Here is a 72,089-nt window from a genome sequence, read left to right on the forward strand (position 1 = left end):
ACCTTACATAATTATTTCATACTCCAATTAGTCATTTAAGGATCATAACCAAGGTTTCAAAGTAAGGCGAGGGGAAATGGTTCGTTCACGAAACGCCGTTACTTAAAACGGTCGTTTCTCCTAAACCGTACATCGAATTCAAGCGAACCACATATCAAAACAAAGCTTATAACACAATCTAGCTAAAAATGGCAAAGTCACAGATTCAACAATTAGCTTTATGTCCCGAATACTAAGATAAGCAGTTGTATAAAAATGGGCATTACGACGGCTATGTTTACGCGATTACCAAGTTTTAACCACTTCAAATCAATCACAAACCAACTCACAATCAACATTAAAACCAAACTCCATCCAAAAGTCACTACATCAGTCTGAACATCTCAAGATTTTCCAATTTATACTACCCCAAACATGAACTAATAGCTATACTTAAGTTCATTAACCAATAATCCAAGATTTACAACTCAAACTCATTACAAATCCAACCAAACTCTAAATATACAAGAATCATGCTTTCCATGAACTATACCAATCATAACAAGCTCTAAATATTCAATAGTTAGGCTAGGGTAAGATATTATGCCTTCCTTGGTGAGTAGAAGTAACTAAGGAGCTTGAAACAACCTTTGAAAATCCTTACAAAAGCTATATCTAAACAAAAACACAAGATCAAAAATTTCAAGTTCTTGAAAACACTATTCACTCTCTTCTTTAATGATTTATTGAAAGAGATTGTGAAGGAAATGGAATCTTAGATACCTAGGATAGCCATATCTAAGTATAAGGGACCTTGGATAATTACCTCACAATTTAACAAGGCTTAGATCTTGGTTTTTGATTTTCTTCTCCTTGAAAAGATGAAGAAACCGAGAGCTTCTCTTCTTGAAATGAAAAGTCAACTTAAATTTTGTGTTATGATTTTCCTTGGCTTGGTTGATATACTTTTGTTGTTAATTACTTTTTACCATGGTGAAAAATGTATGGCTCATAATCAACCAACCAATCCTTCCCACCTGTCATGCTTATGTCACCATGCTTAAGTCATCTTGTTAACACTTGTCATCTCCTTGTTGGTGTGATGACATCATCATCCACTAAACTCTTTGATTAACCCTTAATTACTTGGCTAATGACCGCTTATCTGTTATACAGTTCGCTTAACTTTCGTTCTCGTTTATCGTTTGAGGGATCATACTCGGGATCTTATTACTTGGGTTCCCTTAAACCTTTATCAATATTTTATATTCCTTTTATGATCTTCTCTTATAATCCTTGAATTTAAATCCTTTTAATCACGTTACCTTATACTCAATTCCTTCGGTATCTGGTGGATTTTCGGGAAAAATCAAAGTGTTCGAATTTGGATTCTGACGATCTTTACATACACTTATATACCATATAGAGTACTAATAAGATCTCAGGATATCAATAAAAGAACTGCTACATAGTGTGGCATGAAAAGTTTTCTTATTCAGCATAATCAGCAAAATCACTATTCATAAGGGTTACAAAAAGTCCAAAATTTTTGGGTTATTACAAGCATTGCCATTTTCATGCTATTATGAAGATATTCAAAGATGCAGGAATAGAGTAATGAAGTAAGCCCTCGGTTTGTTAGCTTTGACAAACACCTGAATGAAAAATATTAAGACAGACATACTTTAAATCCAGCTAAGAAACACTACAAATTACAAAACTCTAAATTATAACTTATACTGTTATATAGTATCAGAACTTTGCCAACAAGAACTTTGAAATTTTTTAACCCTCCTTCAATCTATCTGGTTTTCAACAGAAAAAGTGCAATCAATCTTTTTTTATTTCATGGAGAAAATATCATAAACTATGGTAATGAAGGAACTGGTGCAATAGGCTAATCAAAATGGATTTAAAGTATATTAGGATATATTTAGTTATCTATTCATAGTAAATACTGCTGCACAGTTATGAAACTGGTCAAATTAAAGATCAGATACCAAGTATTTTAAGACAAGTTCTAAAACGATTTTCTCTTACAAGATCCTTAATCTCCAAAAGCAGCAGATCTGTGAACAAAAATAGACTAAAGAGAAAGAAAAATTGAAAATTGGAGACTCGTTCAAATTTAACAAACCAAATTTGAAATTAAAACTTAATTGAACGATATCCAAAGTTTCGAAGATCCTCAAATCTACGATTTTTGTCTAATATTACCAATTCAAAGCGTAAGTTGGTGCTTAATTAGGTATAATTTGAATGTAAAATATGTACTAGTGTAAATTAGGGTTTATGATAGCGAGTTCGAGAGATAGAGGTAAGAGAGAGAAGACAGAGTCGCCTTAGGGTGTGGGGGAAGAGAGAGATAATGGAAGTGAAGTCGCAGTTGAGGTTTGGGGGAGAAAGGGAAGGAGATAAAGATGGGGATAGAGACAGAGAGAGAGAGAGAGAGAGAGAGAGAGAGAGAGAGAGAGAGAGATAGAGAGATAGTCGATGTATGAGTAAGGGGGAAGGGGGAAATAAATTTTAACTTTTTTGTAAGGGGGAAATTTGGGTACTCAACGGAGGAACTGAAACATTTATTTAGTCATTTTTTTAGAAATGGCTATAGACAACGGTTAGCATAAATAACCGATGTTAAAGTGAAAAACATTATTCTTTTAAATCTGAACATAGACAACGACTACTATATAAAACCGATGTCAGATTTATCTTCAATATCGCTTTTTTTAAACTGATGTTAAACAGGCTTTTAACATCGGGTGTATTACATGCCGATGTCTAAGGACCGATGTCGTATCTACTATTTCTAGTAGTGTACTGTGAAATCTTGGTGATATATAAACCAACAGTAGCAATTAGAACAACAAGAAGACTAAGCAAGTATTTTCTCAGGGAAACATTTGTAAGCTGTATCCTTAGCATTTCTCTGTAAGTTTAGTTGTTCCTATTTGTAAGCAGCTGTGAGCTATTCAAGCTTTACAGGGTTCTCTTAATATATATATATATATATATATATATGGTGGATACAGTTAAATCCACTAGAAAGTTTTAAAGACTTGTGTTTTTATTACTCTGTATTTTTGATTCAACTAATTCTTATTCCACACTTAGCAAATCAAACACCTATATATATTATTAAGATAGAACATTTTATATTTCTGAAAAAGTTTCAAGAATTCCATTCAACCCCCCTTCTGTAATACTTGTTGCATTGTTAGGGACTAACAATTGGTATCAGAGTAAGCTCTTGAAGAACAAAGAGTTTAAAGATCACAACAAATAGTAAGATGAACAAGAAGGATGTTGGAGTCAAGATTCCTTTTCTGGACAAAGATAATTACCATCACTAGAAGGTAAAGATGCATCTTCATTTACTTTCTCAAGATGAGGCCTATGTAGATTGCATAGAGAGAGGCCCTCATGTACCAATAAGAGCTGCAAGTGGAAATGAGCCATCAGTTCCCAAGCCAAGGCATGAATGGTCAGATCATGATATTGAACAAGTCAGGAAAGACAAGAAGGCCATGAATATTCTGTTCAATGGAGTTGATGGTGACATGTTTGACAACATCATCAATTGCAAAACTACCAAGGAAGTTTGGGATACAATACAGATTATCTGTGATGGTACTATACAAGTTAGAGAAAATAAGATGTAGCTGCTAATTCAGCAATATGAGCACTTTCATAGTGAAGATAGTGAGTCTCTCACTGACATTTTTAGTAGATTTCAAAAACTACTAAATGCTCTGAAGTTGCATGGAAGAGTCTATCAGACAAAAGACTCCAATCTTAAGTTCCTTAGATCTCTTCCAAAGGAATGGAAACCAATGACAGTCTCATTGAGAAAATCTCAAGATTACAAGGAGTTTACTTTGGAGAGACTGTATGGCATCCTGAAAACTTATGAGCTTGAAATAGAGCAAGATGAGAGGATGGAGAGAGGAAAGAAGAAAGGAGGGTCCATTGCACTGGTTGCTGAGTTAGAAAAAGAGAAGAAGATGAAGATATAAGTTGTTGAGTCAACTTCGTAGGTCTGTGAAAACAAGGGCAAGGGGCTGGTAGCAGAAAATGAAGATTCTTTGAGCCAAGATGATATGGATGACATTGATGAACATCTAGCATTTCTTTCTAGAAGATTTTCCAAGCTCAAGTTCAAGAAGAACTTTGGAGCAGCTAAGCCAAATAGAAACATGGTGGATAAATCAAAATTCAAATGTTTCAAATGTGGCTTAGCAGGGCACTTTGCCTGTGAATGTAAAATGTCAGATTCCAGCAAGAAGAAGTTTGAGCCTGTAGACTATAAACAGAAATATTTTGAGTTGCTCAAACAAAAGGAAAGGGCTTTCATTACATAAGAAAATGACTGGGCAGCAGATGGTCTGGATGAGGATAAGGATGTCAGCTATGTCAATCTAGCCCTAATGGCCAAGTCTGATGAAACATAGACAAGTTCTTCAAGTAATCAGGTAATCATCACTAACCTCGCACATTTATCTAAAGCTGAGTGTAATGATGCAATAAATGACATGTCTACAGAACTATATCATTTGCGTGTTACACTTAAGTCTCTTACTAAGGAAAATGCTAAAATCAAAGAAAACAATTTATTTTTAAGTGAGAGGAATAATGTACTAGAATCTCAGTTTATTGAATTTGAAAAATTGAGAATTGAGTGTAAAATTGCTAAGTATGAATTAACTGATTCCTTGAAGAAAGAAGAGATCTTGAAGAAGCAGCTTGAACGAGAACATGAGGTGATCAAGGCATGGAAAACATCTAGAGATGTTCATGCTCAAATCACCAAAGTTCAAGGTATCGAGTCCTTTTGTGATGCAGCCTGGAAGAAGAATAAGGAGAAGCTGGAATCCAACTTGGTTGAGGGATTGCTAATAGATGTGGACTCGACGGATGATGAGAGTCATCCATCGGATAACCAAAAGGATTATCCGACGAATGACATAAATCCTCATCTGTCGGCTGTGAGCAAACCTGTGAGTAAAGCCAAACTTGCCAAGTTAAATGAAAATTATGGATTAGTTTCTAAAAACTTCATTTCAGGAGAATCTAGTCAAGTGAAGAAGGAAAAGATAGTTAATGTTGGTCATCTGTCTATCAAGCAATTGAATGAAAGACTCGAAAAGATTGAGGTTAAAACAGAGGCTAAAAGGAAAAACAATAAAAATGGTAAAGTAGGGATTAACAAGCATAACAACTACACACTTGATAATTATGCTCCAAAAAAAATATGTGTTAAGTGTGGTAGTGTAAATCACCTGTCGGTTAATTGAAATAATGTCATGCCTACTTCCATATCTGTGCCACCTCCTTTTCCCAACATGACTACCATGCCTTCTATGCCTATGAATGCTATGTCTACAAAAAATATGTGTTAGATATATTTGTGATGTCATGTCAAATAATGATTTGTGTTTAGTTTTCAGATCTTGACTAACAGGACAAATCAGGACTTAACTGGAAAATCAGTACTTATACTGAAGTCAGAACTTAAGATATCAGAACTTAAGTTATCAGAACTTAAGATATCAGAAGATATTCATCAGGAGATAATATCAGGACTTAAGAAGACTTTCTAGAATAAGGAAGGCGGCTGATCGAAGGGAAAAAAGATCAAGAATAAAACAAGAAGAAATATGCATGGGGAAGAATTCTATGAAGAATAGAAGACTTGAAGGAAAAGATAACTAATTGATATATTTTAGGATACAGAGTTATATTCGATATCAATTAGAGATTATCTTGTAACTGTGTGGTATATAAACACAACATAGGGTTTACACTAGAAGTGTTATCATAATCGAGAATATTATTCATTGTAACCCTAATAGCTCTCGTGATATTTGTTCATCATTGAGAGATAACGGTTCCATTTTAATACTGTTTTATTAATAAGATTATTCTTTGTTACATACTTGTGTTCTTAATTCGATTTGATTGTATTATACACTGCATTCAACCCCCTTCTACAGTGTGTGTGACCTAACAATATGAATGCACAATTTGCTAATATGTCATTTGCACCTAATCCTTATTATGCAGCATTTATTATGCCTCAAATGCCATTTAGCATGCCCTACTGGAATAACATGTTTACTAATAGCATGTCATTTCCTGTTAATCAAAATATGAATGATAATTATGTTGCCATGAATGGTTTCAAGGGTACAACTCAAATGACTAAGGATGAATCTGATATCCCCAAGTCAAATGAGATCAAACCTAAGAAACAGAAAAAGAAAGCTAACAAGGCAGGACCCAAGGAAACTTGGGTACCAAAATCAACTTGATTTGATTTTAATGTGTGCAGGGAAATAGAAAGAATCTATGGTACTTGGATAGTGGTTGTTCAAGACACATGACTGGTGATTCTACCATGCTCACAGAGTTCAAGGAGAGAGCTGGCCCAATTATTACTTTTGGAGATGACAACAAGGGTTATACTGTGGGATATGGCTTGATTTCAAAAGACAATGTCATCATTGAGGAGGTTGCCTTAGTGGATGGTCTCAAGCACAATTTGTTGAGTATCAGCCAGCTGTGTGACAAAGGCAATTCAATAACCTTTAACTCAGAAGCCAGTGTTGTGACAAACAAGAGAAGCAACAAAGTGGTTCTCACTGGTGTGAGAAAATGGAATGTGTACTTAGCTGACTTCAACTCATCAATTACAGAATCTGTTACTTGTCTTCTTAGTAAAGCAAGTCAAGATGAAAGTTGGCTATGGCACAACAAGTTATCCCATCTAAACTTCAAGCGATCAAACACTGAAGCCAAGTCAAGGACTACAACTGTTAAATTATAAGCGTGGTAGTGTAAATCATCTGTCGGTTAATTACAATACTGTCATGCCTACTTCCATATATGTGCCACCTCCTTTTCCCAACATGATTGCCATGCCTTCTATGCCTATGAATGATATGTCTACAAAAAATATGTGTTAGATATATTTGTGATGTCATGTCTAATAATGATTTATGTTTAGTTTTCAGATCTTGACTAACAGGACAAATCAGGACTTAACTGGAAAATCAGTACTTATACTGAAGTCAGAACTTAAGATATCAGAACTTAAGTTATCAGAACTTAAGATATCAGAAGATATTCATCAGGAGATAATATCAGGACTTAAGAAGACTTTCTAGAATAAGGAAGGCGGCTGATCGAAGGGAAAAAAGATCAAGACTAAAACTAGAAGACATATGCATGGGGAAGAATTCTATGAAGAATAGAAGACTTGAAGGAAAAGATAACTAATTGATATATTTTAGGATACAGAGTTATATTCGATATCAATTAGAGATTATCTTGTAACTGTGTGGTATATAAACACAACATAGGGTTTACACTAGAAGTGTTATCATAATCGAGAATATTATTCATTGTAACCCTAATAGCTCTCGTGATATTTGTTCATCATTGAGAGATAACGGTTCCATTTTAATACTGTTTTATTAATAAGATTATTCTTTGTTACATACTTGTGTTCTTAATTCGATTTGATTGTATTATACACTGCATTCAACCCCCTTCTACAGTGTGTGTGACCTAACAATATGAATGCACAATTTGCTAATATGCCATTTGCACCTAATCCTTATTATGCAGCATTTACTATGCCTCAAATGCCATTTAGCATGCCCTACTGGAATAACATATTTACTAATAGCATGTCATTTCCTGTTAATCAAAATATGCATGATAATTCTGTTGCAATGAATGGTTTCAAGGGTACAACTCAAATGACTAAGGATGAATCTGATATCCCCAAGTCAAATGAGATCAAACCTAAGAAACAGAAAAAGAAAGCTAACAAGGCAGGACCCAAGGAAACTTGGGTACCAAAATCAACTTGATTTGATTTTAATGCGTGTAGGGAAATAGAAAGAATCTATGGTACCTGGATAGTGGTTGTTCAAGACACATGACTGGTGATTCTACCCTGCTCACAGAGTTCAAGGAGAGAGCTGGCCCACGTATTACTTTTGGAGATGACAACAAGGGTTATACTGTGGGATATGTCATGATTTTAAAAGACAATGTCACCATTGAGGAGGTTGCCTTAGTGGATGGTCTCAAGCACAATTTGTTGAGTATTAGCCAGCTGTGTGACAAAGGCAATTCAGTAAACTTCAACTCAGAAGCCAGTGTTGTGACAAACAAGAGAAGCAACAAAGTGGTTCTCATTGGTGTGAGAAAAGGGAATATGTACTTAGCTGACTTCAACTCATCAAATGCAGAATCTGTTACTTGTCTTCTCAGTAAAGCAAGTCAAGATGAAAGTTGGCTATGGCACAAGAAGCTATCCCATCTAAACTTCAAGAGATCAAACACTGAAGCCAAGTCAAGGACTACAACTGTTAAATTTTAAGTGTGGTAGTGTAAATCATCTGTCGGTTAATTGCAATATTATCATGCCTACTTCCATATCTGTGCCACCTCCTTTTCCCAACATGACTGTAACACCCCCAGATCCGGGGTCGGGGATCCGGGTCGTCACGAGTTGTATTTCCCTTAATAATACTTAATCTTAACAATCAACCAACTGCTGCGTACTGTGACCCCACAATATACACACACACACCACAAGTTATAGTCCCAGAGATGAATACCAAAAATAACACAAGTCATTTTATTCCACAATTGAAAGCCATTATACCTTAAAAGGGTTCTGAATAAATTTACATATTCCTTGCCATTATTACAATTCATATTATACATAAGTCTGGTTCATCAATAGTTGAAAACCTAGCCTATTGGTAGCTCCTACCTCAGCTACGTCAGCATCAACGCTTCCAGAAAACTGTGGAACATTTCCTAACCACTTGCGAATTGGGAGCTTGGTCCTGTTCATCCTTTTTATCTGTTGTTGTGTGATGAAAGAAGAAAGCAAGGTTGAGCAACAAGCCCACCGAAATAATATGCATAATAATTAACAATATATGAGCATTCTCATAGTACTTATGAAAGTCTTGGTCAAGAGGAAATGAACCAAGTTTGATCTCTTAATGCGACGAAGTCACAAAATATTCAGTATATATACTTATATACCTTTCAAAATCTTTGAAATCCTCTGCCATGTATAATATACACAGAGTTCCAGTTTATAACTGTATAAAAAAATATCATTACAAGGTGATCTCATATATCTAACCTTGTCTCAATGTTTTTATGAAAATCTTTGTCATGCATAAGATAATCATTTACTAGATATAAGTTGAAAAGATGAAGTTACAAGATACTCCAATATACTTATATCATTTCCGAATACTACTTGAACTACCACCGTTCAAGGTATAAATAGTTCATCACATATATGAAGCTACAAGGCATAACTTGTATATAATCAATCTTTGAAATATCATTCAAAAGAAATGAAGTTACGAGATACTTCATTTGATGGAATCATCATTTTGAAAACTCGACCCTGCCAACACTCAACAATCTCCTAGCCGTAGCCTTTCTATCGAAGTGCTCTGGGTAGTGTTGCAGAAATATCCAACTGAATGATGAACTCATTACGGGAGTTTGCCGCGCCAGGAAGACCACTTACGATGATCAGTCGTAGTAGTGCAACCCCACCATTTTCTACATGTAGAGGAGAACCTGTCGGATTTACTTGTCAACCGAACACTGGACTCCTAAGGAATGGACCGTCTTAGCGGAACTTCCGGGCCATTTGGGCCAATAAATAAGGTTGGGCCGGCGCCACTCGACCACTTACGCCACTCCTAGTTCAGATGAAATCCATGACTCTGAAACGTAAAGCTCATCCCCCCTTTCCCCAAGTAGAAACTTGTTGATACGGCTCCACCAAGAAGTCGTATCTAGTTGGAAAGGAAAACTCACCGATATTTCCCAGGCGATGCCTGTTAATGGATTAACTTGTTCCAAGAATTTTACTTCCCGAGTGTTGGGTAAGTAATCAAAAACTCTTTGATCAAAATAGCAACCTTGTTGCGAATATAAAACACACCACAGAGCCGGATCTCTCAGGTTTTGAGCGAGTATTTAAATCCCCTTCGAAAGGAGGATCTTAAATATAAAAATGAGTTTTGGGATCCGCCCTAACTTTTAAATATAAAATGATTAGATATTTTCTAATCATTTTGAAGGCTCGAAAACATTTTTAAGAATGTTTGGAGTAATGCTGATTTAATAAAATAAATCAGTCCCAAAATATTAGAAAATATCTGAATATTATTATTTAAATAATATTCCCATAAAGAATAATCTTTATAAAAATAATTAAAGTAGAAGTTTTAAAACTCATACTTGAAATGAATAATAAATAACCAAAGATATACTTATACGAAAATATGATCTTTATTTGAATAATCAAAAATAAGTTTGATTATCGAAATATTATTCTTTAATAAAATAAAGAATATTATTTAATAAATAAGTGGAGTCATAAGTCCTCAAATGAATATTCAAAATAATATTCATTAAATAAAATAAACGGAGTCTTAAGTCCTCGAATGAATATTCAAAATAATATTCATTAATTAAACTAAACGGAGTCATAAGTCCTCGAATGAATATTCAAAATAATATTCATTAAATAAAATAAAGTTATCGAATAAACCTTATTCGATTAATAGTTTTGAAAACTATATATATATATATATATATATATATATATTATACTCGGGAACATCGACTCCCGGTTTAGAAATATGTTCACCTTTTGGGTCCCCTATACTAAGGGTATACGCAACTACTGCTTATCTATAGCATAGGTATTATGCAACTTATAAGCAATGGAATCAACAGATATATATCAAGATTACGGAACAGACATGCATATATACCATATTAGCATGCTCCAATATATCGCAAAATTTGCTAATAACAATCATGCACTAATCACAAGATAAAACATATACATATATTTACATCACAACAACAGTATAACGGGTAGAAAACTTGCCTGAGCGAATGGGGGTGATAAATGGCTTGGGACGAGTCTGGTAACCTATAAACAACATATAAGTTGGAATTAAACCAAAGTCGCTTATGAATCTATACTTTAACCAATTAGACCCTAACGTTCGCTTTTGCGCTTAATGATTCACTTAAGTCGCTCGAGTACCCTCGGCTCCACCATTTTTAATAAATTAACCATTAAGAGTTTTAAGGCGATTCTTTCGCGAGTGCCTTACCAACTGCCTAATACACTCTACATAAATGTTTCATACTCCAATTAGTCCTTTAAGGTCTTTAACCTATGTTTCAAAGTAAGGCTAGGGGTAATGGTTCGTTCGCGAAATGTCGTTACTTAAAACGGTCGTTTCTCCTAAACCGTACATCGGATTCAAACGAACCACATATCAAAACGAAGCTCGTAACATGAACTATCTAATCATGGCAATGGTCAAAACCTAACAGTGAGTTCTCAGGTCCTGATGTTTAAGAACAAAACAGTCTAAAGTAAATCGGACATTATGACGGCTATGTTTACGCGATTACCAATTTTTATCCTACTCCAAATCAACCACCAATCAACCACAATTCAACCATACAACCAAAATCCATACATTAAATGCTACAACAGCCCCAACAACTCAATATTTCCAATTTACACTACTTCCCAATCATGAACTAAAAGCTTATATAAGTTCTTTAACTAATCAACAAGATTTACAACTCCAAACACATCACAAAACCAAAACATCTCTAAATACACAATAATCATAAGGAACCTTGGATAATTACCTTGCAATTTAATAATGGTTGGATCTTGGATTTTGAAATTTTTTCCCTTTGAAAAACAAGAAAAGCCGAGAGCTCTTGCTTGGAAATGAAAAGTCAAGTTTGTGTTTATGATTTGCTTGGCTTGGTTGATGTTGTTTTGTTAATTGGATTATTACCATGGTAAATTTTGTGTGGTTCACAATCAACCAACAACACACTTCTCTTTTGGTCATGCTTAGGTCATCATGCTATGTCATCCTCCCATACTTGTCCTCTTCTTGTTGGTGAGATGACATCACTCCCCACTAACCCTTTGATTAACTCCTAATCACTTGGCTAATGACCGCTGATCTGTTATACGGTTCGCTTAACTTTCATTTTCGTTTATCGTTTGAGGGATCATACCCGGGATCTTATTACTTGGGTTCCCTTAACCTTTCTCAATACATTATATTCCTTTTATGATCCTCTCTTATAATCCTTGAATTTAAATCCTTTTTATCCTGTTCCCTTATACTCAATTCTTTCGGTATCTGGTGGATTTTCGGGAAAAATCAAAGTGTTCGAATTTGGATTCTGATGATCTTTACATACACTTATATCCCATATAAAGTATTAATAAGATCTCAGAACAACAATAGAAGAACCCCTACATAGTGTGGCATGAAAAGTTTTCTTATTCATCATAATCACCAAAATACTATTCATAAGGGTTTCAAAAATTATAAAAATTGGGGTTATTACAGTCTCCCCTCCTTAAAAGGATTCCGTCCCGGAATCAGATAGAAAAACAAATGGGGGTACTTTTCTAGCATTGCGCCTTCTAACTCTCAAGTCAATTTTCCCACATTGTGGTTCTGCCACAACACCCTGACTAGCACGATAACCTTTTTCCTAAGCACTTGTTCCTTTTTAATCTATAATCCTTCATGGTTGCTCCATACAGGTTACGTCTGGTTGCATGTCTATGCGTTCATATGCCCCTATTTGTCTGGCATCCGAATTACACTTCCTTAACATTAATACGTGGAACACTTTATGAACTTGCTACATGTTCGGGGGTAGGGATAGCTCATATGCTAACTTCCCAATACGTCTTAATACCTCCAAGGGTCCAACAATTCGTAGGATTAGCTTTCCTTTCTTTCTGAACCACATCCATCCTTTCCAAAGGAATACCTATAACAACACTAGGTCCCCTACTTCCTACTCTTTGTCATTTCGTGTCAAATCAACATACTTCGTGTGTCCATCTTGGGCTACTACCAGCCGTCCTCTGATTAGATCTATTATATCCCTGGTCCCTTAGACTACTGCAGGTCCGAGCATCTTGCGCTCTACAACTTCATCCTAACATAAGGGAGATCGACATTGTCTTCCTTCAAGGATCTCATAAGGCGATATCTCGATACTGACATACGATCTGTTATCGTAAGAAAATTCAATCCGCGTTTAAGTGATCATTCCAAATTCTTTCAAGTCTATTGTACAGACTCTCATTATCTCATCTAGATCTATAGCTTTTGCTTCTCAATACGCACTCTTTTCCAGTTCGTAATCGTTACTACCTTCCGTACCAAATTTTATACTGATTACACTTTTGCTTGTTAGCGTTCTATAACATTTTAATAATCGCGTCAACCTTAGTATCACGAACGCGTTAGAATCAGAATACCACCATACTTGGTACCACTTCATCTCTAGCTGCCTCCATCTTCGAAAGCTTGGTCCTTCGTATAGAAGTAAAAGAATTTATTAAGAGATCACTATGATCATGAACACTTGTTCTATTGCATAGTTAGTACAGAAGGTGGCCAGCCTTTAGTACTTGACAAGCAATTAAACAACATGTGGTATCTTACTAGGCTTCTATCACACAGATAGATAGTCATTCGGCAATACCTCCCCTTCTGGAAGGGTTGTTCTTCTCAGCTTATATGAAATGAAAAGGAGAGAAAAGAACAAATTGAAGAGAATTGTATATATATAAAAATATACTGCCACAAAATATCTGGCTTGGAATTTACCTCTGAACTATAGAGGTTTATCATAGGAGAACAAAACATATATGTATATAAATCAACATCAAGTATTATAGCATCGTATTTCACATGCCTAATTATTTTTGCTATTTCGTCCATCATTCTATGGACCCATGCTCTTCCTCGAGCTTATACTCAATCACCTTTGAAACTCCCTCATCATCGAAAATTGAATCTGGGGTCTCATTCTAGACATCATCGTTACTAGAATCCTATGCTTGCACCGCAACCTTCCTCGTATAGTAATACGACTCTCTATTGATAAGAAGGAATAAGTATTCAATAGGTAGATAATCCACTTAATTAGTCTATCAATGATAACTTATACTCCACCATGACCCGATTAGTGGTACTCACTCTCAACATCCATTCAAATACAACTCTCACAGTTGTAAGTAATCGGCTCATTACTCGCAGAATCATTCCTGCATTACTATGGCCCACCGTTGACCTACTATAGTCATTCGTTTTCCATGAAATCTTAATATCTAACCATACAAAGTCCATAGCTATCGTATCCAATTCTTCTAAGGAGTTAACATAATCACCATTCCAAGATTCATGAAGAACACTCCAGATCCTGACATACATATGACATGAAGCAGATAAAATTGTAGAAGAGTTTCAATGAAAGCAACGATAGCAGGTTAATACCATTATTAACCGTATGTCTTCATTAGGAGACATGAAGCTCAAAGGTTCATTTAGTCCTTTCGTAACATGGTCCTAACTTATCTTAAGATATGACCCTCTAAGATAGATAGCCCGCTCACGGTGATTAAAAATTAATCTTTTACAAAACTATTATTACGGTTGGGTATTGCACAGTCATCAGAAGGAATGTCAATCTTCCACACCATAATACAACCTTCACGGCCTTAACCATTATCACTATATTCCTCTGGCACGAGCGCCTATAATTGTCCTCTTACACTTAAAGTGTCGGCCACCTCTTTGTCCTTTCTTGATAGTAATATTTCCTTACAATCAATGTCATTTTAACCACCTTCACTGAATTTTCTACTTCATTTCCAATCACTGCTTGTGTGAAGATGTTTTCCTTAAAATATGATGAGTAAAAAAAATATCACCATTTTTCCATAAGTTATTGCCTCAGTCTTTAGAGGTTAATCATTGTCACGACTGACTCTCGGTCATACTTAGGACATCTTTTATCTTAGGTCCTAATTGCCCTGAATAATTTTGACCTTTACTGGTTCAATCCATAATTTCTCGTGGTTTAACACGTGCCCCACTTGGCATTATTATAATTACGTCACATTTCCTTTATCAAAATTTCTATTCTTGAGAACTTTGAATATACCTTTCTCCTTGTAAAACCTCTAAGGTTATCCTTAAATCGTCCCTCCTGTATTCCCTAGATACAGGGCATATCAAAATACCATTTACTAATACTAGAACCATTATCTATGTACTTCTGAAAAATTTCTTTATTGATCTTTAAAGGTTGTTGTTACCTTGATCCTTTCCAATTCATACTGTCAAAACTCATGTTGTCCCTATTAAGGGTGGAATGCCAACCTTTATACATTCCCCTAGGATTCATCTCAAGTTATCGAAGTTATATCCTTAATTCCACCTTTAAAAAGGTACTTGCATCCTTTCATGGATAAATCAAGTCATATATCCTTGATTTTCTTTCCTGATTTGGTAATGATAACATGGATGTTCTGGAAGATATTGGTCGTGTTCAACGTGAAAATCTTCTTAATAAATCCTCATTTACCTTTGTTGTTTATCTCAACAGTCATCTCAATATTGGGATATGTCTCATACCTGGCGTCTCCCTTTCTGGGTATCAAGCCACCAGTCTTACACTTCACATTCTTGAAGGTCACTTCCTTCATCCCATTTTCCTAATTTCTTACTTCCTTGTCTCCTCAGTCTATCCGCGTCTCATTATTTATCCTTCGAACTATCTCCAGGTTTCCTCGAATCCTCCCAACTTACAGGGGATAAAATATATGTATCTCTTATGCCTTCAACCATCAATTTTAACTCATGGTGAATCACCCTCATCGTGACGATTACATACTTTTCTATTTCTATTGCTACGAGTCTTTAGGGTTTTCTCATACCCAACTTTCTTATCATTCCTCAAAATCTATTGCCTTTATTTTCCTTTCCACTTCAGTTTCTTTTTATTATCCTTTCTCTTATCGTTATTTCATGAACCAACCCAACATAAGCATTGATTTCAAACATCCCGTCATTCTGGATGCGTGTCCTCTAGACGAATCTTGACAACTTTTATAGTCTTAGATTCATAATTCATCATATTCGTCCGCCTTTGTTCTGGCTCTTAAAGCTTTTACACTATCTCCATAATCTTGGGATTTACTTTCTCGAAAACAATTGATTGAACTTTAATCAGTTTATCATAACCTCTTGCTCCGTGCCTTCCTTTGGACTTTCACTAGTGGGTGGTCTCTCTCTTAGGAGGGTAAGTGACAAAAACAGTGTTTTGTGATTCGTCAATCATTTAGAATCTCAAATGATTCCTATATTTCCTTTAGCCAGGCTCTTGCCTCGACTGAGTCAGCTATTTCCTTGGAACTCTGAGAGCTTAGCGACTTAAAGGTCCTGAAAGAATTTCACACCACATTGTTTCCTCAAGGTGGTGGTTAGGGGTAAAAGTATAAGTTTTGTTTTAGGCAGGTCCATGGATTTCCCAATGGGAGTACCATCCTGGTTCTTCCTATCTTGCTCGACTTCTGTTTTCTCAGTCTAAATATTTCTTCCTACTCCCCATAATTGGGGTCATCTTTTAATTTAAAATCCTTATTTTCCATTTCATTATATTCTGGGTTCCTTATATCTTAATTACGACCTCCCTGATTATCACATTCAAGGTTTGCCCCTAATCTTATTCCTCGTGGGGGCATGATGCTTGGAATTTTTTTGAGAATCTCTGGATATTTGTCTTACTTACTTTGCTTAAATCCTTCCCTCGTTCAGTCCTTCCATGATTGCAAATTAAGAATTCTCAAGTTCTATAAACTTCATGACACTATTAAGTGCTGATAGTGCAACTAACAATATGAACTTATCACAAACAAACTGATTTGAACTGAAAGGAACAAATATATACTTAACCATTTGTTCGAGGGTACAACAACTAAACACATTAAAGAGAATTACATCATTTGATCTGATCGCTTCTATCCCAAAAGTACTACCATAGATAATCATCTAGTCATCAAAACTAATCATTCATAACTTAGGCTAATCCTCCAAAACCGGTGCTACATGAAACCCTTGTCTGATCACTCTGGCTCTGCACACTACCATGGATCAAGAAATGCGGGCACGCACGACATCCCTAACCTGCTCCATCATAGAGGTGATGAGGTCTAAGATAGTCGCAAGTAGAGCTGGATCAACCTGACCCTCAAGATGGACTCTGTAACGACCGAGGAATTATGCTTGTACTATATTATGATAATGATAAATTATGTGTATTATTATGTGATTAAATGTGTTAAGTTGTTAAACCCTAACTGCTATGTGCTATGTGTTGGCTGTTTTGATCCAAACGTGTTTTGGATATTTGTTGAGCGTTTTATCGTCAGTTATATATATTATATTAAAACCTGTACAGCTCAACACTATGTTTTAAAAGCCCATAGTTCAAACAAAATCATTGGCTCTATTTTATTAAAAATGCCCTATACCATATCGCTATTCTGAACCCCTAGACGTTTTACAAATTGACCTTTTTCGCGAAAAACGACTTTTCCGGACCCCTTCGGGTACCAAAAACCCCACAAAAATTATATTTTTATTTTTATATGATCATGAAATTATCATATATCATTTTTCTTTGTATTTTTGTAATTTTCGCAATTTTTGGGAATTTTTAGTATTTATTTTGTATTTATTGGATATTTAAAAATTCAATATTAATACCCAAAAATTATAAAAATTGGGGCCAAATATTTTTATTAGGAGTATAATTAGACCCTTAATTTTACTTAGGGGTATTATTTTCATAAATATAAATACCTGATTTATTAGTAATTAAATCAGTTAATTATACAGAAAAATCAGAAAATAAAAAGAAAAAGAAAAAGGAATTAGGGTTAGGGTTTCTGTGAAGAACAGGGCAGGAGGATCAATCGCGATTTTGAAGGTGATTCCGACAACCAAATCGAGCGTGTAAGTAGTCAAATTGAAGCTGGTGATTCGTAGTTTCTGTTTATGTGATTATTTTTGTTGATTGTTGAGTTGATTTTAATTTCGTATTTTCGGGTTTAATTCTTGAATTCGGGTTTGATTCTCTGTGTGTTGTTTGATGTTATTGTTGTTGGAGACGAGTAGATCGTTGTTGTGCGAGTCGAATGGTACCGGATTCGTGGTGTTTGGCTTTGGTTTCGTGCTCGTCGGAAAAACGGCGCCGCCGCCGTCGTTCTTCATCTCCGGCTGTGTTCGACGAGGAAGGAGGACGGGGAAAGGCCAGGAAGCAGAAGGGGAGCATCGTTTTGTCGCTGTATGTCGAAAACGCAGAAGAAGCAAGTTGGAATCGAACGTTTCATCTCGCCGGAAATTTCCGCCGGCGTCAGATTTTGGGATTGCAGGGCGGTGTTCTTCCCGACCCGATCGGGTTGGGGACGACCCGGTTGCAACCCGGTTTCGACCCGGGTTCAATCCTAAAAACCCTAAATCCTGTTATGTTTTTGTGTTTCTGAATAAAATAATTAATTATTTATATTTAAGTAATTAAAAATCAGTTTTAATAATTCTAAAAATTAATTAAAAATTAGTTTGATATTCTGAAAAATAGTATTTATAATTTCTGAATTATTTTATTAAATTATAAATTCGAATTTATTTATTTAATTAATTATTTATCTAATTATTTACTAATTATCTAATTAATTAATAATTGGGTAATTAATTAATAATTATGTAATTAATTAGTAAATAAGGATTAGAAATAATTAAGTGAAGTAATTAATAATCTAATAATTAGTTAATAGTGCGAATAATGATTCGGTAATTAGAATTATTATTCGAGCGTTAGTTATTCGAATAATATTGCGCTAATTATTCGTATCGTATAATAGTTATCGGTAATTATCTGTTTAGCGAATCGTATGAGTTTCAATAATGATAGAATAGTTCGGTAATTATGTGGGAATTGCGAGTAGCTCATAGTTATACGAGTGATTAATCGTTAAGTTGATTTATAATCCGAGTAATTCGTAGTTATTCGATAAATAGTGTATCGGTTAATTAAATAGATTGATTATTTATAAATAATCGATCTGATCGAATAAGTAATAATAATTTGTAATAAATAATAATAATTCCTAATAATTAGGGATTAATTATTTTAAAATACAATAATTATTAATTAATTATTTAAAAATATGATTAAGGATTGTTTAATTATAATTAATTATTAATTAATTAAATCTTGTTTAATTCATAATAATTCAACCGTTAGTTCGATTTGAGCGATTCGAAGACTCCTAGACTCAGAAAAATAAGACGAATCCAATAAAAGTAGTTGTAAGTTATAATTTCTTCCGAAAGAGAGTGGTTTGGTGATAAATGATAGTTCGTAGGTCCTAGTAGGAGTATAATTGAGCCGAATAAATCCCGAAAAATTATAATAAAATCAGATAAGACCAGTAATGCAGGTATAAGCCTAGAATTGATTCTAAAAATAATTATAAATCTAGAAATTAATTATGTGCTTTATGTGCTACGTGCTTTATGTGATTATGTGAAGCTATGTGCTGTATAAATGTATGTGTATATATACGAGTCAGATAGAAACGCATGGGTAGACTGATAAGGTTGCGTGTTATCAATTCAAGATACACGTATATAGTAAGTTATCTAAATGCCTATCTTTCCATGATTTATTCAGTGTTAGCAAGGCCAAGCAAGCTAGGGTCAGAAGGCGGTGAGTTAAACCAGGTTAAGTACGCGCAAGGCAAGTTTTTCCCCTATTCTAAATTCAGAATAGTGATTTATATTTCTTTTCTATCGTATCAGTTATCTTTGATAATCATTGTTCACATACACTGTTACCCATTTATTATCCCCTGTTTCCAATTTCATTTCAATTCTTGATTTACCCAATTTATTGAATTCTCTGTTCATATTTCAATTCCTGTACCCTTGTTACATATACTCTGGTATATCCTGGTGTTGGGATATATCAATAGCATTCCGATTGTTCCGGATGCTAAGCCTTGGACTGGATGGTTACTATACGGCTGGGTTTTACCCAGACCATTATTTAATAGGCCATAGTTGCCTGAGTACTCCTTATGTTGGTTGGGTCTATGCAGTTGGGTATAGATCCGCACTATATTCTGACTGATCAGCAGGTTATAGTGCATATGTTGGTTCTTGTTTCCAGTCTTGTTCATTTGGTACTCGCCAGCATTGGCAAATTACTATTCTATACAGATTCAGATGGTTGTTCGAGCCAGCAGCTTATTGTTTCACTCATTTCTCTATCTTTATACTATATATATTGTTGCAGGCTTGTTGAGCAATTTTTGCTCATCCCTTTTTATTGTTACTCCTATTATTTTACAGTTAAGGTAGAGAATGAAACCCATCAGAACCCGCATAGTCAAGAAGCGAGTCAAGCAGCGGGACCCTCCTATACCAAGAGTGTTCCTTCCTATTCCCGAAGAGAGCTTTGAATTGCCAGATCAGGTGTAGCAGGATAAGTAGTAATGTTGGGTTGAGTAAAAGTCTTGTGTAGTTTGAATAAAAATTGTGTAGTGAGACTGTAGATAGAATAAAGTTTTGTAACAAAGAGAGTTCTTGAGACAGGTTTTATTTAGTTGGGTTTGTAATAAAGTGTAGTATGTGATTCTTCTTTTCAAACTCAGACCTTAAAAGATCCTGAGTAGTGATAGTTCGGGGTAATTATTATATTTATATTCCGCTTGTGCAGGTTTAGTTGGTAATTGTTGTTAATAATGCCCCAAATCTATACCCCGGATTTGGAGGGTGTTATAGTTGGCATCAGAGCTTAGGTTTGACTTTTAAAAACAAGAACGTTAGGGCTAAGATAAGATAGGAAAATGAGATAGGATGAGATTAAGAGTGTTAGGATTGTTTGTTTATGTGATTAGAAGTTATGAGTTTTAGGATTGTGATTTGATTGTTTTTGTGTTATTATTTTTATGTATATTAGATGGCTTCTTTATCATCATCTACGGAGAGGACCGAGACAGATCCAGTGGATGCACCGGTATTAGCCCTAGTGTCAGAACAGATCTTACCTCCATTGCCACCTGGACCACCACCAGAGATACCACTTCCCCCAGAGGTACCATGTTTTGCAGATTATTTCCCATATTTTGAGCCAGAGATACTAGATTTTCCACCTTTAGAGTTTCCGATGTTTGATATTCCTGACATGGTTGATCTTCCGCAGTGGGAGGATTTAGAGCCTCAGATTCCTATGCCACCAGTCGAGATTCCAGAGATGCCACAGATGGAGCCAGAGGCAGAGCCGCCAATATATGCACCTATGGAGCAGCCTGTCTTATTCCCTGCCCCATTAGCCATTTATACACCCGTTCCGGAAGTTTATCAGTTTCCTCAGCCAGAGTTTATGGATGAGATCGTGGTAGATGGACCATTACCTTCTCGAGGTTCCAGCACTGATCTTCATGAGCATCATACAGTGACTTACCAGCGCTTTCAGGCAGAGAGGGAGGAGAGGATTAGATGGCAGAACCAGTGTAGAGAGATCCTTGGATTGTATGAGACGCAGGCAGATGGTCCTGTCAGAGCATTACGACCAGATTATATACTGAGAGAGAGGCTATATCAGATTCATCGGATTAGTTCTCAGCAGCTTACTGATTTGAGACAGCAGGATCTTAGTGCGGAGACAGCATATCGGAGAGCATTAGGACTTACCAAGGCAGTGCTAGAGGCATTGCAGGAGGAGTTGAGCCACGTGCCACCAGGATTTTGAGACTAGCAGATCGATGAGTGTTGTATTATGTATATTTTGTAGATAGAGGCAACATAGTATTGTATGACTAGTTTGTATGAGTATAGCTACTGACTTTGACTGATAGTAGTAGCAGTATGACTGTTATATCATAGGTTTTTGTATCAAGCACTGACACCTGCAGCTGGTGTTCTACCTATATATATATATGAGATAATCTTTTACACGTTTTCTTTATTTTATTTCCAGTTATTTAAGCATTTACATTTATTTCAGTACCATTGCATATTTACAAATGTAGTTTTATTTACGATCATGTTGTACCCTTATGTTTAAAAAAAAAAAATTTAAAACACATCATACTGTTTTATTTATTCAGTTATTTAATAAGCTGTTTTATTTTCCCAAATCAACTGTTTTAATATATGTTTAATATACTATTATTAAAGAAGACCCATTGTTTATTTATCAGAAAGATGGCACCCAAAAGAAAAGCACAACCCGACTCATCAAATGGAAACACCGAGGGCCAAAACAATAATAACCAGATGGATCAGATGTTTAATCTCATGCAACAGCAGATGTTGATGATGCAACAACAAATGCAGCAGCAACAACAGCAGTTCCAGCAACAGAGCAAGCCGCTCATCCAGGACATCAAGTACCACCAGCAGCACCTACGGTCACTTTCAAGCAATTTCAGTCGGTGAAGCCACCGGAATTTATGGGTTCCACGGATCCTACAAAAGCGAGAGCTTGGCTGAAAGAGATGGAAAAGGCTTTTTCGTTAGTAAAGGTTGAGGAAGAACAGAAGACGGATTTCGCTAGCTACTTTCTGAAAGGCGAAGCTAATTACTGGTGGGAATCGAAGAAAGCTTTGGAAGAAGAAGGTGTGGTGACCTGGGATAGATTCACTGATCTTTTCTTGGAGAAATATTTTCCTCGTTTTATGAAGAACTAGATGGAGATCAAATTCTTAGAGCTGAAACAAGACAACTTATCAGTTGCGGATTATGAGACCAAGTTCACTGAATTGTCAAGGTTTGTTCCAGAGCAAGTGGATACGGACGAGAAGCGGGCCAAGAGATTCCAGCAAGGACTGAAACCATGGATTCGTAGCAGGGTAGCTGTGTTTGAACTGACAACTTATCCGGCTGTTGTCCAGAAGGCTATGATTATTGAAGGTGAAAGTGAAGCAGCTCAGAAAGAGAAAGGACCAGGAAATTTTCAGAATCATTTCAACAAAAGGCCGGGATTTCAAGCTCGAGGAAAAGTAAACTTTAGGAGGCCAGAACAAAACAACCAGAGGATGGGTAATCGACTACCTGCCCCAACTCAGCAAAGGCTTATTCGACCACCTATACCTGATTGCAGAACGTGTGGTAGAAAGCGTACGGGAATTTGCAACAAGCCAAATGTCACGTGTTTCAAGTGCAAGCAAAGGGGACACTATTCTGGAGAATGTCCGACGGGAAAAGCAGAAGTTACTTGTTTCCAATGTGGGAGAAAAGGACATATCGCTAGAGACTGCAGATGAATTGCAATGGCCGCTAGTATTCCAAGAGTTTTAGCATTACCTCCACCTCCACTACCACAGCAAAATCAGCCTAGAGCAAGGACTTTCAATATGTCAATGAAGGAAGCGGTACAGAGTCCGAATATGGTTACAGGTACACTCCCTGTAAATTCCGTAAATGCTTTAGTATTGATTGATTCAGGAGCTACTAGATCTTTTATTTCTGAAGATTTTATCTCTAAGATAGATTGTGAGATCCAGTGGTTAGATGAAGTGTTAGTCATAAAATTAGCAAATGATGATCAGGTTGTAGTAGATCGAGTATGCCCGAGTTGTGATATTAAGATAGGGAGATGTCATTTTTCAGTTGATTTGATACCTTTTAGGTTAGGGGAGTTTGATGTTATTCTAGGAATGGATTGGCTATCTAGTAATAATGCTCAGATTGACTGTGCGAATAAAAGAGTGAAATTGCAAACTGAAGAAAATGAAATGGTAATATTTAAAGGTAAGAAGCAAAAGCAGAAATTCTTATCAATAATGCAGACGAGAAGATTGCTACGCCAAGGATGTCAAGCTTATTTAGCCTATGTACGAGATGCTGATAAGGGAAATCCGAAGATTGAAGATATTCCTATAGTTTGTGAATTTCTCGATGTTTTTCCAGATGAATTACCAGGACTTCCACCAGATCGGGAAATCGAGTTCACTATTGACTTGATGCCAGGGACTGAACCAATTTCGAAAGCTCCATATCGAATGGCACCTGTTGAAATGAGGGAATTAGCAAAGCAGTTGCAAGAACTTCTCGACAAAGAAATTATAAGGCCAAGTGTATCCCCATGGGGCGCACCAGTATTGTTTGTGAAAAAGAAGGATGGTAGTATGCTACTGTGTATTGATTATCGTGAGCTGAACAAGTTAACTATCAAGAATAAATATCCTTTACCTCGCATCGATGATTTATTTGATCAACTAAAAGGAGTAGCATGATTTTCGAAAATCGACTTACGATCAGGCTATCATCAGTTAAAGATCAAGGCCGAAGATATTCCAAAGACCGCGTTTAGAACGAGGTGCGGACACTATGAATTTCTTGTGATGGCTTTTGGATTGACAAATGCACCTGCAGCGTTTATGGATTTGATGAATCGAGTATTTAAGAAGTATTTGGATAAGTTTATCATTGTATTTATTGATGACATCTTGATCTACTCAAAAATGGAAGAAGAACATGCAGCGCATTTAAGAACAACATTGGAGATATTACGAAAGGAGCAGCTTTATGCAAAATTTTCAAAATGTGAATTTTGGTTGAAAGAAGTGGAGTTTCTAGGGCATATCATCAGTAGAGAAGGCATTCAAGTTGATCCAGCAAAGATTGAAGCTGTGTTGAATTGGGAAAGACCAAAGACGCCGACAGAGGTTCGAAGTTTCTTAGGATTGGCAGGATATTATCGAAGATTTGTCAAAGATTTTGCGAAGATAGCGACACCGTTGACCAAGTTAACTCGACAAAGTGAAAAGTTTGAATGGAATAGTAAGTGTGAAGAAAGTTTTCAAGAGTTGAAGAATCGGTTTGTGACTGCACCAGTATTAGTACTGCCAGACGAGCAAGGAAATTTTGTTATTTACAGTGACGCTTCGTATCACGGGCTAGGATGTGTATTGATGCAACATGGTAACGTCATTGCATATGCGTCGAGATAACTTAAACCTCATGAGCAGAAATATCCTACGCATGACCTGGAATTGGCAGCAATTGTATTTGCATTGAAGCTTTGGAGACATTATTTGTACGGTGAAAAATGCAAAATCTACACGGATCATAAAAGTCTGAAGTATATCTTCACGCAAAAGGAACTGAACATGCGACAACGTCGATGGCTGGAATTGATTAAAGATTATGATGTTCCAATCAGTTATCATCCAGGAAAAGCAAATGTTGTAGCGGATGCGTAGAGTAGAAAAGAAAGGTTGAATTGGTTAACTTAATGTGAAGAATTGGTTAAAGAATTTGACAAATTGGAAATTGAGATTCGTATTCCCCATAAATCTGCAGGAACTATCTACGCTACGACTTTTCAACCAGGGTTGCTAGAAAAGATTCGCCATTGTCAAGATAAAGTGATGAGTCAAGACGATAACTTAACGGGAGAGGAGATTATAACTCAGAAAGATAATGAAGGAATTTTACGTTTTGCGTCAAGAATCTGGATCCCTAACGTGGAAGAACTAAAAGAAGAAATTATGCGAGATGTGCACAGTTCGAAGTATTCCATTCATCCAGGAAGCACGAAAATGTATCGCGATTTGAGGAAAAACTTTTGGTGGCCGAATATGAAGAAGGAGATAGCAGAATGGGTGAGTAAATGCTACACATGCTAGCGAGTTAAAGCAGAACATCAACGTCCGAGTGGATTATTGCAACCATTAGACATTCCAGAATGGAAATGGGAACATCTAGCGATGGATTTCGTAGTGGGACTTCCAAGGACGAAAGCAAATCACGATGCAATTTGGGTTATTGTTGATCGATTGACGAAATCAGCACATTTTCTTCCAATTAACGAGAGATTTTCACTGGACAAGCTAGCGCACTTATATCTTAAAGAAATTATGATGCGTCATTGAGTACCAGTATCGATTGTATCGGATCGAGATCCTCGTTTCAATTCAAGATTTTGGAGACAATTCCAAGAATGTCTAGGAACGAAGTTAAATATGAGTACAGCTTATCATCCGCAAACTGACGGTCAAAGTGAAAGGACAATTCAAACGATTGAAGACATGCTACGAGTTTGTGCGATCGATTTTGAAGGTAGTTGGGATGAACATTTACCCCTAGTGGAATTTTCTTATAATAACAGCTATCACGCCAGTATTGGAATGCCACCGTATGAAGCATTATATGGGAGGAAATGCAGATCACCAGTGCATTGGGATGAAGTTGGAGAACGCAAGATTTTGGGTCCAGAATTAATTCAGCAGATAAAAGAAAAGATTGAACTTATTCGAAAACGAATCGAGGCAGCTTAAAACAGGCAAAGCAAATATGCAGACCAAGCAAGAAAGGATATGGATTATCAGGAAGGAGAACACGTATTGCTCAAAATATCGCCATGGAAAGGATTGACCAGATTTGGCAATAAAGGGAAATTGAAGCCACGATACGTTGGACCATTTGAGATTTTGAAGAAAATTGGGAAGGTTGCGTACGAGTTAGCTCTACCACCCCATATGCAGCACATTCACAACGTATTTCATGTATCTATGCTTAAGAAGTATAATCCTGATACGAGGCATGTAATAGAATATGAACTGGTAGAACTTCAGGCAGATTTGTCGTATATAGAGTAGCCAATAAGGATTTTAGATAGGCAAGAGAGGGTACTAAGAAATAAGTCTGTGTCATTAGTAAGAGTTTTGTGGAGAAACCCAGTGGTTGAAGAATCAACCTGGGAGCTTGAGAGCGAAATGTTAGAAAAGTATCCTCAGTTATTTGCATAGTGTGATTCTGAGGACAGAATCCTGTTAAGGGGGGGAGAATGTAACGACCGAGGAATTACGCTTGTACTATATTATGATAATGATAAATTATGTGTATTATTATGTGATTAAATGTGTTAAGTTGTTAAACCCTAACTGCTATGTGCTATGTGTTGGCTGTTTTGATCCAAACGTGTTTTGGATATTTGTTGAGCGTTTTATCGTCAGTTATATATATTATATTAAAACCTGTACAGCTCAAAACTATGTTTTAAAAGCCCATAGTTCAAACAAAATCATTGGCTCTATTTTATTAAAAATGCCCTATACCATATCGCTATTCTGAACCCCTAGACGTTTTACAAATTGACCTTTTTCACGAAAAACGACTTTTCCGGACCCCTTCGGGTACCAAAAACCCCACAAAAATTATATTTTTATTTTTATATGATCATGAAATTATCATATATCATTTTTCTTTGTATTTTTGTAATTTTCGCAATTTTGGGAATTTTTATTATTTATTTTGTATTTATTGGATATTTAAAAATTCAATATTAATACCCAAAAATTATAAAAATTGGGGCCAAATATTTTTATTAGGAGTATAATTAGACCCTTAATTTTACTTAGGGGTATTATTTTCATAAATATAAATACCTGATTTATTAGTAATTAAATCAGTTAATTATACAGAAAAATCAGAAAATAAAAAGAAAAAGAAAAAGGAATTAGGGTTAGGATTTCTGTGAAGAACAGGGCAGGAGGATCAATCGCGATTTTGAAGGTGATTCCGACAACCAAATCGAGCGTGTAAGTAGTCAAATTGAAGCTGGTGATTCGTAGTTTCTGTTTATGTGATTATTTTTGTTGATTGTTGAGTTGATTTTAATTTCGTGTTTTCGGGTTTAATTCTTGAATTCGGGTTTGATTCTCTGTGTGTTGTTTGATGTTATTGTTGTTGGAGATGAGTAGATCGTTGTTGTGCGAGTCGAATGGTACCGGATTCGTGGTGTTTGGCTTTGGTTTCGTGCTCGTCGGAAAAACGGCGACGCCGCCGTCGTTCTTAATCTCCGGCTGTGTTCGACGAGGAAGGAGGACGGGGAAAGGCCAGGAAGCAGAAGGGGAGCATCGTTTTGTTGCTGTATGTCGAAAACGCAGAAGAAGCAAGTTGGAATCGAACGTTTCGTCTCGCCGGAAATTTCCGCCGGCGTCGGATTCTGGGATTGCAGGGCGGTGTTCTTCCCGACCCGATCGGGTCGGGGACGACCCGGTTGCAACCCGGTTTCGACCCGGGTTCAATCCTAAAAACCCTAAATCCTGTTATGTTTTTGTGTTTCTGAATAAAATAATTAATTATTTATATTTTAGTAATTAAAAATCAGTTTTAATAATTCTAAAAATTAATTAAAAATTAGTTTGATATTCTGAAAAATAGTATTTATAATTTCTGAATTATTTTATTAAATTATAAATTCGAATTTATTTATTTAATTATTTATTTAATTATTTATCTAATTATTTATTAATTATCTAATTAATTAATAATTGGGTAATTAATTAATAATTAGGTAATTAATTAGTAAATAAGGATTAGAAATAATTAAGTGAAGTAATTAATAATCTAATAATTAGTTAATAGTGCGAATAATGATTCGGTAATTAGAATTATTATTCGAGCGTTAGTTATTCGAATAATATTGCGCTAATTATTCATATCGTATAATAGTTATCGGTAATTATCTGTTTAGCGAATCGTATGAGTTTCAATAATGATAGAATAGTTCGGTAATTATGTGGGAATTGCGAGTAGCTCGTAGTTATACGAGTGATTAATCGTTAAGTTGATTTATAATCCGAGTAATTCATAGTTATTCGATAAATAGCGTATCGGTTAATTAAATCGATTGATTATTTATAAATAATCGATCTGATCGAATAAGTAATAATAATTTGTAATAAATAATAATAATTCCTAATAATTAGGGATTAATTATTTTAAAATACAATAATTATTAATTAATTATTTAAAAATATGATTAAGGATTGTTTAATTATAATTAATTATAATTAATTATTAATTAATTAAATCTTATTTAATTCATAATAATTCAACCGTTAGTTCGATTTGAGCGAATCAAAGACCCCTAGACTCAGAAAAATGAGACGAATCCAATAAAAATAGTTGTAAGTTATAATTTTTTCCGAAAGAGAGTGGTTTGGTGATAAATGATAGTTCGTAGGTCCTAGTAGGAGTATAATTGAGCCGAATAAATCCCGAAAAATTGTAATAAAATCAGATAAGACTAGTAATGCAGGTATAAGCCTAGAATTGATTCAAAAAATAATTATAAATCTAGAAATTAATTATGTGCTTTATGTGCTACGTGCTTTGTGTGATTATGTGAACCTATGTGCTGTATAAATGTATGTGTATATATACGAGTTAGATAGAAACGCATGGGTAGACTGATAAGGTTACGTGTTATCAATTCAAGATACACGTATATAGTAAGTTATCTAAATGCCTATCTTTCCATGATTTGATCAGTGTTAGCAAGGCCAAGCAAGCTAGGGTCAGAAGGCGGTGAGTTAAACCAGGTTAGGTACGCGCAAGGCAAGTTTTTCCCCTATTCTAAATTCAGAATAGTGATTTATATTTCTTTTCTATCGTATCAGTTATCTTTGATAATCATTGTTCATATACACTGTTACCTATTTATTATCGCTTGATTCCAATTTCATTTCAATTCTTGATTTACCCAATTTATTGAATTCCCTGTTCATATTTCAATTCCTTTACCCTTGTTACATATACTCTGGTATATCCTGGTGTTGGGATATATCAATAGCATTCCGATTATTCCGGATGCTAAGCCTTAGACTGGATGGTTACTATACGGCTGGGTTTTACCCAGACCATTATTTAATAGGCCATAGTTGCCTGAGTACTCCTTATGTTGGTTGGGTCTATGCAGTTGGGTATAGATCCGCACTATATTCTGACTGATCAGCAGGTTATAGTGCATATGTTGGTTCTTGTTTCCAGTCTTGTTCATTTGGTACTCGCTAGCATTGGCAAATTACTATTCTATACAGATTCAGATGGTTGTTCCAACCAGCAGCTTATTGTTTAACTCATTTCTCTTTCTTTATACTATATATATTATTGCAGGCTTGTTGAGCAATTTTGGCTCATCCCTTTTTATTGTTACTCCTATTATTTTACAGTTAAGGTAGAGAATGAAACCCATCAGAACCCGCATAGTCAAGAAGCGAGTCAAGCAGCGGGACCCTCTTATACTAAGAGTGTTCCTTCCTATTCCCGAAGAGAGCTTTGAATTGCCAGATCAGGTGTAGCAGGATAAGTAGTAATGTTGGGTTGAATAAAAGTCTTGTGTAGTTTGAATAAAAATTGTGTAGTGAGACTGTAGATAGAATAAAGTTTTGTAACGAAGAGAGTTCTTGAGACAGGTTTTATTTAGTTGGGTTTGTAATAAAGTGTAGTATGTGATTCTTATTTTCAAACTCAGACCTTAAAAGATCATGAGTAGTGATAGTTCGGGGTAATTATTATATTTATATTCCGCTTGTGCAGGTTTAGTTGGTAATTGTTGTTAATAATGCCCCAAATCTATACCCCGGATTTGGAGGGTGTTATAGCCTCTAGCTGTAATTCGGGTGGTAGCCTCAATCCTGTCCATGTTATGAGCTAATCCTGCCAGAAGTACCCCGCCCTCAATTCTTGGTGCAGTAAGTCGATCCAACAGATCACTCCTAACATTACGGGCCTCAGACAGGCCACCCAAAGTCATATAATAATCGGCGATAAGAGAAGCCTGAGTGGTAGCATCTAGCAGTCCATGGGGTGCAGGTGGTGCAGGCCCAGGGGATCCAAATAGATAACCAAGCACGGTATCAGGTGACAATGGTGCAGGAGATAAAGGTGGCATTTCCTTAGTAGGTGCTGGGCTCTGTACAGGGGAGGGAATAGGAATTGGTGAAACCTCATGGATGTCTACAGGAACCTCCAGAAGAGGGTCCGATACTGGTATAACTGGTACCATGGAAGGCCCCACTTCTTCTGCCCTCATTATCCTCTGTGCCCTTGGTAACTCTTCATCCTCTAGTGCCACCCTCGCGGCCATTCTAGCTCTGGTAGTCGCCCTGACTACGGTCATCAATTCCTCTGCAGTCCTCTCTTTATTCCTGTCAGGACCCTCCACGAGATCCTTCTCAGCAACAATCCCTTCTGGGATAACATCCTCAACTGCAACATTCCCAACATGAATCTCATCCGGTCCCTCGCTAGGGTACTCTATCGGATTCACAATTTGATCTCCAACATGTAATAAAACATCCTCATGCTGATGCTCCTGAACCTCAGGGTTCGGTACCCCACTGCCCTATATGATAACGAACTATGTTACTATCACGATATTTATAAGGGTTCCCGTAAGGGTTTTAACTGTAAGTACTACATTAGGTAGCCCGACTATGAACTTGGCAAGAGTTCTTATTATCTTAGTGAACTTATTATCATAACACCACATCATCTCTGAGGTTTATAACGCTTAGCTCTGATACCATTTCTGTAACACCCCCAGATCCGGGGTCGGGGATCCGAGTCGTCACGAGTTCCATTTCCCTTAATAATACTTAATCTTAACAATCAACCAACTGCTGCGTACTGTGACCCCACAATATACACACACACCACAATGTTATAGTCCCAGAGATGAATACCAAAAATAACACAAGTCATTTTATTCCACAATTGAAAGCCATTACACCTTAAAAGGGTTCTGAATAAATTTACATATTCCTTGCCATTATTACAATTCATATTATACATAAGTCTGGTTCATCAATAGTTGAAAACCTAGCCTATTGGTAGCTCCTACCTCAGCTACGGCGGCATCAACGCTTCCAGAAAACTGCGGAACGTTTCCTAACCGCTTGCAAATTGGGAGCTTGGTCCTGTTCATCCTTTCTATCTGTTGTTGTGTGATGAAAGAAGAAAGCAAGGGTGAGCAACAAGCCCACTGAAATAATATGCATAATAATTAACAATATATGAGCATTCTCATAGTACTCTTAATGCGACGAAGTCGCAAAATATTCAGTATATATACTTATATACCTTTCAAAATCTTTGAAATCCTCTGCCATGTATAATATACACAGAGTTCCAGTTTATAACTGTATAAAAAAATATCATTGCAAGGTGATCTCATATATCTAACCTTGTCTCAACGTTTTTATGAAAATCTTTGTCATGCATAAGATAATCATTTACTAGATATAAGTTGAAAAGATGAAGTTACAAGATACTCCAATATACTTATATCAGTTCCGAATACTACTTGAACTACCATCGTTCAAGGTATAAATAGTTCATCACATATATGAAGCTACAAGGCATAACTTGTATAGAATCAATCTTTGAAATATCATTCAAAAGAAATGAAGTTACGAGATACTTCATTTGATGGAAACATCATTTTGAAAACTCGACCCAGCCAACACTCAACAATCGCCTAGCCTGTAGCCTTTCTATCGAAGTGCTCTGGGTAGTGTTGCAGAAATATCCAACTGAATGATGAACTCATTACGGGAGTTTTCCGCGCCAGGAAGACCACTTACGATGATCAGTCGTAGTAGTGCAACCCCACCATTTTCTACATGTAGAGGAGAACCTGTCGGATTTACTTGTCAACCGAACACTGGACTCCTAAGGAATGGACCAGTCTTAGCGGAACTTCCGAGCCATTTGGGCCAATAAATAAGGCTGGGCCGGTGCCACTCGACCACTTACGCCACTCCTAGTTCAGATGAAATCCATAACTCTGAAATGTAAAGCTCGTCTCCCCTTTCCCCAAGTAGAAATACGGCTCCACCAAGAAGTTGTATCTAGTTGGAAAGGAAAACTCACCGATATTTCCCAGGCGATGCCTGTTAATGGATTAACTTGTTCCAAGAATTTTACTTCCCGAGTGTTGGGTAAGTAATCAAAAACTCTTTGATCAAAATAGCAACCTTGTTGCGAATATAAAACACACCACAGAGCCGGATCCCTCAGGTTTTGAGCGAGTATTTAAATCCCCTTCGAAAGGAGGATCTTAAATATAAAAATGAGTTTTGGGATCCGCCCTAACTTTTAAAATCATTTTGAAGGCTCGAAAACATTTTTAAGAATGTTTGGAGTAATGGTGATTTAATAAAATGAATCAGTCCCAAAATATTAGAAAATATCTGAATATTATTATTTAAATAATATTCCCATAAAGAATAATCTTTATAAAAATAATTGAAGTAGAAGTTTTCATACTCATACTTGAAATGAATAATAAATAACCAAAGATATACTTACACGAAAGTATGATCTTTATTTGAATAATCGAAAATAAGTTTGATTATCGAAATATTATTCTTTAATAAAATAAAGAATATTATTTAATAAATAAGCGGAGTCATAAGTCCTCAAATGAATATTCAAAATAATATTCATTAAATAAAATAAACGGAGTCTTAAGTTCTCGAATGAATATTCAAAATAATATTCATTAATTAAACTAAATGGAGTCACAAGTCCTCTAATGAATATTAAAAATAATATTCATTAAATAAAATAAAGTTATCGAATAAACCTTATTCAATTAATAGTTTTGAAAACTATATCTATATATATATATATTATACTCGGGAACATCGACTCCCGGTTTAGAAATATGTTCACCTTTTGGGTCCCCTATACTAAGGGTATACGCAACTACTGCTTATCTCTAGCATAGGTATTATGCAACTTATAAGCAATGGAATCAACAGATATATATCAAGATTACAAAACAGACATGCATATATACCATATCAACATGCTCCAATATATCGTAAAATTTGCTAATAACAATCATGCACTTATCACAAGATAATGCATATACATATATTTACATCACAACAACAGTATAACGGGTAGAAAACTTGCCTGAGCGAATGGGGGTGATAAATGGCTTGGGACGAGTCTGGTAACCTATAAACAACATATAAGTTGGAATTAAACCAAAGTCGCTTATGAATCTATATTTTAACCAATTAGACCCTAACGTTCGCTTTTGCGCATAATGATTCACTTAAGTCGCTCGAGTACCCTCGGCTCCACCATTTTTAATAAATTAACCATTAAGAGTTTTAAGGCGATTCTTTCGCGAGTGCCTTACCAACTGCCTAATACACTTTACATAAATGTATCATACTCCAATTAGTCTTGTAAGGTCTTTAACCTATGTTTCAAAATAAGGCGAGGGGTAATGGTTCGTTCGCAAAACGCTGTTACTTAAAACGGTCGTTTCTCCTAAACTGTACATCGGATTCAAACGAACCACATATCAAAACGAAGCTCGTAACATGAACTATCTAATCATGGCAATGGTCAAAACCTAACAGTGAGTTCTCGGGTCCTGATGTTTAAGAACAAAACAGTCTAAAGTAAATCGGACATTACGATGACTATATTTACGCGATTACCAATTTTTATCCTACTCCAAATCAACCACCAATCAACCACAATTCAACCATAAAACCAAACTCCATACATACAATGCTACAACAGTGCCAACAACTCAATATTTCTAATTTACACTACTTCCCAATCATGAACTAAAAGCTTACATAAGTTCTTTAACTAATCAACAAGATTTACAACTCCAAACACATCACAAAACCAGCACATCTCTAAATACACAATAATCAAGCTTCTCATGAACCATTCCAAACACAAAAACTCTAAATATACAAAAGTAGGGCTAGGGTATGAGATTATACCTTCCTTGGTGAGTAAAAGTAACTAAGGAGCTTGGAATCACCCTTGAAAATCCTTACCAAAGCTTAATCTAAACAAAAACTCAAGAACAAAATTTTAAGTTCTTGAAAAACACTATTCACCCTCTTCTTCCATGAATTTTAGGAAGAGATTGTGAAGGAATTTGGAGCTTAAACTCCTAGGATAGCCATAACTAATCATAAGGAACCTTGGATAATTACCTTGCAATTTAACAATGGTTGGATCTTGGATTTTGAAATTTTTTCCCTTTGAAAAACAAGAAAAGCCGAGAGCTCTTGCTTGGAAATGAAAAGTCAAGTTTGTGTTTATGATTTGCTTGGCTTGGTTGATGTTGTTTTGTTAATTGGATTATTACCATGGTAAATTTTGTTTGGTTCACAATCAACCAACAACACACTTCTCTTTTGGTCATGCTTAGGTCATCATGCTATGTCATCCTCCCATACTTGTCCTCTTATTGTTGGTGAGATGACATCACTCCCCACTAACCCTTTGATTAACTCTTAATCACTTGTCTAATGACCGCTGATCTGTTATACGGTTCGCTTAACTTTCACTTTCGTTTATCGTTTGAGGGATCATACCCGGGATCTTGTTACTTGGGTTCCCTTAATCTTTCTCAATACATTATATTCCTTTTATGATCCTCTCTTATAATCCTTGAATTTAAATCCTTTTTATCATGTTCCCTTATACTCATTTCTTTCGGTATCTGGTGGATTTTCGGGAAAAATCGAAGTGTTCGAATTTGGATTCTGATGATCTTTACATACACTTATATCCAATATAAAGTACTAATAAGATCTCAGAACAACAATAGAAGAACCCCTACATAGTGTGGCATGAAAAGTTTTCTTATTCAGCATAATCAGCAAAACACTATTCATAAGGGTTTCAAAAATTCCAAAAATTGGGGTTATTACAATGACTGCCATGCCTTCTATGCCTATGAATGCTATGTCTACAAAAAATATGTGTTAGATATATTTGTGATGTCATGTCTAATAATGATTTGTGTTTAGTTTTCAGATCTTGACTAATAGGACAAATCAGGACTTAACTGGAAAATCAGTACTTATACTGAAGTCAGAACTTAAGATATCAAAACTTAAGTTATCAGAACTTAAGATATCAGAAGATATTCATCAGGAGATAATATCAGGACTTAAGAAGACTTTCTAGAATAAGGAAGGTGGCTGATTAAAGGGAAAGAAGATCAAGACTAAAACAAGAAGATATATGCATGGAGAAGAATTCTATGAAGAATAGAAGACTTGGAGGAAAAGATAACTAATTGATATATTTTAGGATACAAAATTATATTCGATATCAATTAGAGATTATCTTGTAACTGTGTAGTATATAAACACAACATAGGGTTTACACTGGAAGTGTTATCATAATTGAGAATATTATTCATTGTAACCTAACAGCTCTCGTGATATTTGTTCATCACTGAGAGATAACGGTTCGATTGTAATACTATTTTTTTAATAAGATTATTCTTTGTTACATACTTGTGTTCTTAATTCGATTTGATTGTATTATACACTGCATTTAACCCCCTTCTACAGTGTGTGTGACCTAACAATATGAATGCATAATTTGCTAATATGCCATTTGCACCTAATCCTTATTATGCAGCATTTAGTATGCCTCAAATGCCATTTAGCATGCCCTACTGGAATAACATGTTTACTAATAGCATGTCATTTCCTGTTAATCAATTCTGTTGCAATGAATGGTTTCAAGGGTACAACTCAAATGACTAAGGATGAATCTGATATCCCCAAGTCAAATGAGATCAAACCTAAGAAACAGAAAAAGAAAGCTAACAAGGAAGGACCCAAGGAAACTTGGGCACCAAAATCAACTTGATTTGATTTTAATGTGTGCAGGGAAATAGAAAGAATCTATGGTACTTGGATAGTGGTTGTTCAAGACACATGACTGGTGATTCTACCCTGCTCACAGAGTTCAAGGAGAGAGCTGGCCCAAGTATTACTTTTGGAGATGACAACAAGGGTTATACTATGGGATATGGCTTGATTTCAAAAGACAATGTCATCATTAAGGAGGTTGCCTTAGTGGATGGTCTCAAGCACAATTTTTTGAGTATCAGCCAGTTGTGTGACAAAGGCAATTCAGTAACCTTCAACTCAGAAGCCAGTGTTGTGACAAACAAGAGAAGCAACAAAGTGGTTCTCACTGGTGTGAGAAAAGGGAATGTGTACTTAGCTGACTTTAACTCATCAAATGCAGAATCTGTTACTTGTCTTCTCAGTAAAGCAAGTCATGATGAAAGTTGGCTATGGCACAAGAAGCTATCCCATCTAAACTTCAAGAGACCAAACACTGAAGCCAAGTCAAGGACTACAACTGTTAAATTTTGAAGGATATACAGGCTAAAGCTGATATCAGACTTTAAGGATGGTAAAAGCTACAAGGACTGTGAGTTGTAGTTATCTAGTCAAATTCTCATATGCATTTGTACTTAATGTTTTTGACATCATCAAATATCTATTGAACTTGTATATTATGCTAGTTTAAAAGTTGGGGGAGATTGTTAGATATATTTGTGATGTCATGTCTAATAATGATTTGTGTTTAGTTTTTAGATCTTGACTAACAGGACAAATCAGGACTTAACTGGAAAATCAGTACTTATACTGAAGTCAAAACTTAAGATATCAGAGTTTAAGTTATCATTACTTAAGATATCAGAAGATATTCATCAGGAGATAATATCCGGACTTAAAGAAGACTTTCAGATAAGAAAGGCGGCTGATTGAAGGGAAAGAAGATCAAGACTAAAACAAGAAGAGATATGCATGGAGAAGAATTCTATGAAGAATAGAAGACTTGGAGGAAAAGATAACTAATTGATATATTTTAGGATATAGAATTATATTCGATATCAATTAGAGATTATCTTGTAACTGTGTGGTATATAAACACAACATAGGGTTTACACTAGAAATGTTATCATAATCGAGAATATTATTCATTGTAACCCTAGAAGCTCTCGTGATATTTGTTCATCACTGAGAGAGAACGGTTCCATTGTAATACTATTTTATTAATAAGATTATTCTTTGTTACATACTTGTGTTCTTAATTCGATTTAATTGTATTATACACTGTATTTAACCCCCTTCTACAGTGTGTGTGACCTAACAAGTGGTATCAGAGCTAATCTGTTAACACATGTACAGTAAAGATCCAAAACAATCATGTTTGAAGAAGAACAAACTCTAACCAACCCCACCAAAACTGAAGAAACTCCAAAGACTCAAATCCACAGTCGATATGAGACTATTAGGGTTCCCATGCTGAGACCTTCTGAGTATCCCATATGGAAAGTAAGGATGGCTATGTTTTGGAAGCTACAGATCCAGAATACCTTGACAGAATTAATGATGGACCACATAAGCCAACCAAGCTCTCTGTTGTAGTTGCTGATCAGCCAGCAAAGACTGTACCAAAGGAGAAAAGCGAGTATACACCTAAAGATATCTCATCAATTGCCAAGGATGCAAAGGTAAGGCATTTGCTGCATAGTGCCATTGATAATGTCATGTCAAACAGGGTAATTAACTGCAAGACTGCAAAGGAGATATGGGATGCCTTGGAGACAAGATGTCAGGGAACTGATGTAATTATGAAGAACAGGAGGACTATACTCACTCAAGAGTATGAGCACTTTAACTCAAAACCTGATGAGTCATTAACTAGTTTATATGACAGATTTGTCAAACTCTTGAATGATCTGTCACTGGTGGATAAGGAATATGATCTTGAAGATTCTAACCTTAAATTCCTTTTAGCTCTTCCTGAAAGTTGGGATTTGAAGGCAACTACTATAAGAGACAACTATGCTCTTAATGAAACTACTCTTGATGAAATTTATGGTATGCTCAAAACTCATGAACTTGAGATGGATCAAAGAAGCAAGAGACATGGGAGAAAGTCAAGGACAGTTGCTCTTAAGGCTGAGGAGGAATCCCCCAAAGTGGCTATCTCAAAGAAAGGCAAAGGAAATGCTCTCATCATAAAGTCTGATTAAGATTCATCAAGTTCTGATGATGATGACGAGGATTCAGAAACTGAAAGTCTACTTGAGATGGATGCTGATGAAGAGATGATGAGATTGTGTGCTCTTATGGTGAAGGGTATCACAAAGATAGCCTACAGGAAATTCGGAAAGGGAAGGAAGTTTTCCAGGAAAAGTGGAAGTTCTGATAAGAAGGGATTCAGAAAATCTGAAGGCAAAGCAGGAAAGTCTGACAAAGGAGATTACTCAAATGTTAAATGCTACAATTGTGGTAAGAAAGACCACATATCTCTTGATTGCAAGAAAGGAAAATGTGACAAAGGTAAGGCACATGTCACAAAGAAGAAAAGCTGGATAGACACTTCAGATTTTGAAGATGAGGTGAACTATGCCTTGATGGCAAATGCAGATAGCATTTCTGAAGCTACTGAGTTAAAGGTACCTCAAACAACTTATGCTTTTCATACTGATGATATTACTGAGTTGATATCTTATCTTAAAACCATATTCATTAGCTATAAAGATCAGACTTTAACATGTGATAGGTTAACTTCTGAAAATCTGGCTTTTAAGAAAAGGAATGAATATTTAGAAAATGAGTTAGTTATGTTCAATCAAACTCAGAAAGAAAGAGATGATTCTTTTTATGTTAGAGATGAAGTGTTAAAATTGAATCAATCTCTAAAAACTGAGTTAGAAAAGGAAAGAGAGATTATCAGGTGTTGGACTAATTCTGGCAGAACAACTCAGAATTTACTAAGTATTGGAAACTGGAAAGAGGGCTTAGGTTATAGAGATGATAAAAGTAAAACAGGAACTGAACAAATTAAGCCAATTATTGTTAAACAGATTAATAAGCCAAAGGTAAATCCTGTTAAGTTTGTAGCTAAAACTGTAAAGTCTGATTCTGAAAAGATGAAAGATATTGAGACAGAAGTTAAGGCAGAGTCAACTTCTGATAAATTAAAACAAGATAAACCAGCTGAAGTTAACATAGGCTTAATGACAAAGAAGCAGGTTAAGTATAAGTTGAAAGAGATTAAGAATGTAAACAAGGTAAAGCCACCTAGAAAAAATAGGAATGGAAAGGAAGGTGTGAATAAAAGCAATAATTATAAGCCTGTTCCTAATGCTCCTAGAAAGAAATGCTATAACTGTAGAAACTCTAACCATCTTGCTTTTTTTTGCAGGAAGAATAAGGATATAAACTCTTTACCTCCTAAATCAGGAGTTAAGAGTTAGTCTGTTAGGTTTAAACCACAAAATCCCTATTTTCATTATGGTATTTTATGGCATTCCATTTAAACTTGTAAGGAATATCATAGTTTGTACTATGATTATTATCAAATAAAACCTTCTTTGAAGAAAGTTGCTTTAATTCCTTCTAGTATAAAGTCTGATGCAAAGTCTGATATAAGTTCTGATAAACAGCATGTTAGCATAAACTCTGATATTAAAACCGCTGCAAATGCTAACAAAATTAATAAGGCCAAAGGATCCAAGCAAGTCTGGGTCCTTAAAACTAATCATTAGTGGTCTTTGTGATTGCAGGGCAACATGAAAAACGTCCTAGTTCTGGACAGTGGATGTTCAGGACATATGACTGGAAATAAAGCCCTGCTATCAGACTTTGTGGAGAAAGCTCGCCCAGAAGTTTCTTATGGAGATGGCAACATGGGAAAAACTCTGGGATATGGCAATATCAATCTTGGGAGTGTCATCATTGCTAAAGTAGCTCTAGTCTCAGGACTTAAACACAATCTACTGAGTGTTAGTCAAATCTGTGACAGAGGTTATCATGTGGATTTCTTTGAGGAACACTGTGAAGTTATAAGCAAATCTACAGGAAAAGTTCTTCTGAAGGGATACAGGTATGGTAATATTTATGAAACCAAGCTTTCAACAAGTTCTGATGGTTCTGCAATCTGTCTCTTAAGCAGAGCATCAATTGAAGAAAGCTGGGATTGGCACAAGAAACTCTCTCATTTAAATTTTAACAATATAAATTGAACTAGTCAAGAAAGATCTTGAGAGAGGATTGCCAAAATCAGTATTTACTCCTGATGGCCTTTGTGATTCATGTCAAAAGGCAAAACAAAGAAAATCTTCATTCAAGAGCAAGACTGAATCTTCAATTCTTGAGCCTTATCACCTACTACATGTTGATCTATTTGGTCCAGTGAATGTCATGTCTATTGCAAAGAAGAAATATGCTATGGTCATAGTAGATGAGTTTACCAGATACACATGAGTTTATTTCTTGCACACAAAAAGTGAAACTGCATCTATCTTGATTGATCATGTCAAACAACTGGATAAATTGGTCAAAGACTCTGTGAAAATCATAAGAAGTGTTAATGGCACTGAGTTCAAGATTTTATCATGGAAGAGTTCTGCAAAGACCAAGGAATAAAGCAGGAATTCTCTGCTCCTAGAACTCCACATCAAAATGGAGTTGTTGAAAGAAAGAATAGAACTCTTATTGAAGCTGCACGAACTATGCTTGATGAAGCAAAGTTACCAACCTACTTTTGGGCTGAAGCTGTGCAGACTGCTTGTTTTACTCAGAATGCAACACTTATCAACAAGCATGGAAAGACACCATATGAGATGGTGAAGAAGAAGAAGCCAGATCTTAAGTACTTTCATGTATTTGGATGCAAGTGTTTTGTCCTTAAGACTCATCCTGAACAGCTATCCAAATTTGATCTAAAAGCTGATGAAGGAAGTAGAGTGCATCTGAGGTTCTACTGGCTGATGGAAGTCATGGATGATATAGGAGTTAGAAGATTCTTCAGATTAGAAGACCAATTGAGCATCTCTAGCAATGAGACTCTTTTGGAAATGCAAAAAATGCTAAATCTCTCAGAATCTGATGAACTGGAATTCCACAGACAGCTCCAAAATCAGATAGAAGAAAACAACAGAAAGCTTGGAAAGAGATCCAGATCTTCAAGGAAATAGATTAATCTGCTAGGCTAGAGGAGCACCTTGAAAATGACTGTGAGCAAATCTTTGTACATTTTGTTAATTGAAGCACTTTACAGTTTTATCTACTTCCATTTAAATTTGTATTTTTAGGGTATTTTGTTATCATCAAGTTTCTCTTAATTTATGGCTACAATTCTAGTAGACATAAATTGGGGGAGATTGTTGTGTATATGTTGTGAACTTGATGATTTCATTAACAAAACACCTTAGTAGATTTAACTTAGTGAAAAATGTAGCACTCGACGGATAAAGAATATAGTCTCGACGGATGACTCAATATAGTCCCGACGGATGATGATTTGTTATCCATCGAGTGAGTAGCTTATGTAATAATAAGTCATGAAGCACATTTCTGCAAACACCTTTGTTTAGATTCTGTAGTAGCATATAAGTCATGTTGACTTTAATTAGATATGCAGAATATGTTAATTAATTGTACATAAATGATGTCTTGTACTTCTGCATAAATGAAATGAAGTTAAGTGCCAAATAGCTACCCGACGGATAAACAACAATGCTACTCGACGGATGATCAACAAGGCAACCCGACAGATAATCATGTACTTGATGGATAAAGAATTCAAACATCTGTTGACAGTGACAACTCAGTCACATGCATCGAGTGTATGCAAAAGGAATGTGGAAGCCTATTCAACTGGGTTTTTGAGAACAAAAAAGCATTGTCATTTCCATGCTATTATGAAGATATTAAAAGAGGCTGGAATAGAGTAATGAAGTAGCATAGTATTAGACTTGATAGGTTTTTGTTTTATTATCTTGTCTTATTACTGTGAAATCTTGGTGATATATAAACCAAGAGTAGCAATTAGAACAACAAGAAGACTAAGCAAGTATTTTCTCAAAGAAATATTTATAAGCTGTATCCTTAGCATTTCTCTGTAAGTTTAGTTGTTCCTATTTGTAAGCAGCTGTGAGCTATTCAAGCTTTACAGGGTTCTCTTGATATATATGTATATATATATATAATCAAGAAGACTAAGCAAGTATTATCTTAGAGAAATATTTGTAAGCTGTATCCTTAGCATTTCTCTGTAAGTTTAGTTGTTCCTATTTGTAAGCAGCTGTGAGCTATTCAAGCTTTACAGGGTTCTCTTGATATATATATATATATATATATATATATATATATATATATCTGATGGATATATTTAAATCCACCAGAAAGTTTTAAAGACTTGTGTTTTTATTACTCTGTGTTTTTGATTCAACTAATTCTTATTCCGCACTTAGCAAATCAAACACACATATATATATATATATTATTAAGATAGAACATTTTATATTTCTGAAAAAATTTCAAGAATTCCATTCAACCCCCCTTCTGTAATTCTTGTTGCATTGTTAGCGACTAACAAAAAGCCTGGCCGAGGCTAAGCACAAGTCGTTAGTCTTAACTTGGTGATTAATTATGTTAATCACTGTGATTAGTGAAAACCAAGAAGATTAGAGCAAGATCAAACTCTTGATCCAACATCAATGGACATCTATAGCCACGACTCGATTACGGGAATATTCTGAGAAATAAGTTTTGTGAAGAGAAGAATGTTCACGAGAACAGAAGCAGAACGTTCACTAGAAAAAGAATAGAACGTCCACCAAAAAATAGTTGGACATTCACCACAACAAGTTCAAAATGTTCACGGGGACAAGTACAAAAATGTAACACCCCCAAATCCGGGGTCGGGGATCCGGGTTGTCACGAGTTCCATTTCCCTTAAAACATCCAATCTTAATAAATAATCAACTACTCTGTACTGTGACCCCACAATAAACACGCACACCGCAAGTTATAGTCTCAGAGATGAATACCCAAAAAAATAACGCAAGTCATTTTATTCCATAATTATAAGCCATTACACCTCAAAAGGGTTTCTGAATAAATTTACATTTCTTTGCCATTATTACAATTCATAAATATACATAATCTGGTACATCAAAAGTTGAAAGCCTAGCCTATTGGTAGTTCCTACCTCAGCTACAGCGACATCAACGCCTATAGGAAACTGCGGAACGTTTCCTATCCGCTCGTGAATTGGGAGCTTGGTCCTGTTCATCTTTTCTATCTGTTGTTGTTTGATGAAAGAAGAAAGCAAGGGTGAGCAGCAAGCCCACCAAAATAATATGTATAATGATTAATAATATATGAGCATTCTCATAGTACTCATGAAAGTCTTGGTCAAAAGAAATGAACCAAGTTTGATATCTTAATGCGATGAAGTCGCAAAATATTCAGTATATATACATATATACTTTTCAAAATCTTGGAAGTCCTCTTCCATGCATAATATACACAGAGTTCCAGTTTATAACTGTATAAAAATAAATATCGTTGCAAGGTGATCTCATATATCTAACCTTGTCTCAACGTTTTTCTGAAAATCTTTGACATGCATAAGATAATCATTTACTAGATATAAGTTTAAAAGATGAAGTTACAAGATACTCCAATATACTTATATCTTTTCCAAATACTACTTGAACTACCACCGTTCAAGTTATAATGAGCTTTCAAAAGTTCATCACATAGATGAGACTACAAGACAAGATTTGAATAGATTCAATCTTTGAATATCATTATAAATAATGAAGTTACGAGATACTTCATTAAGTCCCGATATATATATACACTATATATATACATACGTTTCCTGAAAACCTCTGTCATGTAAAGTATGAACAGAATTGCAATATCCAATAAATTTGGAAAAGAAAGAATTTTGGCATAAACCTGATATCTTGCTGATCAGGCAAAGATACCAATAAGTAACCTTTTCTACTAGTAGATGGACGAATTCCCCACTGGTCAATACGTCGCAATAGGACCTTATGCTGGACTGCCACTCAGCCACTTATACATTTGATGGACTCCCACTGAGCCACTTACACTATCATGGACGCCCACTGAGCCCATGTTGCTTATGCCGACTCGATAGATGGACTTACTTCCCGAACGTTGGGTAAGTAATCAATTCATTTAACAAAACTGCAACCTTGTTGCGAATATAAAATACACCATAGAGCCGGATCCCTCAGGTTTTGAGCGAGTATTTAAATCACCTTTAAAAGGAAGATCTTAAATATAAAAAAAATGAGTTTTGGGATCCGCTCTAACTTTTAAAAATCATTTTGAAGACTCGAAAACACTTTAAAGAGTGTTTGGAGTAATGCTGATTTAATAAAATAAATCAGTCCCAATATATTTAGAAAATATCTGAATATTATTATTTAAATAATATTCCCATAAAGAATAATTGAGGTAGAAGTTGGAAAACTTATACTTGAAATGAATAGTAAATAATCAAAGATATCCTTATACGAAAGTAATATCTTTATTTGAATAATCAAAAGTAAGTTTGATTATCGAACATTATTCTTTAATAAAATAAAGAATATTATTAAATAATAAGCGGAGTCATAATACCTCGAATGAATATTATAAATAATATTCATTAAATAAAATAAAGGAGTCATACATCCTCAAATGAATATCCAATTAATAATCATTAAATAATATAAACTGAGTCATAAGCCCTCGAAAGAATATTCGAAATAATATTCAATTAATACAATAAAAGGAGTCATAAGTCCTCAGATGAATATTCAAAATAATATTCAATAATAAAATAAAGTTAAAGTTATCGAATAAACCTTATTCGATTAATAGTTTTGAAAACTATAACCATATATATATAATATATATATTATACTCGGGAACATCGACTCCCGGTTTAGAAATATATCGCAAGAATTTTCTAATAACAAATATGCATTTATCGCAAGATCATGCATATACACATATACATCACAACAACAGTATAACGGGTAGAAAACTTGCCTGAGTGCTCCCGGATAGACTTAAGCTTAGAGTGGGTCCAATAACCTATGAACAACAACATAAGTCGAAATTAGACCCCGGTCGCTTAAGAAACTAGACTTTAACCATTTAGAGTCCTAATATTCGCTTTCGCGCTTAACGATTTACTTAAGTCGCTCGAGTACCCTCGGCTCCACCATTTTTAATAAATTAACCATTAAGGGTTTTAAGGCGATTCTTTCGCGAGTACCTTTCCAACTGCCTAATCCACTTTTCATAATTGTTTCTTACCCCAATTAGTCATTTAAGGTCCTCAACCAAGGTTTCAAAGTAAGGCGAGGGTTAATGTTTCGTTCGTGAAATGTCGTTACTTAAAACGGCCGTTTCTCCTAAACCGTACATCGGAATCAAACGAACCACATATCAAAACGAAGCTCATAACATGAACTATCTAAACATGGCAATGGTCAAAACCTAGAAGGGAGTTCTCGGGTCCTAATGTTATGAACAAAAGCAGTCTAAAGTAAATCGGACATTACGACGGCTATGTTTACGCGATTTCCCAATTTTATACCATTCCAATTCAACCACCAATCAATCCCAATCCATCCATACAACCAAAATCCATCCTCACTACATCATAACAGCACTAATCAACTCAACATTAACAATTTATACTTATTCTTAAACTTGAATTTAAACTATACTTAAGTCCTTTAACCAAACCATAAGATTTCAACCTTCAATTCACTACCATTCCAACCCAAACTCTAAACCAACAAGCATCAAGCTAATCTTTACCATAACTATCAAAATCATCCTAATATACAAAGTAAAGCTAGGGTTTGGAGATGTTATACCTTCCTTGAAGCTTTTAATCAATAAAAGTTCCTTGGAATGCCCATGGAAGCCTTGATCTATACTTAAGCTACCTTGAACTTTCAAAAAACATCAAGAAAACCAAAGTTATTTCTTGAAGGTTACTATTCACCATCTTCTTCCTTGATTTATTGGAAGAGATTGTGAAGGAATTAGAAGCTTAAACTTATAGGACATCCATATCTATGTACAAGGAACCTTAGATAATTACCTCATGATTTAACAATGCTTGGATCTTGAATTTTGGAAATTTCTTCTTTGAAAAAGAAGAAAAGCCGAGAGCAAGCTTGGAAGAAAGAGAGATTTTTATGTTTTTGCTTTGATTTGATTTTTGGTTGGTTGTTTTTGTTTAGATTCTGGTTAATTACCTTAATAACCTTGAACTTTGTGTGGTTATCATTCATCCACACCTCCTTCCCTCCTATATCATGCTTACATCACCATATTATGTCATCATCCCTTACTTGTCCTCTCCTTATTGGTTGGATTACCTCATCATCCCTAACCTCCTTGATTAACTTCCTAATTGTTTGTCTAATGACCGCTGATCTGTTATATGGTTCGCTTAACTTTCGTTTTCGTTTATCGTTTGAGGGATCATACCCGGGATCTTATTACTTGGGTTTCCTTAACCTTTCTCAATACATTCTAATCCTTTTATGATCCTCTCTTATAATCCTTTTATTTAAATCCTTTTTATCCTGTTACCTTATACTCAATTCTTTCCGTATCTAGTGGATTTCCGGGAAAAATCAAAGTGTTCGGAATTGGATTCTGACAATCTTTACATACACTTATATACCATATAGAGTACTAATAAAATCTCAGAATATCAATAACAGAACCCCTACATAGTGTGGCATGAAAAGTTTTCTTATTCAACATAATCTGCAAAATCACTATTCATAAGGGTTTCAAAAATTTCCAAAAATTGGGGTTATTACAGTCTCCCCTCCTTAAAAGGATTCCGTCCCGGAATCAGATAGAAAATGAATAGGGATACTCTCTTAGCATTGCACTTTCTAGCTCTCGAGTAAATTTTCCCACATTGTGGTCCTACCACCAAACTCTGCCTAGTTTGATAACCTTCTCCTAAGCACTTGTTCCTTTTCACTCTATAACCCTTCCTGGTTGCTCCATATAGGTTACGTCGGGTTGCATGTCTATGCGCTCATATGCCCCTATTTATCTGGCATCCGAATTACACTTCCTTAACATTGATACGTGGAACACGTTATGAACTTGCTACAGGTTCGGGGGTAGGGCTAGCTCGTATGCTAACTTCCCAATATGTTTTAGTATATCCAAGGGTCCGACAAATTATGGACTTAGCTTTCCTTTCTTTCCGAATCTCATCAATCCTTTCCAAGGGTTTCCAAGGGAATACCTTTAAAAACACTAGGTCCCCTACTTCCTATTCTTTGTCCTTTCGTGTCAAATCAACATACTTCTTATGTCCATCTTGGGCTACTACCATCCGTCCTCTGATTAGATCTATTATATCCTTGGTCCTTTGGACTACTGCGGGTCCGAGCATCTTGCGCTCTACAACTTCATCCTAACATAAGGGAGATCGACATTGTCTTCCCTCAAGGATCTCATAAGGCGACATCTCGATAATGACATATGATCTATTGTCATAAGAAAACTCAATCCGTGTTAAGTGATCATTCCAATTTCTTTCAAGTCTATTGCACAGACTCTCATTATAGCTTTTAGCATTAGAGCTTTTGCTTCTCAATACCCATTCTTTTCCAGTTCGTAATCGCAACTACCTTCCGTTCCTAATACTATACTGGTTATACTTTTGCTCTTTAGCGTTCTATAACCTTTTAATAACCACGTCAACCTTAGTATCACGAATGTGTTTCCATTCCGAATACTACCACAACTTTACTACTCCTTTTTCAGCTGTTTCTATTTTTGAAAGCTTGATCGATCATATAGAAGTAAAAGAATTCATTGAGAGATCACTATGATCATGAACACTTGTTACATTGCATAGTTAGTACAGAAGGTGGCCAGCCTTTAGTACTTGACAAGCAATTAAATAATAGCTGGTATCCTACTCGGCTTCTATCACACAGATAGATAGTCATTCGGCAATACCTCCCGTTCTGGAAGGGTTGTTCTTCTCAGTTTATATGAAATGAAAAGAAGAGAAAAGAACGAATTGAAGAGAATTGTAAATATAAAAAAATATACTGCCACAAAATATCTGGCTTGGAACCTGCCTCTGAACTATAGAGGTTTGTCATTGGAGAACAAAACATATATGTATTTATATCAACATCAAGTATTATAGCATCGTATTTCACATGCCTAAATATTTTTGCTATTCCGTCCATCATTCTATGGACCCATGCTCTACCTCGAGCTTATACACAATCACCTTTGAAACTCCCTCGATATCGAAAATCGAATCTGGGATCTCATTCTAGACATCATCGTTACTAGAATTCTATGCTTGCATCGCAACCTTCCTCGTATAGTCATACGACCCTCTATTGATAAGGAGGAATAAATATTCAATAGGTAAATAATCTACTTAATTAGTCTATTCAATGATAACTTATACATCACCATGACCCGATTAGTGGTTGTAACACCCCCAAATCCGGGGTCGGGGATCTGGGTTGTCACGAGTTCCATTTCCCTTAATAACACCCAATCTTAATAAATAATCAACTACTCTGTACTATGACCCCACAATAAACACACACACCACAAGTTATAGTCGCAGAGATGAATATCCAAAAATAATCACAAGTCATTTTATTCCACAATTATATGCCAATACACCTTAAACAGGTTTCTGAATAAATTTACATTTCTTTGCCATTATTATAATTCATAAATATACACATAGTTCCAGTTTATAACTGTATAAAAATAAATATCGTTGCAAGGTGATCTCATATATCTAACCTTGTCTCAACGTTTTTCTGAAAGTCTTTGATATGCATAAGATAATCATTTACTAGATATAAGTTTAAAAGATGAAGTTACAAGATACTCCAATATACTTATATCTTTTCCAAATACTACTTGAACTACCACCGTTCAAGTTATAATGAGCTTTCAAAAGTTCATCACATAGATGAGACTACAAGACAAGATTTGAATAGATTCAATCTTTGAATATCATTATAAATAATGAAGTTACGAGATACTTCATTACGTCCCAATATATATACACCTATATATATACATATGTTTCCTGAAAACCTCTGTCATGTAAAGTATGAACAGAATTGCAATATCCAATAAATTTGGAAAGGAAAGAATTTTGGCATAAACCTGATATCTTGCTGATCAGGCAAAGATACCAATAAGTAACCTTTTCTACTAGTACATGGACGAATTCCCCACGGGTCATCACCCTGGTCGCAATAGGACCTTATGCTGGACTACCACTCAGCCACTTATGCATTTGATGGACTCCCACTGAGCCACTTACACTATCATGGACGCCCACTGAGCCCATGTTGCTTATGCCGACTCAATAGATGGACTTACTTCCCGAACGTTGGGTAAGTAATCAATTCATTTACCAAAACTGCAACCTTGTTGCGAATATAAAATACAACATAGAGCCGGATCCCTCAGGTTTTGAGCGAGTATTTAAATCCCCTTAAAAAGGAAGATCTTAAATATAAAAATGAGTTTTGGGATCCGCTCTAACTTTTAAAAATCATTTTGACGACTCGAAAACACTTTAAAGAGTGTTTGGAATAATGCTGATTTAATGAAGTAAATCAGTCCCAATATTTTTAGAAAATGTCTGAATATTATTATTTAAATAATATTCCCATAAAGAATAATCTTTATACAAATAATTGAAGTAGAAGTTGTAAGACTTATACTTAAAATGAGTATTAAATAACCAAAGATATACTTATACGAAAGTAATATCTTTATTTGAATATCAAAAGTAAGTTTGATTATCGAACATTTTTCTTAAATAAAATAAAGAATATTATTAAATAATAAGCGGAGTCATAATACCTCGAATGAATATTATAAATAATATTCATTAAATAAAATAAAGGAGTCAATACATCCTCAAATGAATATCCAATTAATAATCATTAAATAATATAAACTGAGTCATAAGCCCTCGAATGAATATTCGAAATAATATTCAATAATAAAATAAAGGAGTCATAAGTCCTCGGATGAATATTCGAAATAATATTCAATAATAAAATAAAGTTAAAGTTATCGAATAAACCTTATTCGATTAATAGTTTTGAAAACTATAACCATATATATATAAAAATATATATATTATACTCGGGAACATCGACTCCCGGTTTAGAAATATGTTCACCTTTTGATCCCCTATACTAAGGGTAAATTCAAATACCGCTTATCTCTAGCATAGGTATTATGCAACTGTAAGCATTTTAACCAACAGATATATAATCCAAGAATATGAAATAGGCATGCATATATACCATATCACATGCTACAATATATCGCAAGAATTTGCTAATAACAAATATGCATTTATCGCAGGATCATGCATATACACATATATATCACAACAACAGTAAAACGGGTAGAAAACTTGCCTGAGCGACTGGGGGTTACGAATGGCTCGGGACGAGTCTGGTAACCTATAAACAACAAGTAAGTTGGAATTAAACCAAAGTCACTTGTAAATCTATACTCTAACCAACTCAGACTCTAACGCTCGTTTTGCGCTTACTGATTCTCTTAAGTCACTCGAGTACCCTCGGCTCCACCATTTTTAATAATTTAACCATTACGAGTTTTAAGGCAATTTCTTCGCGAGTGTCTTACCAACTGCCTATTACACCTTACATAAATGTTTCATACTTCAATTAGTCCTTTAAGGACTTTAACCTATGTTTCAAAGTAAGGCGAGGGGTAAGGGTTCGTTCGCGAAACGTTGTTACTTAAAACGGCCGTTTCTCCTAAACCGTTCATCGGAATCAAACGAACCACATATCAAAACGAAGCTCGTAACATTAACTATCTAAACGTGGCAATGGTAAAAACCTAACAGTGAGTTCAAGGGTTCTGCTGTTAAGAACAAAAACAGTCTACGGTAAATCGGGCATTACGACGGCTATGTTTACGTGATTACCCAATTTTAAACCACTCCATATCATCTCACAATCAACCCACAATCACAACCCAACCAAAACTCCATCCATACTTTATCATAACAGCCCCAACAACTCAACATTAACAATTTATACTATTCTTTATCATGAATTTAAACTACACTTAAGTTCATTAATCAACAACCAAGATTTACAACTCCAAAAACATCCCAAAACCAACTAATCTCTACATACACAACCATCAAGCCTCTCATGAACTAGAATACTCATATTATGCTCTTAAAATTCAATAACAAAGCTTGGTTAAAAGATTATACCTTCCTTGAAGCTTCTTAACACAACACAAGAGCTTTGAATGCCTAAAGAACCTTGATCCTTGCTTGTATAACCTTAATCTTTCATAAAAATTCAAGAAAACTAAAGTTATTTCTTGAAGGTTACTATTCACCATCTTCTTCCTTGATTTATTGGAAGAGATTGTGAAGGAATTAGGAGCTTAAACTTATAGCATATCCATATCTATGTACAAGGAACCTTAGATAATTACCTTGTGATTTAACAATGCTTGGAACTTGATTTTTGGAAATTTCTTCTTTGAAAAAGAAGAAAAGCCGAGAGCAAGCTTGGAGAAAGATAGATTTTTTTGTGTTTTTGCTTTGATTTGATTCTTTGGTTGGTTGTTTTTGATTTGTTTTTGGTTAATTATCTTATTAACCTTGAAAATTGTGTGGTTAAAAACCAACCACACCTCCTTCCCCTTATGTCATGCTTAGGTCATCCTCATGATGTCATTCTCCCCTCCTTGTCCTCTTCTCATTGGTTGGGTGACATCATCCTCTCTAATCCCTTTGATTAACTTCCTAATTGTTTGCCTAATGACCGCTGATCTGTTATACGGTTCGCTTAACTTTTGTTTTCGTTTATCGTTTGAGGGATCATACCCGGGATCTTATTACTTAGGTTCCCTTAACCTTTCTCAATATATTGTATTCCTTTTATGATCCTCTCTTATAATCCTTTAATTTAAATCCTTTTTATCCTGTTACCTTATACTCAATTCTTTCCGTATCTAGTGGATTTCCGGGAAAAATGAAAGTGTTCGGAAATTGGATTCTGACGATCTTTACATACACTTATATACCACATAGAGTACTAATAATATCCCAGAAGATCAATAACAGAACCCCTACATAGTGTGGCATGAAAAGTTTTCTCATTCAGCATAATCTGCAAAATCACTATTCATAAGGGTTTCAAAAATTTCCAAAAATTGGGGTTATTACAGTCTTCCCTCCTTAAAAGGATTCCGTCCCGGAATCAGATAGAAAATGAATAGGGATACTTTCTTAACATTGCACTTTCTAACTCTCGAGTAAATTTTCCCACATTGTGGTTCTTCCATCAAACTCTGACTAGTTTGATAACCCTTCTCCTAAGCACTTGTTCCTTTTCGATCTATAACCCTTTCTGGCTGCTCCCTACAGGTTATGTCTGGTCGCATGCCTATGCGCTCATATGCCCCTATTTATCTGGCATCCGAATTACACTTCCTTAACATTGATACGTGAAACACGTTATGACTTGTTACATGTTCGGGGATAGGGCTAGCTCATATGCTAACTTCCCAAACGTCTTAATATATCCAAGGGTCCAACAAATTGTAGACTTAGGTTTCATTTCTTTCCGAACCTCATCAATCCTTTCCAAGGGATACCTGTAACATTACTAGGTCCCCTATTTCATACTCTTTATCCTTTCGTGTCAAATCAACATACTTATCATGTCCATCTTGGGCTACTACCAGCCGTCCTCTGATTAGATCTATTATATCCTTGGTCCTTTGGACTACTGCGGGTCCGAGCATCTTGCGCTCTACAACTTCATCCTAACATAAGGGAGATCGACATTGTCTTCCCTCAAGGATCTCATAAGGTGACATCTCGATAATGACATATGATATATTGTCGTAAGAAAACTCAATCCGTGTTAAGTGATCATTCCAATTTCTTTCAAGTCTATTACACAGACACTCATTATAGCTTTTAGCATTAGAGCTTTTGCTTCTCAATACCCATTCTTTTCCAGTTCGTAATCGCTATCACCTTCCGTTCCTAATATTATACTGGTTATACTTTTGCTCGTTAGCGTTCTATAACCTTTTAATAACCACGTCAACCTTAGTATCACGAATGCGTTTCCATTCCGAATACCACCATAATTTTACTACTCCTTTTCCATCTATTTCTATTATCGAAAGCTTAATCCTTCATATAGAAGTAAAAGAATTTATTGAGAGATCATTATGATCATGAACACTTGTTATATCGCATAGTTAGTACAGAAGGTGGCCAGCCTTTAGTACTTGACAAGCAATTAAACAATAGATGGTATCCTACTAGGCTTCTATCACACAGATAGATAGTCATTCGGCAATACCTCCCCTTCTGGAAGGGTTGTTCTTCTCAGCTTATATGAAATGAAAAGAAGAGAAAAGAATGAATTGAAGAGAATTGTATATACGTAAAAAATTTTATTGCCATAAAATATCTGGATTGGAATCTACCTCTGAACTATAGAGGTCTGTCATAGGAGAACAAAACATATATGTATTTATATCAACATCAAGTATTATAGCATCGTATTTCACATGCCTAAATATTTGCTATTCCGTCCATCATTCTATGGACCCATGCTCTTCCTCGAGCTTATACATAATCACCTTTGAAACTCCCTCGATATCGAAAATCGAACCTGGGATCTCATTCTAGACATCATCGTTACTAGAATTCTATGCTTGCACCGCAACCTTCCTCGTATAATAATACGACTCTCTTTTCATAAGAGGGAATAAATATTCAATAGGTAGATACTCTACTTAATTAGTCTATCAATGATAACTTATACACTACCACGACCCGATTAGTGGTACTCAATCTCAACACCCATTCCAATACAACTCTCACGGTTGTAATCAGCTCATTACTCGCAGAATCATTGCTGCCTTACTATGGTCCACCACTGACCCACTGTAGTCATTCATTTTCCATGAAGTCTTAATAGCTAACCATACAGAGTCCATACATCTCGTATCAAATCCTTCTAAGGAGGTAACATAATCACCATTCATGATTCATGAAGAACACTCCTGATCCTGACATACATACATGACATGAAGTAGATAAAATTGCAGAAGAGTTTCAATAAAAGCAATGATAGCAGGTTAATACCATTCTTAATCATATTCCTTCAATAGAAGACTTAACTCAAAGGTTTGTTTAGTCCTTTTCGAAACATAGTCCTGGAGTATTCTCAAGATAGGACCTTCTAAGATAGATAGCCCGCTCATGGCGATTACACGAATTAAACCTTTACCAACTACTATTACGGTTGGGTATTGTACAGTCATCAGAAGGAATGTCAATCTTCCAAACCATAATACACCCTTCACAGCTTTAACCATCATCACTGTATCCTTTGGCACAAGCGCCTACAATTATCCTTTTACCTTTAAAGTGTCGGCCACCTCTTTGGCCTTTCCTGATAGTCATAGTTCCTTATAATCAATGTCTTTTAACCACCTTCAACTAAATTTTCTACCTCATTTCCATCACAGCTTATGTGAAGATGTTTTCATTAAAATCTGATGAGAAAAAAAAATCACCATTTTTCCATAAGTTATTGCCTCAGTCTTTAGAGGTTAATCACTGTCACGACTGACTCTCAATCATAATTAGAACATCTTTTGTCTTAGGTCCTAATTGCCCTGAACAATTTCGACCTTTACTGGTTCGATCCATACTTTCTCGTGGTTTAACACGTGCCCCACTTGGCATCATTATAATTACGTCATATTTCTTTTATCAACATTTTTATTCTTGAGAATTTTGAATATTACCTTTCTCCTTGTAAAACCTCTAAGGTTATCCTTCAATCGTTCCTCCTGTATTCCCTAGATACAGGGCATATCAAAATATCATTCACTATTACTAGAACCATTGTCTATATACGTCTGAAAAATTTCTCCAATAATTCTTAAAGGTTATTGTTACCTTAACCCTTTCCAAATCATAATGTCAAAACTCATACTATCCCAATTAAGGGTGAAATGCCAACCTTTATGCATTCCCCTAGGATTCATTTTAAGTTACCGATGTTCTATCCTTAATTCCACCTTTAAAAGGTACCTGCATCCTTCCATGGATAAATCAAGTCATATATCCCTGATAAGGGTGTCTTATTCAATCATTCCCACCTCGATAGTATATGCCTAATTTCACAATAACATCTGTATACAACATGAGGTCATTCAATATGGCCTCCAAAAGATAACAACGGTTATCCGCTTTTCTTGCCTAATTTGGTAACGATAACAAGGATGTTCTGGAAGATATTGGTCGTGTTCAACGCGAACTTCTTCTTAATAATTCCTTATTTACTTTTGTTGTTTATCTCAACAGTCATCTCAATGTTGGGATATCTTTCATACCTGGCGTCTCCCTTTCTGGGTATCAAGCCACCGGTCTTACACTTCACATTCTTGAAGGTCACTTCCTTCATTCAATTTTCCTAATTTCTTACTTCCTTTTCTCCTCAGTCTATCCGCGTCTCATTATTTATCCTTCGAACTATCTCAAGGTTTCCTCGAATCCTCCCAACTTAAAGGGGGTACAATATATGTATCTCTTATGCCTTCAACCAGAAATTTTAACTCATGGTGAATCACCCTCATCCTGACGATTACATGCTTTTCTATTTCTATTGCTACGAGTCTTGAGGGTTTCCTCATACCCAACTTCCTTATCATTCCTCAAACTCTATTGCCTTTATATTCCTTTCCACTTCAGTTTCTTCTTATTTTCCTTTCTCTTATCATTATTTCATGAACCAACACAACATAAGCATTGATTTCAAACATCCCGTCATTCTGGATTCGTGTCCTCAGAACGAATCTTGATAACTTTTACAACTTAGATTCATAATACATCATACTCGTCCGCCTTTGTTCTGGCTCTAAAGCTTTTGCACTCTCTCCATAACCTTGGGAAGTATTTTCCCGAAAACAATTGTCTGAACTTTAATCAGTTTATTCTAACCCCTGGCTCCGTGCCTTTCTTGGTCTTTCACCAGTGGTGGCCCTTCTCTTAGGAGGGTAAGTGACAAAAACAGTCTTTTGTGATTCATCAATCATTTAGAATCTCAAATGATTCCTATATTTCCTTTAGCCAGGCTCTTGCCTCGACTGGGTCAATCTGTTCCTTGGAACTCCGAGAGCTTAGCGACTTAAAGGTCATGAAAGGATTTCCTACCGCATTGTTTCCTCAAGGTGGTGGTTGGGAATAAAGTATAAGTTCTGTTTAGACAGGTCCATGAATTTCCGTATAGGAGTACCGTCTCGGGTCTCCTTATCTCGCTCGACTTCTGTTTTCTTAGTCTAAATATTTCTTCCTACTCCCCATAATTGGGGTCATCTTTTAATTTAAAATCCTCATTTTCCACTTTATTATATTCTGGGTTCCTTATATCTTAATTGCGACCTCCCTGATTATCACATTCAAGGTTTGCCCCTAATCTTATTCCTTGTGGGGGCATATTACTTTGGAAAATTTTGAGAATCTCTGGATATTTGTCTTACTTACTTTACTTAAGTCTTTCCCTCGTTCTGTCCTTGCATGATTACAAATTATGAATTCTTAAGTTCGATAAACTTCATGACACTCTCTTAAGTGTTAATAGAGCAATTAACAATGTGATCTTATCACAACAAACTGATCTGAGCTGAAAATAACGAATATATACATAACCATTTGTTCGAAGGTACAACAACTGAACACATTAAAGAGAATTACATCATTTGATCTGATCGCTTCTATCCCGAAGGTACTATCATAGATAATCATCTAGTCATTAAAACTAATCATCCATAACTTAGGCTAATCCTCCAAAAGCGGTGCTGCATGAAATTCTTGTCAGATTGTTCAGACTCTGCACACTATTATGGATCAAGAAATACGGGAACGCACGACATCCCTAACCTGCTCCATCACAGAGGTGATGAGGTCTAAGATAGTCGCAAGTAGAGCTGGATCAACCTGACCCTCAAGATGGCCTCTAGCTGTAACACGGGTGGTAGCCTCAATCCTTTCCATGCTATACGCTAATCCTGCCGGAAGTACCCCACCCTCAATCCTCGGTGCAGTAAGTCGATCCAATAGATCACTCCTAACATTACGGGCCTCAGACAGGCCACCCAAAGTCATCTGATAATCAGCGATAAGAGAAGCCTGAGTGGTAGCATCTAGCAGTCCATGGGGTGCAGGTGGTGCAGACCCAGGAGATCCAAATGGATAACCAAGCAGGGTATCAGGTGACAATGGTGCAGGAGATAAAGGTGGCATTTCCTCAGTAGGTGTTGGGCTCTGTACCGGGGATGGAACAGGAATTGGTGGAACCTCATGGATGTCTACAGGAACCTCTGGAAGAGGGTCTGATACTGGTATAATTGGTGTCGTGGAAGGCCCCACTCCTTCTGCCCTCATTAACCTTTGTGCCCTTGGTAACTCTTCATCCTCTAGTGCCACCCTCGCGGCCATTCTTGCTCTGGTAGTCGCCCTGACTACGGTCATCAATTCCTCAGCGGTCCTCTCTTCATTCTCATCAGGATCCTCCATGAGATCCTCCTCAGCCACAATCCTTTCCGGAATAACATCCTCAACCACAACATTCTCAATCTGAACCTCATCCGGTCCCTCATTGGGGTACTCTATCGGATTCACAATTTGATCTCCAACTTGTAATAAAACATCCTCATGCTGATGCTCCTGAACCTCAGGGTTCGGTGCCCCGCTGCCCTATACGAAAACGAACTATGTTACTATCATTGTCTATATAATTCTGAAAATTTCTCCACTGATTCTTAAAGGTTGTTATTACCTTAATCCTTTCCAATTCATACTGTCAAAACTCATACTATCCCTATTAAGGGTGAAATGCCAACCTTTATGCATTCCCCTAGGATTCATTTTAAGTTACCGATGTTCTATCCTTAATTCCACCTTTAAAAAGGTACATGCATCCTTCCATGGATAAATCAAGTCATATATCCCTGATAAGGGTGTCTTATTCAATCATTCCCACCTCGATAGTATATGCCTAATTTCACAATATCATTTGTATTCAAAATAAGGTCAATCAATTATGGCCTCCAAAAGATAACAACGGTTATCCGCTTTTCTTGCCTAATTTGGTAACGATAACAAGGATGTTCTGGAAGATATTGGTCGTGTTCAACGCGAACTTCTTCTTAATAATTCCTTATTTACTTTTGTTGTTTATCTCAACAGTCATCTCAATGTTGGGATATCTTTCATACCTGGCGTCTCCCTTTCTGGGTATCGAGCCACCAGTCTTACACTTCACATTCTTGAAGGTCACTTCCTTCATCCAATTTTCCTAATTTCTTACTTCCTTGTCTCCTCAGTCTATCCGCGTCTCATTATTTATCCTTCGAATTATCTCAAGGTTTCCTCGAATCCTCCCAACTTACAGGGGATAAAATATATGTATCTCTTATGCCTTCAACCATCAATTTAACTCATGGTGAATCACCCTCATCCTGATGATTACATACTTTTCGAATTCTATTGCTACGAGTCTTTAGGATTTCCTCATACCCAACTCCCTTATCATACCTCAAACTCTATTGCCCTTGTATTCCTTTCCACTTCAGTTTCTTTTTATTTTCCTTTCTCTTATCATTATTTCATGAACCCACACAACATAAGCATTGATTTCAAACATCCTGTCATTCTGGATTCGTGTCCTCAGAACGAATCTTGACAACTTTTACAACTTAGATTCATAATTCATCATACTCGTCCGCCTTTGTTCTGGCTCTAAAGCTTTTACACTATCTTCATAACCTTGGGAAGTACTTTCCTGTAAACAATTGACTGAACTTAAATCAGTTTATTATAATCTCTTGCTTCGTGCCTTCCTTGGTCTTTCACCAGTGGGTGGTCTCTCTCTTAGGAGGGTAAGTGACAAAAACAGTCTTTTGTGGTTCATCAATCATTTAGAATCTCAAATGATTCCTATATTTCCCTTAGCCAGGCTCTTGCCCCGACTGGGTGAACCTGTTCCTTGGAACTCTGAGAGCTTAGCGATTTAAAGATCATGAAAGAATTTCCTACCGCATTGTTTCCTCAAGGTGGTGGTTGGGGATAATAGTCTAAGTTCTTTTTAGACAGGTCCATGAATTGCCGTATAGGAGTACCGTCTCGGGTCTCCTTTCCTTTCTCGACTTTCTATTTCCTTAGTATGAAATGTTTCATCCTTCTCCCATACTTGGGGTTATCTTATACGTTAAAATCCTCATTTTCCACTTCATTATGTTATGGGTTCCTTCTATCTTGATGGCGTCCTCCCCGACTATCACATTCAGGGTTTGCCCTTAATCTTATTCGTTGAACTATGACTTTCATCTAAGATCTCATCTTTAAGCTCTTGAACATTTGGAACCCAAATTCTATAGAAATACCTCATTATTCCCTTATCATCTTTCTCGGTATTAATCTCATATCTATTTGTTGGCTCTCTGCCTTCATTCATCACTTTTTCTGGCACAATATGTTCTTTTCCGATAATTCGGTCTGTATTGCAATCTCAAACAACTTTTCGGTACCGGCTCTGGTTACCTTCACTTCTATTCCCATTTTCTCAAAATCTCTTATAAACTCTCCCAAAGACATTATTATCTTGAGTCTCTCTTTTATACTAAGGGCATTAGCCACCATTTTGGCTTTCCCCGGATGATAAAGAATCTCCCAATCATAATTCTTGATTAGCTCTAACCGCCTCCTCTGGCGTATGTTGAGCTCTTTCTACGTAAAAATGTACTAGAGCACTTATGGCTTAGGTAAATCTCGCACTTCTCTCCATACAAGTAGTGCCTCCAATCTTTAGGGCAAAACTATTGCCATGAGTCCAAGCTCATGGGTGGGGATATCGAATTTTATATTCCCTTAATTGTCTTGACGCGTACGCGATTACCTTGTTGTGCTGTATAAGAAGCACCCTAATTCCTTATGCGAAGCGTCACTACACATCACAAAATCTACTTTTCCATCCGGAAACACCATCATAGGGGCCGTCACCAATCTTTGCTTCAGTTCTTGAAAGTTGTTCTCGTATTTCTCTGTCCATTCAAACTTCTCAGTCTTACGAGTATGCCGTGTTAAAGGGGCTACTATCTTTACAAACTTGAACGAACCTCCGGTAGTGATCGACCAATCCTACTTCTGGTAGTCCACCTAACCATGGTCATCAATTCATCAGTGGTCCTTTATTCATTATTGTCAGGATCCTCCATGGGATCCTCCTCAACAACTATCCCTTCTAGGACAACATCCTCAACCGCTACATTCTCAATATGAATCTCATCCGGTCCCTCATTAGGGTACTCTATCGGATTCACAATCCGATCCCCAATCAGTAATAAAACATCATCGCGCTATTGCTCCTCAACCTCAGGGTTCGGAGTCCCGCTACCATATACGATAACGAACTACGCTTCTATCGCTACATTTATAAGGGTTCCCATAAGGGTTTTAATTGTCAGTACTACGTTAGGTAGCCCAACTATGAACTTGGCAAGAGTTCTTATTATCTTAGTGAACTTATTATCTTAACGCACATCATCTCTGAGGTTTATAACGCTTGCCTCTGATACCATTTCTGTAATACCCCCAAATCCGGGGTCGGGGATCCGGGTTGTCACGAGTTCCATTTCCCTTAAAACATCCAATCTTAATAAATAATCAACTACTCTGTACTGTGACCCCACAATAAACACACACACCGCAAGTTATAGTCTCAGAGATGAATACCCAAAAAAATAACACAAGTCATTTTATTCCATAATTATAAGCCATTACACCTCAAAAGGGTTTCTGAATAAATTTACATTTCTTTGCCATTATTACAATTCATAAATATACATAATCTGGTACATCAAAAGTTGAAAGCCTAGCCTATTGGTAGTTCCTACCTCAGCTACAGCGACATCAACGCCTATAGGAAACTGCGGAACGTTTCCTATCCGCTCGTGAATTGGGAGCTTGGTCCTGTTCATCTTTTCTATCTGTTGTTGTGTGATGAAAGAAGAAAGCAAGGGTGAGCAGCAAGCCCACCAAAATAATATGTATAATGATTAACAATATATGAGCCTTCTCATAGTACTCATGAAAGTCTTGGTCAAAAGAAATGAACCAAGTTTCATATCTTAATGCGATGAAGTCGCAAAATATTCAGTATATATACATATATACTTTTCAAAATCTTGGAAGTCCTCTTCCATTCATAATATACACAGAGTTCCAGTTTATAACTGTATAAAATAAATATCGTTGCAAGGTGATCTCATATATCTAACCTTGTCTCAACGTTTTTCTGAAAATCTTTGACATGCATAAAATAATCATTTACTAGATATAAGTTTAAAAGATGAAGTTACAAGATACTCCAATATACTTATATCTTTTCCAAATACTACTTGAACTACCACCGTTCAAGTTATAATGAGCTTTCAAAAGTTCATCACATAGATGAGACTACAAGACAAGATTTGAATAGATTCAATCTTTGAATATCATTATAAATAATGAAGTTACGAGATACTTCATTAAGTCCCGATATATATATACACCTATATATACATACGTTTCCTGAAAACCTCTGTCATGTAAAGTATGAACAGAATTGCAATATCCAATAAATTTGGAAAAGAAAGAATTTTGGCATAAACCTGATATCTTGCTGATCAGGCAAAGATACCAATAAGTAACCTTTTCTACTAGTAGATGGACGAATTCCCCACTGGTCATCACCCTAGTCGCAATAGGACCTTATGCTGGACTGCCACTCAGCCACTTATGCATTTGATGGACTCCCACTGAGCCACTTACACTATCATGGACGCCCACTGAGCCCATGTTGCTTATGCCGACTCGATAGATGGACTTACTTCCCGAACGTTGGGTAAGTAATCAATTCATTTACCAAAACTGCAACCTTGTTGCGAATATAAAATACACCATAGAGCCGGATCCCTCAGGTTTTGAGCGAGTATTTAAATCCCCTTTAAAAGGAAGATCTTAAATATAAAAAAATGAGTTTTGGGATCCGCTCTAACTTTTAAAAATCATTTTGAAGACTCGAAAACACTTTAAAGAGTGTTTGGAGTAATGCTGATTTAATAAAATAAATCAGTCCCAATATATTTAGAAAATATTTGAATATTATTATTTAAACAATATTCCCATAAAGAATAATTGAGGTAGAAGTTGGAAAACTTATACTTGAAATGAATAGTAAATAATCAAAGATATCCTTATACGAAAGTAATATCTTTATTTGAATAATCAAAAGTAAGTTTGATTATCGAACATTATTCTTTAATAAAATAAAGAATATTATTAAATAATAAGCGGAGTCATAATACCTCGAATGAATATTATAAATAATATTCATTAAATAAAATAAAGGAGTCATACATCCTCAAATGAATATCCAATTAATAATCATTAAATAATATAAACTGAGTCATAAGCCCTCGAATGAATATTCGAAATAATATTCAATTAATACAATAAAAGGAGTCATAAGTCCTCGGATGAATATTCAAAATAATATTCAATAATAAAATAAAGTTAAAGTTATCGAATAAACCTTATTCGATTAATAGTTTTGAAAACTATAACCATATATATATAATATATATATTATACTCGGGAACATCGACTCCCGGTTTAGAAATATGTTCACCTTTTGATCCCCTATACTAAGGGTAAACTCAAATACCGCTTATCTCTAGCATAGGTATTATGCAACTATAAGCATTTGAACCAACATATATATAATCCAAGAATATGAAACAGGCATGTATATATACCATATCACATCCTACAATATATCGCAAGAATTTGCTAATAACAAATATGCATTTATCGCAAGATCATGCATATATACATATACATCACAACAACAGTATAACGGGTAGAAAACTTGTCTGAGTGCTCCTGGATAGACTTAAGCTTAGAGTGGGTCCGATAACCTATGAATAACAACATAAGTCGGAATTAGACCCCAGTCGCTTAAGAAACTAGACTTTAACCATTTAGAGTCCTAATGTTCGCTTTCGCGCTTAACGATTTACTTAAGTCGCTCGAGTACCCTCGGCTCCACCATTTTTAATAAATTAACCATTAAGGGTTTTAAGGCGATTCTTTCACGAGTACCTTACCAACTGCCTAATCCACTTTTCATAATTGTTTCTTACCCCAATTAGTCATTTAAGGTCCTTAACCAAGGTTTCAAAGTAAGGCGAGGGGTAATGTTTCGTTCGCGAAATGTCGTTACTTAAAACGGCCGTTTCTCCTAAACCGTACATCGGAATCAAACGAACCACATATCAAAACGAAGCTCGTAACATGAACTATCTAAACATGGCAATGGTCAAAACCTAGAAGGGAGTTCTCGGGTCCTAATGTTATGAACAAAAGCAGTCTAAAGTAAATCGGACATTACGACGGCTATGTTTACGCGATTTCCCAATTTTATACCATTCCAATTCAACCACCAATCAATCCCAATCCATCCATACAACCAAAATCCATCCTCACTACATCATAACAGCCCCAATCAACTCAACATTAATAATTTATACTTATTCTTAAACTTGAATTTAAACTATACTTAAGTCCTTTAACCAAACCATAAGATTTCAACCTTCAATTCACTACCATTCCAACCCAAACTCTAAACCAACAAGCATCAAGCTAATCTTTACCATAACTATCAAAATCATCCTAATATACAAAGTAAAGCTAGGGTTTGGAGATGTTATACCTTCCTTGAAGCTTTTAATCAATGAAAGATCCTTGGAATGCCCATGGAAGCCTTGATCTATACTTAAGCTACCTTGAACTTTCAAAAAACATCAAGAAAACCAAAGTTATTTCTTGAAGGTTACTATTCACCATCTTCTTCCTTGATTTATTGGAAGAGATTGTGAAGGAATTAGAAGCTTAAACTTATAGGACATTCATATCTATGTACAAGGAACCTTAGATAATTACCTCATGATTTAACAATGCTTGGATCTTGAATTTTGGAAATTTCTTCTTTGAAAAAGAAGAAAAGCCGAGAGCAAGCTTGGAAGAAAGAGAGATTTTTGTGTTTTTGCTTTGATTTGATTTTTGGTTGGTTGTTTTTGTTTAGATTTTGGTTAATTACCTTAATAACCTTGAACTTTGTGTGGTTATCATTCATCCACACCTCCTTCCCTCCTATGTCATGCTTACATCACCTTATTGTGTCATCATCCCTTACTTGTCCTCTCCTTATTGGTTGGATGACCTCATCATCCCTAACCTCCTTGATTAACTTCCTAATTGTTTGCCTAATGACCGCTGATCTGTTATACGGTTCGCTTAACTTTCATTTTCGTTTATCGTTTGAGAGATCATACCCGGGATCTTATTACTTGGGTTTCCTTAACCTTTCTCAATACATTCTAATCCTTTTATGATCCTCTCTTATAATCCTTTTATTTAAATCCTTTTTATCCTGTTACCTTATACTCAATTCTTTCCGTATCTAGTGGATTTCCGGGAAAAATCAAAGTGTTCGGAATTGGATTCTGACGATGTTTACATACACTTATATACCATATAGAGTACTAATAAAATCTCATAATATCAATAACAGAACCCCTACATAGTGTGGCATGAAAAGTTTTCTTATTCAGCATAATCTCCAAAATCACTATTCATAAGGGTTTTAAAAATTTCCAAAAATTGGGGTTATTACAAAAAAGTTCAAAGAACGTTCGCCTCCCAGCCAATCAGGACCACCATGGAGGTGGCTATATGGCCGACCAAGAACTGGTTGGGCCGAGTAGGCCATATGGAGGGCTTAGGGCCGACCAGAACCTCCTATAGGATGGGTTCAGACCCTTCTGAAGGTTTTCCGGTAGTCCTCCTAGAAAATTTCTTGAAAATTTTTGGAAAATTTGGCTCTCAACGAAAACAAGTTTCGTGAAGACTAGAACCTCAGCGAGAACAAGTTTCACAAAGGTTAGAACATCCACGAGAACAAGTTCCGTGAAGACTAGAACGTCCATGGAAACGTCCATGGAAACAAGTTACATGAAGAGTAGAACGTTCACTAGAACAAGTATAGAACGTTCACTAGAATAAGTACAGAGTGTTGACGAAAACAAGAACAAAGAAGCTACACGAGGCTCCAGGACCACCATGGAGGTGGCTCCATGGCCGACCAAGAGCAGAAAAATCCTACTAGGCCACATGAAGGGCTTAATGCCGAGTATAAGCTCCTGCAAAAAAAATTGTAGGACGTTCACTTCCGGGTCAATAGGAGGCTCACCTCTAGCCAACTAGGAGGGACCGACCAGGCCATAAGGAGTGCTTGAGCCGAGCAGGACCTCCTGGGAGGTTGGTCCAGGAGGTCCTAGAGGTTTTCCGGTGACCCTCATGCACAAATTTTTGAATTTTTTTGAAAAAAATAAAAAAAATCGATTTTTTTTGAAATGTTTAGGATTTTAAACTTAGTCCCGATTAGGGCTGATTAGTGAGAATTAGCGCCAATTAATTATAGATGACCTCGATTAAGGCCAATTAGCGCATTCTAGCTTTAAAATTAGGCTATCCTAAGCCTAATTAGCAGCTTATACATGGAAGTTAGCTCCGTTTAGGGCCGATTAGCCCTGATTAAGGCCTGTTAGCAGCTTTCACCCTATAATTAACTTTGACGAAGGTTGAGGCATGATAAACGCTCACTTTATAGTTCCTACAAGGAAGGATTTGCAATTTCTTCCCTTAAAAGAGTCCTAATTACCATCTGAGTAGGAGACTTATCCACCAAGTCTTCCAACACAAGTATAACCCTAGACTCATCATTATATAAAGGGCTCTACCCCTCAACCTAGAATTACGCTTAATCCTCGAATAAGGACATACAGGCCACTACATCCCTGATGTGCCTTCACCTCCATAGCCCCGACGGCAGTCATCAAGAATTATGTTTTTGGCTTGATTCTCTACAACACAAAGATACGTAGGCATCTTGCGTGGACATCCAGTCCCCACCGCGAGAACAGCCATCAAAACTCTAAGCCTACAAATCCTAGCATTAATTACTCGCGCATTCTGGTTTTTATTCCACAATAGTGTGCATGGTGTTATTATGTGCCTCACACACACACCCGTGTCACCGCCTCGCCACGGCATGAGACAAAGGGCGATTTGCGCGAATGTCTCGGCGTCTCGCGTACGCGAGGTGACCTGGACGAGGAATTTTACTGATTGTTTAACTAAAATATTTGTATCTTATTATAATATTTTAATGTGAATTTTGAGTTGATGTCAAAATTGTAACAGAGGAGCTATCAAGATTTGTTGTTGAATCAGGATTTGCTGATTATGCAAATACTGATCTGTCGTCAGGATTTGCTGATCACAGCAAATACTGATATGTCTATATCAGGATTTGCTAACCGGAAAATACTAATATGAGTTGTTACAATTTTGATTATGATAATATTCAGTTAAATGTTGTTTAATTCAAAATATTTATTTTAAATAATGAGATATCTTCAGTTATGTTTTATTTTGTATTATATACAGAACTAAATGTTTGATATGGATATACACACATCACAGACTTGTAAAAACCCTAGTTGCTTTTTTCTCTCTCCACATACATACAGATTATTTTGCATAGGTTTTCTGTGCGAAGGAAGGAGCACGTCGTTGTTGAATATTATATGTTTGTGAATGGAGTGCTCTGTGCTATTGTATCATCCAAGCGATATTATGCAACCCAACACAGCATAAGTGGGGCAATAATCACTTCAAGAATAGTCTAGGCTTCTCGAAGGCTAGGCACCTAAGTTGTTGGTTGTTCTTTCAGATTTGTTAAAGCTCTTGTTAGAGCTAAGTAGTTTCATCCTCTGTTTTATCAATTACGTCTCTGATTATGTTCTGTTGTTTGCCTTCGTGTGTTTTGTTTCGTTACGTGGTGCATTACCTGTTCTTATTAATTATATAACTGCCCTTGTTGCGCTTAGTCTTAGATTATTCCCAACAATCTTGAAGTGATTATTTATGTTATATTGAAATTAGAAAGTTTGTTAACAAAACTGTTGATGTTACTAAGACTGTTGAGACTGATTCTGATTCTTGTGGTACTGCTTCCATTTATTAGACTACGTACCATTTTTCTCAGCCTATTGATTTATCGGGTATGCCTGATAAATTCAGTGGTGGAGCTTCTTTTTCTCGTTGGCAGAAAAAGATGGAGCTCTGGTTAACGGTTATGAGTCTATGGCTAATGCTACAGAATGATCCTCCTATGTTAAATCAAGAGAAGGCTGAATCTGTTAAGGCTTATGCTTTATCGGCTGAGAAGGATGTGGTGGTTAGGGCATCCATATTGGCAGCTTTCGCCAACACCTTGTTCGATGTTTATTTATCATATGCTTATACTGCTAAGTTCTTATGGGATAAGTTGGACCAAACCCACAATACTGATTCTTAAGGACTTAAGAAGTATTATGTGGCTAGGTTTCTTGACTTTAAGCTTGTGGATAGAAAATACATTACTGAACAGGTTCATGAGTTTGAGATGTTGGTTCATGCTTTGGGTAAGTCCTTATGGTCTTTCCTGAGAAGTTTTGGATTATGTCAGTGATTAAAAAGTTTCCTCAGTCTTGGGAAGAGTTTTCTCTCTCCCTAAAAAGATAAAAAGGAGAGATCACATGGACTAACTTGATGTTGGACATCTCTGTGCAGGAGCAGCACAATTCCAAAAAAAGACATGTGATACTTGCGGAACATGGGAGCTCGAAGGTGAATGTAGTGATTGTAGGAAAGAAAAGAAAGGTAGTCACTAAGAAGGCTAACACTAACCTGATAAGAACAAGGACAAAAAACCAAAGGCAAACAAACCATGTTGGACTTATGGACAGGTTGGTCATTAAAGCAAGGACTATCCTAGTAAGAAAGCTGGCGTGGTAGCTCAAGCAAATAATGTGCTTGAAATTGGAACCATGAGTGGGCCTGTAGCTAACATGGTTGTGGGTGAGGTTGTTGCCTCTGGAACCTATAATGGGTATGTTACTTATAACCATGTACTACTTTCTACTTATCTGTCACATGAATGATTGATTGAAACTGGAGCTAATGTGCATATTTGTGTTGATATCAGTTTATTTGTATCTTATCAACAGAGTCATGGAGTGATAGTGACAATGGGGAATGCTAGTGCTGCACAAGTGCTTGGAATAGGAAATGTGGTCTGAAGTTTATTTATGGGAGGATTCTATCTCTCACTAGAGTGCATCATGTTCCCTCTGTTCGTAGAAATATAATAAGTGGAAGTTGTTTAGTTAATAATGGCTTTGAACTTTCTTTGAAATGTAATAAAGTAGTGATTACTCATACTAGTACATTCGTTTTTGAACTAGTACATTTTTTTGGCAAGGGTTACTTGTCTGATGGTTTGTTTTTTATAAATGTTGAACCCGTTTTGGGTGATTTTATTAATGATAGTATTGCACCTTTTGTTAATTGCGTTCAATCATCTGATTTATGGCACTTATGACTTGGTCATTTAAATTTTGGTGCTATAAAAAATATGATGAATTTAGAGTTGATTCCAAATCATGCCATTAATAAAAAATCTAAGTGTCAAGTATGTGTTACTGTTAAACAAACAAGGAAGCCTTTTCATAATGTTGTTAGGATGCAGACTTGTTAGATTTAGTACACTTAGCCATATGTGAATTTGGTGTTGTTTTGACTAAGGATCACTGTAGATATTTCATTACCTTTATAAATGATTGTAGTAGATATTGTTATGTGTATTTGATTAAATATAATATGAAGCACTAGATAAATTTTTTATGTTTAAAATGAAGTTGAAACACAATGGCAAAGTACTTAAATGTTTGAGGTCTAATAGATGTGGTAAGTATACGAGTACCTTTTTTATTGAATTTTGCGCAAACAATGGTATAGTTCATGAGATTACTCCACCATACACACCTGAGTCTAATGGGGTGGCAGAGCGAAAGAACGGAACTTTTATAGACATGATTAACAGTATGCTAATTAATTTCGGGTTGCCTAAGTATATGTGGGGAGAGGCTCTGAATACGGCTTGCCATATTCTAAATAGAGTCCATCTGAAATATATGGACAAGATACCTTGTGAATTATGGAGAAAGCGTTAGACAATTTTAAATTATTCGTGTGTGGGGGTGCTAGCTAAGGTGCTTGTCTCTGAACACAAGAGGAATAAACTAGGTCAAAAAACTATTGATTGTATCTTTTTGGGCTATCTTGAAACTACAACTGCTATGAAATTTTTAGTATTAAAATTTGACATAAATGGTATTGTGGCGAGTATGATAGTTGAGTTTCATGATGCAACTTTCTTTGAGGAAGTGTTTCCTATGAAGACAAGTATACCTTTGGGTAATTTTGAGGATGATCCTACTCGCACATCGAGTTATATTCTTGATCATATAAAAAATATGACAAATATGTGGCGTATCCTGGTAGTAGCTCTACTCCTAGCTAACGAAGTAGAGGAACCTAGAAGGAGTAAGCGTGCAAAGGTGGTCAAGGACTTTAGAAGTAATTTTATCACTTATATTTTCGAGGATGAACCTTTAACTTTTCGTCAAGCCATGGATTCTTCAGAGTCAAGACATTGAAAAGGCGTTGTGAAGAATGAAATTGACTCAATTATTTCTAACAAAACATGGGAGTTAGTTGATCACCCTCCTGGGTGTTCAACTATTGGATGTAAATGGATCTTCAAGAAGAAGCTAAACCCCGATGGCTTAATAAATAAGTACAAGGCTAGGCTATTTGCTAAGGGCTTTAGGAAAAGGGAAGGCATTGACTATTTTGATACATATTCTTATGTTGCATAAATGACAACAATCATAATGTTTGTTGCATTGGCTTTCGTACAAGGTCTTATTATCCATCAAATGAATGTAAATACAGCTTTCCTTTGTGACATTGAAAAAGAGATTTATATTGATCAGCCTGAGATATGTGTTGCTTCTGATAATGAGAGAAAAGTATGTAGACTAGTCGATTCCATCTATAGCCTTAAACAAGCACCTATAGACTTGTATAAAAAGTTTGATAAAACTATTTTAGACTTTGAGATTTAGTCTATGAAAGTGACAAGTGTGTCTACTATAAGGTTAGAGGTTATAATTGTGTGATTATGTGTTTCATGTAGATGATATTTTGTTGTTTGGAACCAATATTGAGATTATTAACGAGACAAAGAGTTTCTTGAAGAGGCACTTTAAAATGAAGGATGTAGGTGAGGCTAGTGTGATTTTTGGGATCAAGTTGACTTAGTCAACTAATGGAATACCATTGTCACAATCTCATTATATAGAGAAATCTATACTTGGGAAGTACGTTTATTCAAATTATAGAATCACTAGTACACCATATGATTCAAAAGTTGCTATACTCAAGAATAGTTTAGGAGTTCATGTATCTCGATTAAGGTAATCTCAGATTATTGGGAGTTTGTAACATCTTGCTAATATTATTATGTCAGATATTTCTTATTATGTGTCTAAGTTAGCTAGATATACAATTTGTCCAAAAAAGACTTATTGTGAGTCACTGGATAGAGTTATTAGATATCTCAAGGAAACTATTTCCCTTGGTTTACATTACCGGAGATTTTCGAGGGTACTCGAGGGGTGAGAATTGTCAACAGATAATTCAGACATGAATATTCCTATATCTGTATCCGCATCCGTAATCGTTGGATTTGAAATCGGATAACATCTGCTTTATTTCGGATATGGATAATATTCAGTTTTCCCGGATATGAATGCGGATATTTCAGACGGATATCGAATTTTTTGAATTTTTTGATGGCCCTACCATATTGATGATGATTTTAGAATACTTTTTATGATTAAAATAAAACAATATATTTATATATGTATAAAGTATGTGTACAATTATGTAAAATTTATATAAATGTATTATTTAATACATATACACATACTATAAACTAATGGAATAAAATTTAAATCATATATAATTATATATTTATATAATTTAAATATTATATATATATATATTTGATTTTGGATTCCAATATCCCGGATTCGGATACGAATAATATCTGTTTTTATTTTGAATACGGATAATATCCGTTTTTTCTCAGATACGATTGCGGATTTTTCGGACGATTATCGGATTTTTTGAATTTTTTTAACAACCCTATGAGGGGTACAATGATGCAAGTTGAATAGCTAAGAAATCCAGTTCCAATGGAGTGACTGGATATGTGTTTACCTTACGAGTGGAGCAGTGTACTGGAAGTCTTCTAGAGAGACTTTGATTACTCGGTATACTTTTGAGGCTGAATTATGTGAACTTGACGCCACGGGGATGGAGGCTGAATGGTTACATGGACTCATGTCAATGTTACCTGTAGTAAGCAAACTGCTTCCTGCCATTTCTATTCATTGTGATAGCCGTACAACTATCGACACGATCAGAAGTGTGAAGTATAATGCAAAAATAAAGAGACATATACAAGTTAGACTAAAGTCTATA

This window comes from Apium graveolens, chromosome 3 (assembly GCF_009905375.1).
Source record: "Apium graveolens cultivar Ventura chromosome 3, ASM990537v1, whole genome shotgun sequence".
Lineage (NCBI taxonomy): Eukaryota > Viridiplantae > Streptophyta > Magnoliopsida > Apiales > Apiaceae > Apium > Apium graveolens.